General features: G+C 39.8%; 3 protein-coding genes across 8 annotated transcripts; 2 read left to right on the forward strand and 1 right to left on the reverse strand.

Moving 5' to 3' along the window:
• The first annotated feature begins 2116 nt into the window (after positions 1 to 2116).
• LOC148861278 (uncharacterized) lies at positions 2117 to 16303 on the forward strand. Its single transcript, XM_088941790.1, has 9 exons — positions 2117 to 3111; positions 3821 to 4029; positions 4233 to 4359; positions 4658 to 4702; positions 4805 to 4930; positions 5060 to 5161; positions 5248 to 5465; positions 6929 to 8771; positions 15267 to 16303. Exons 1-9 carry the CDS (start codon positions 2512 to 2514, stop codon positions 15894 to 15896), a joined length of 3900 nt encoding a protein of 1299 aa, XP_088797916.1. The 5' UTR covers positions 2117 to 2511; the 3' UTR covers positions 15897 to 16303.
• A 12771-nt stretch (positions 16304 to 29074) lies between these two features.
• LOC148861279 (uncharacterized) lies at positions 29075 to 30303 on the reverse strand. Its single transcript, XM_088941616.1, has 3 exons — positions 30064 to 30303; positions 29918 to 29962; positions 29075 to 29803 (listed from the first exon to the last, which is right to left on the reverse strand). Exons 1-3 carry the CDS (start codon positions 30154 to 30156, stop codon positions 29363 to 29365), a joined length of 579 nt encoding a protein of 192 aa, XP_088797742.1. The 5' UTR covers positions 30157 to 30303; the 3' UTR covers positions 29075 to 29362.
• A 5792-nt stretch (positions 30304 to 36095) lies between these two features.
• On the forward strand, positions 36096 to 51767 carry LOC148861280 (peptidyl-prolyl cis-trans isomerase CYP21-4-like). 6 transcript variants are annotated; one of them, XM_088986020.1, is made up of 8 exons: positions 36096 to 36365; positions 37662 to 37847; positions 37989 to 38028; positions 38229 to 38279; positions 48978 to 49063; positions 49901 to 50029; positions 50126 to 50276; positions 51249 to 51767. In XM_088986020.1, the coding sequence occupies exons 2-8, from the start codon at positions 37699 to 37701 to the stop codon at positions 51333 to 51335; spliced, it is 693 nt and encodes a 230-aa protein (XP_088842146.1). In that variant the 5' UTR covers positions 36096 to 36365; positions 37662 to 37698; the 3' UTR covers positions 51336 to 51767. The 6 variants fall into 6 exon arrangements, with proteins under 6 accessions (XP_088842146.1, XP_088842149.1, XP_088842148.1 ...); XM_088986023.1 differs by having other exon boundaries at positions 36355 to 36469; XM_088986022.1 differs by lacking the exon at positions 36096 to 36365 and adding an exon at positions 36386 to 36526.
• The last annotated feature ends 2503 nt before the right edge of the window (positions 51768 to 54270 follow it).

The following is a 54270-nucleotide window of genomic DNA, read 5'->3' on the forward strand; positions in this document are numbered from 1 at the left end:
GGAATTATGTTACAACAATGCTTCAAATTGAAGGGTAGTTTTTAAAGAAAGGAATATTGCATGGAGATGTTGAACACTTGAGCTCACATTGACTTTGATAGTATTTTTTTTATGGAATATAAATTAGATTGTTATGCTCTTATATTTCTTGAGACTTTTACTAAACGTGTTTATTTCTCAATTAGTTCTGTGTGGATTAATTTTTTCAGGGTATTGCCCCTATATCAACACCGTGGAAGTTGGAATTTTCTTTAAAATGTTGTATTTGTAAGTTTAATTAATTTTTTCATATTATATACCGTTAGATGTGGGTTGCATCCAAAATCCACCATTTGGATCTCAAAATCAGCCATTACATACAAGCATGGATAAATTGGACCATTGAATCAACTTAATGGCTCATAAATATCAAGTAAAAGTGTCACATTGAATCACCAATATGGTTGTTTCTTGAAACCAAGGCTCAGAATATTGATACGGCTGATACGCTACAATTATATCGAGGCTCATTTCTCCTTTTTTTTGTTTTTTTTAATATGGTTCATAGGGGTTAGTTTAAAGCCCATCTACCCCCTAAACCATGGTCTGACCCGAAACACCTACTGTAGGGGCATATCAAAAAGCCCCTGATATGATATGTATTGGCCAATTCGGCTCGATACATATCGAAACTTTGAACCATGCTTGAAGCGTGCCACCAAACATCCAAGTATGAGGAAACATTTTATTTTTGCTGAATTGTAAAGTAACTTTATGGGCTATTTCTTGAGATGCCCAAAAAAGGTCAAACCTAACAAATGAACAAAAAAATGTTTAAAGTAAGTGTGTTTCAGATAAACGCCATACTATAACGACATGAAGAATTTGGCAATTATCTTAAACTTAAGAGGGTATTTTTTAGGAAAAACTCCAAATTAGTGCCCTATACTTTGGGCTTAGTGTCACTTTGGTCATTGAACTTTAAAAATTTTCAATCCAATACACAAACTTTCAAAATACGTCAATTTAGTACCTACCGTTATCCATTCGTCAATTATGTGTATCGCGTGATGACATGTGTGACTTAAAATTTTTGAAAATGTCAGAATAGCCCTTCAAACAATGTTCATCATCTTCTTTCTTGGGAATTAAGATTGGACCAAAGCATTAGTGAACAACTTCAAGCCAATGAACTCTCGTTCTTCCTAGAGCTAGAGTTGATGTTAGTGTTTCTGTTGCCTAGTTTGGACTTGCTGGTAACTGGAGTGTAAGACTCCGACAGGAAAGTCCAACTGATATGAGTAGATGTTGCTCTTGGTGCGGCCAGGAACTGAAGCGTCAGGTTGGTACTTTGTGGTTCCAACGGGCTCGCTCGTTCATAAGAAAATTGGTGTAGGAGTCATCTACAAACTTGGAGAGCCATTCCAGCTCTGCTATGTTGTCGTTCTGTATGGAAAAATAATGATAATAATAAACAAATTATTACAAAAAAATATAAATTAGCAAGAATGAAGAAATAACAAAAATAGTGAGTAGAAGAATTTTGTAGAGGAAGCATTATATAGGCACATACAAGGATGCGTAGGTCATTAAGGAAAATGGTGGAGAGGTGAGGGGTGGTTCCCAAGGCTACTTTGTAAAGGAGGGAGGTGGAAGAGGTCAAAGTCAAAGAAAAGATATGGAAGAAATCAGGGTGGGGAGACTGTACTGTACATGTCAAAGTCAAAGGAAGGATTCTTAAGCCTCCCCCTCCTTACTTGGGTGATATCAAAAAGGCAGGAGATGTAGTATGAGGGTGATGTGGCTTGTGGCCTAAATTATGGTGGAATGAATTCTTTTGGTATAGTGAAGCTAACGATAAATCTTGCTTCTTTCTTTGACATTTAAATGATATTTTCAATTTAAGTATTAATTTCCTTTCATCTAATCAATTTTTGAGTATTTAGATGGTTGATAAAAAAATTAAATAACATTCACAAAATATTTATATCTTTTTATATATTCTTTAATAATTAATTAATCTTAAATATTAAATTAATACATTTTGAAAATTAGGATACTGAATCATCTGGGAACCAAAAGGCCTACCAATTTAAAAGTTTTCTATTTTTAAGTTATTAAAAAATGGGGATAGTTTAATTATTTTAGGCGAAGAAACTTTGACCTCGTGACGGAAGCGGTGCTAATAGTACCAAGTGATATGCAGGGAAAGTATTTTTCTTTTTTTTTGGCTCTCCCCTCTGTGCGAAGTGGAGCAGCCAGACAGAAATATTCAAATAAAAGAGAAGGAAACAATGAATTGGGTAGTCCTTTAGGGTTAGGGTTTAAGCCTTTATCTGGGGTGTGGTTCAGCCAAAGCCACACTCGGGAACACCCTAAAACCCCAAATGTTATTTTCTTGACTTCTTCCTTTCGGTTCAATCCCTATCCAGGTATGAGGCTTGAGTTCTGTTCGAGATGGATTAGGGTTTCTGATGCGATTTTGTTAGTATAAGCAATCTAAACCCCAAACTTATTTTGGGGTTGTTGAAGATGGGGGAGATGGACGATGATTTTGGCGACCTCTACGCGGATGTAGAGGTTCAAGTAAGTGCTGCCATGAAAACAAACTCTAATTTTAACCACTTGTACATAGAAAAGGAAAGTGAGGACGACGGTGATGGTGTTAGAGAGGGTCATACCTTTGATTCGAGTTCGAAGAAAGTCGATTCCGTCAGGGAGGAGTTGGTTCTCCACAGCGACAACACTGATGCAAAACAGGAGAATGGAAATCACAGTGCTAAAATTTTAAACACCTCATTTCTGGAAGCCAATGGCGGAAAGGAGTTTACTCTCGACAATGGAAGTGATAGCGAGGATGATTTGCATATAGTTTTAAATGAGGAGGACTGCCGCACGTATCCAACTATTAGGAGTGTAAATATGGGGAACCGAAGAATGGCGGAGGCTAGTGACGACGAGGATGATGATCTGGTGATTGTTACGGAGGCAGACCGCTCAAGTAAGGACCGGAAGTGGGTTGATCAGGTGCAACTGTCAACCGATGGAGTGGAGCAGGTGCCCTCCTCTTCTGGTGCTGAAAGAGTCAATGCGATGAAGGGTGGCTATCTTTCGCAGTATTCTCAATACAAGGTACTTCATTGTTCTCCTTCATTCATTCTTTGAATGATGAAGATGTTGATGCCATAGTACATGTTGTAAATTGGTTGCATTAAAACGTATGGAAAAGGTTTAATTTACGGTCAATGAATGCAACCTTGCTAAAAATATTTGAAACTACCCAGGAAGTTGGTATCTTCACAGTTAACATGGATGCACTGTTCATGAATATAAAGGCAACATTTGAATTGTTCATTTCCCCTTCATCTTCTTTATTCCTTGGGTAGCTATTTCTCCATGAAGAAATTCAGTTGCACTTCCGGTCATGGGCCTATCAACTTAAACTGATTTACCTGCAATCCTGATACATGGTTATTTCAATTTCTGTTCCTGGTATGCAAATGAAATCCAACATAATGTAATTACTAATTACTTTTCTAAAATCTTATGTAGAAGTTTGATTCCTCTATATCTTTTTCATATTCAATCTGGTTGAATATTTGCTAACTCCAATCATTAATCTTGCAGGCTGGATTTCATCCTGTTAATGTGAACAAAAAATATTGTAGTTCTTATTATTACATTTTTCTCATTTCACTGTCATTATGCATATATAATATTTGTTTCTGTTACTGGAATGTATTTCCTCCCATCTTTTATATTTAAAATAATTTCTTGGTTGTAAATGTTATTTGTAATTTTCATTAATTGAGTGGTTATTAATTAAGATGCTGTTATTCAGTATGTAAGATCTCATGTAGCAGCGCCATTGAATTCAAAAGCTAGTGGTTATGGGGGAACGGTTTCCTCGTCTTCTCCATTGTTGTCTAGAGGTGACTTAGATGCAAGTAATCAGCATATGGGTTCTGGCTCAGGCCCAATCACTTCATGTATTACAGCTGTTCCATCAGTAACTTCAAGAGGACGTGATTTCTCTCTACCCTGGTATAGGTAAGTTATGCCTCTATCTCTTTCTAAGTTCATGAATTTCATATTACTCTTACAGTTGCTATCATTTACAGTTTATTGGCAGGACAGTTTATATGTTTAACTTCATTCTTTGTTTTCTATTCTAACATTATTTCAATTCCTATTTAAATTGTTACTGTGTTTCAATGATCTTAATGTCCAAATCATAATCAATGTTTTCTCAGGACAATATTAGATGTAAACATTGAAATGTTCGAAAGGAAACCCTGGAGGCAGCCTGGAGTAGATATAACAGATTTCTTTAACTTTGGCCTGGATGAGGAAAATTGGAAAGATTATTGCAATCGCCTGGTACTTGATGTTGCCATTCTTTTATGTTGTCAAATCAGATTATTTTAGACTTCAGATTTTATCTAGTATGGAGACGTGGTGCATATGCTAGCAGATACGAATCCAACATTATAATGGTCTCATTATTGGAAATTTATGCTCCAAACCAACTTAAATTATATCTAGATTCTGGCCCTTTTTCTTTTGTATCTTCATGTGCTCTTATGCCCTAGTGTTGGAATACTGGCTTGAAATAACTTTGATTTTCTTTTAATTTAATCTAATGGAAGATATAAAACTTGTGTTGATTTTTTATCAGGAACAATTCCGTCAGAAAGCTACCATTCTGACTAGGCCTAATCGGGTAGGATATTCACATACTGATGGAGATATTTTGACATTAGCTATCTGTATATCATTCTATAATGTTTACAATTTCTAAAAACTTTCTAATTTATTTTGATAGTTGCATCAAGACGAGACTGAGAATCGTCCAGAAGCTGTGGCTGGGGAAAGCTCTCAAATTTTAGATGGTGAAGGGATTTCTTTGCCATTGAAGAATACCGGTGGGGCAGTGAGACTGTTGGAAATGGTATGGACCATGATGAATATCAATTTTCCTTTGCTCTATCTATTTCATTATCTGTTTAATCCAAAGCCTTTTGGAGGAACTGAATCTTTGTTGTTTCCCCATTTTGACACTTTTGCATTTATCATTCAGCCAAAGGGCAGAGCAATTCAGGTTGAAGGTGGAATTGGTGAACGCCGACCTTCCATTGATGTAAGGCGCCCAAGAAATCGTGATTCTGATGTTGTGATAGAGGTAAGATGACACTTTGAAATTTCCACCTATCTTCCAGTTCAATTGTCATTCCTTTTTTTGTTCCTTATGCATATAGTTTGGATCAGATTGCTGTGCAGGATTCCTTGGAGGATTCCTTTGGATCAGACAAGGAAAAACCAGGAAATATTGATAATTCTGTCCCAGAGTTATCGGATAATGTGGATTCTGGTAGGGATAATAGCAGATACATTGAAGATGAACAGTTTGTAGAATCTGTGGATGGAGATAGTGGAAGGTTTAATGCACGTTCTGCAAAACATACTGGACAGTGCTCTCTGACAAGGTACAAGTCACATTAGACATTCTTGTCATTATTTTTTATTAGTCCAAGTTCACATTCTTCAGATGATGCACAAGAATTCTTTTTTCTTCATATATCATTCCATTATCAGCACTATGCTCTCTGCTTGCATGATTGCCCCTTAGTTAATAGGGGAACTCTCAGTGCTTTAAAAGTTAGAGGCACAACAAATGCAAGGGCTTGAAAATTCCAGAGGTGCAAGGCACAAGGTGATACCTGTTCCCGAATGAAGCTAGGCATAACTTATTTGGTTTTCACTCTCTCTTGGTTGCAACACTTTAGGTTGCTAGGGCTTCACACTTCAGGTCAATGTTTTGAAAATCGTAATCATATCGTAAATTGTAGAGAAAGTTGAATCAAATCGAATCGTGAATCGTATCATAAATTATAAGATTTTTTCTATTTTTTATAAACTTGTCAAAAAATTAAATATAGATATATTAAAAGGTTAAATATATATAGGAAAGTGATTGTCCCTTATTTTTGATCTTTATATACCATATATGTACCTAAAATAATAGAATTTACCTCTTATACAATAGAAGCCTGAGATGATATAATCAAGTTTGACTTGAAAGTAAACAAATCCACATATAATGGCTCTTTAACCTACATATGATGCAAAATAAATTCAATTTCTAGTCTTAAATAACATAAAGAAATAATTTTCTAGTAAGGGCTTTAAAAAAATCTCCATTGACAAAACTAGATATAAACAAAAACATAACAAAGTAGAGAACTAATTCTTAATTGATTTATTTGAATAGTAGTGAATCGTAGAAAGTGTAAGATTTGTGAATCAAATCACTCAAACAAAAATTGTAAGATTTTTGTAGAAAAGGATTCGGACATAAGATTCGAATCAAAACCCTTGGGATTCATGATTCAAATCGTGAATTGTATCCTAAATCGTAAGATTTTGACAACATTGTTCAGGCATGTTTTTGTTTGTGTTTCTTTTAGAAGTTAATGCACCATTAAAATGTACAGGGCTAGATTTTAATATTTCAATGTTTAGATCATTACCTATAGGGAAAAATGCTTAACCCTAGACAACAAGAGATTTGAGATTTGTTATAGACTTGGTTTTAAATGTTATCTAGTTTTTGTAGCCTGGACATAATAAACAGCAGATGTTCCTTCATCTTAAACATTCCATTTTCAAGTTGGACAGGGCTTGAATTTCATTGGAAGCCGTCTTGTTGTTCAAATATTCTTCTACATGTAGTGTGCTAGTTGTTCACATGAGGCATTGTTTGTTTTATCAAATTCCAAAATGTAATGTAATCATGAGATTTTTTTTTTAGTTTCTTTTTATCATATCCTCCAGGTAGTAATATATGCTTAATGCATCTAAGAAAATGACTACATAAATTTTGGTTTCTGGGGATTTTTACCAAACTGCTGACAAGATGCATATATTTTTTTTGTGATATGAATATTAGGTGTTCTCAACCAAAAGCCGCATCTACTGCATTATTTCTGGATCCTGATTGTCAAGGAACTGAACATATTCATGATGTAGATAAGAAAGCAAAAGAACATATATCTGAGGAAACTGAATCTGTGGGAACAGTTATACACAGTAAGGAAGGGGTTGACAAGAGTCCTTCCAAAGCAGAACCTTGTATATTGGAACCAGAATCATTCCTTGGTGAACAAGATCAGCCTGGTTTAAGTCCATCCCATCTTGATAGTCATTCTGAATCATCTAAGACAGCTCTTGGTATGGACTTGAATGAAATTAAGAAGTCCAAAGGAGGGAAATCATCACTTGCCAAGTTACGGAGATCAGTGAAATCTGACTATGATCGCACTAAAGATTTGGAAAGTAATAGCAGCAAAACAGAATCTGGCGATTGGAAATATTCCTCCAGAAGCCAAAGCCCCATTGAAGATGAGCAAACATTGTGTAGTAGAATGAGACTTCGCAGTGTGGCTGAACTGAAGATTCACCCAGATCATGAGGTGGCTCCTTTAATTGATAGGGAGGACCAATACAGTAGGGATTGTGTAAAAGTAAGACATCGAGAAAGGAAGGACTGGGTGTGTTATAATGGCTCTTATTATGAAAACTCTTCATACTATAGAGAAACTGGAACAGAAAATGCTTATCATCATGGAAGGTTAGCAGAAAAGCAGGGAAGACATGACTATACTGAAGTTTACCATAGGAAAGGTCATCAACATTTCAGAGATGAAATGGATCCATATTTCAGAAGGCACTGGTATGAAAAGGAGCATTTTGTTGAGCGATTTACTGCTGAATACAGAAAAATAAAGCAAAAAGAGCGGTATTTTCAAGAAAGAGAATACACTGATGAGGAGATAAATTCTCTTCCTTATAACGAATGTGCCTGGTCCCCTGGAGGACATTCTTCCTTTTACAAAAACAAAGAAAGGCACACTTTGCGACTAAGGAAGGGAGATGATGAATGGCAACTTAGAAAGAGGGTTGAAGATGACAAGCTAATGCATGAAGATAGATATAAAGAGGAAATAATTCATGAAAAATATGGAAGATATGCATCATATGATGGCAGAAGAGAAGCATTTGAAGAACTGCATGAAAGCCATATTCCATATGGTGGAAGAGGAATTAAAATTTCTAGAAGTGAGAGATATATTGATAGTCCCTGCTCTGATATGGATGATTCATTGAGGTATGCAAGACATGATGATGAATACTGGAGATGTCCTGATCATCACTCTTTGTCTTCTCATGGTCACAGGCAATCTCCTACTCTTAACGGTAGAGGATGGCGTGGCACAGACTCACCTAGGGATGATGTTTACCATTCAAAGAACTCAGATGAAAGATGTGATGGTCATTGGAGGAATATGCACTCTGAAAAGCATTGGTTTAATTCTATATGTAAAGATAATTCTGATGCCAATTATGTAGCTGATTATACTAATGACGAGACTTGTAATGAGAGAAGAAGAAGAATTAATGGGCAATTTAAAGCATTACATTGGGATGAGGATGAACCAAGTTATAGGCACCGAGGTCAGGATAATATATATGTGGAGGAGATGTCATTGTATTATGAAAAGAATTCAAGGCATGAACCTGTTCGTGTTAGACATGAACCTACTCATCATGAAATGATTATTGATGATTACCATTTAGAGCAGGTTCGAGCGAAAATGACAAGAGAAGATAGAAATTGTGGACTTAATAACGGATTTAGTTGCAGTTTTGATACTCATAGAGGTAAGCGTGGTCAGGCAGTCCTGAGATGCAGGGATTCGGTTGACTTGCATGTGATTGGTTGGGAAGGAAAGGTAAATTTGGGGAAACCATGGCTAACACCTTGTATCGCTATAATTGTATATTTGAGTGCCGCTTTTAACATGTTGAGCGGGCCATTGTTGTTTTCCTTGAAGCTATACCTATGCATGTCTTCAATTAAGTTCTTCATTTCTGTTAGGTTCTTTTTTGTTATTTCATGTACTCTGCTTTATCAAGCTCTTTCCATTACTACCATGCCTCAAGTGTTTCAGTGTCAGAAATGGTCATGCAAGCTATGGAAATCTCAGGTTAAAAACCTGAAGCATGTAGAGAAGATAAATGAAGTTTGGAGATCAATGAAATTTCTTCTAGCTTTTACCTTTCTGGAATTTATTACTTTTTTTTCCTGGATTTTAACAGCGAGATTAAATTGACCTTATGAGGTGCTGCATTCACTTTGGTCTATTTTTTGTTGGGTTTGGCATATGTTCTTTCTCTTGTCACCTTTGTTGATTTTATAAAATAGTTATGTGTTTTTTCTTTGATAGTTCTTTTAGTAAAAAATGCTTTATATTACATTGTATACTTGTAATTGTATCTGAATGGATAAAATACACAATCGTCTTTGGAATTACCGTAGGTTGTAGACATTCTATTGTGCCAGAGTAGTAGCACATTCTTTTTATCTACTGATGATGTTAAAACTGTCTCCTTTACCTTTACTATTCCTTGTATTATATTTTGGCCATTCATTAAAAGCCACTCTTTTTCCATGGCATGCCTGTAAATATGCCCCCATATCTAAAAGCTCTTTTATTTTACTGGGAGGACAGGTATTGGTGGAACCATGCCAGATATCTCCTGTCTGTTTACAAAAAAGATTATCAAATACAAAAAAATGAATTAAAACTTCTTCCTTTAAAAGATTTATGAATAGGCAGATAGGAATGCAGCTTTCTCACTTATCTTTTGTACCACTGAATCTACCGTACTGCACTTGTTTTGGAAGGCCCTAACATTCCTCTCTTGCCATAATACCCAAAACACAGCTGTTGGTACTATGCTCATGCAATCCTTCCTCTTGCTTTGGCCTTCCAACCTCCAGCCCTTTTCTGCATATGAGGTAATGAAGGCTAAAGCTTAAAACTGACATGCAAGTGGAGTTGTTGGAAACTATGAGGTTTCTAGAAGTTGGGCATTTAAGCTAGTCTTTTTCTGGAAGGCTAAAACTGCATTGTTCTCTTCTAAGCATTATGTTTTTTATTCTTTTCCTGCATGTATTCTATCGACCACTGAATTTCCACTTATAACAGCCCTTTAAATATTATCCTGGTGTTTTCCTCCAGGTACCATTAGTGAAAACTATCCTTTAAGCTTCTGGCAGATGTCTATATGCCAAACTTGTGTTTTAGTGTGTTTATTAAGTTTGAATATTTTGTTCTTTATTTTATCTGGCAATAATTAAGGTGGTTTTTCTGTTTGTTATTTGAACCCTCCTAAAAGTAAAGACTGTTAAAGGTCAAATACCTCTTCAACTGTCTTCTTGGCTGTTACACTATTCGTTTTTGTATGTGGATAGTTTGTCATATTTACCACCACCATGACTGTTTGTTCTGGAGTTGAAATGTTAGGATATTTTGCATTTGGTCAACTAACTCAGTTTTATTCAAGTGAAATGATGAGCATGATCTAGCATGACGTTGGATGGCATTCTGACAGCAAACAATTAAGTACAATAATGTTCCTTTTTTCTAATATTTTGAAGGGGAATATGGAAATAATTGTTTAAATAAACTCCATGGTGAGTGACTTCCATGTTAGTAATATTGTATTTATTGGGTGGGCCCAAGTTATTACTCATTAGTGCCCTTGGTTATACTCATAGCACATATAAAGTAAAAAGAAAGTGAACTATGGGGCTAGGGCCAGCTGAAGTCTACAAGGGGTTCATACATGGTGCTATATGTATTTTTATACAGATCTTTTTCAGAATTATTAATGTTTTGATTTGTTACAGAATAAAGTTACTTTAGTGTCCTTGAATGTTGGTCTAATAGATATTTAATCGTACTCTAGGAACTTGGATCAGGTTGCCTGGAAACTGTAGATATCTATAGATTTTCAATGCAGTGGGAACCTTTTCCTCAGCGTGATGATGTAATCTTTGAAGGCACCATTCGTGGTTAGGACATTGTTCACTGCTTCAATATGTTAATAATTATTCATTGTTTCCAATTCACATTACTGTTACATGGACTCCTTTGAATGCACAAAGCATCCATATCTGAGTCAAACACATTAGCTTTTGATTCTATGAATTGTTCTGTAGCAATTCTAGGTTTCTTTTTTTGCCCTTTCTCCCTCTTAGTTTTTTTGGCATTAATTAACTTAACATTCAGAAGCTACATGTTTTATCTCAGTAGCAATCATGGCATTTTACATTTATATATCTCAAGCAGCCCTTGTTTTCCTTGCTTTCTTTTGGTGTATAGTTCCTTGAATTCTTATAAGCAAATATATGCTAGTTTCTCTTATCATTGCATGTAGTAATTGCCTGATACCATTAATTTTGTTGTATTTGAAGTTTTAATAATTGAGAAGCGATCACTGTACGCCACGGGTGCATTTCTTGTTGATGTTTATCAACCATAACTCTCTAAAAATAGTGCAATAAGATTTTATACCACTATAACCATATATGCCTACTCTAGTACCAAAACTGCACTTTGTAAGTCCGGAGTGTTCCATGATATGAATGCAGAACTTAGCAATGCAGAGTCCGTTGTAGAGATTGTATTACAAGTAAATTTGTTTATCAAAAAAATTGTGATACAAGGAAATTTGTAATAACTATCACATTCTGTATAGAGTAAATTTAGATGCTCTCAAGCCTATATAGAACCACAAGCTGGATAATGAGACCTCATTTTGCTATGTTACAACGTTAATGTCTAGTTGGTCTAATTTGCAGTCTTTGTAATTTTCTTCACAAACTTATGCTATTCTATGCCTGTGCTGGTGGTTGGATGACTATTCCTTAAAAGCTCCAATGGATGAGCAAGATTTTTTCTTGATGGAATACATGCAACTTTCAGATTGCCATCATATATGAAATTGGAACACATTTTGTAGTGCTGATATACAGAATCCTAATATCTGGTTGATGAGTTATGGTGATTCATTCTAGTAAGGTTATGGGACACAAGCAAATGACATTTCTTCTGAACCTGGTATTTCTTTTAGATATCCGTGAGTTATACCAGTTTGAGATGAAATCATGTTTAAAATTATATTTCTAAATTGTTGTTTTATGCATGGCATTGGTTGTGGTTGTGCAAGCAACCATCAATTGGGTTGTGTTGTGGAAGAAAAATCCTGGATGAGTTACTTTCAGAAATGATGAGTCACAACCTATTTGAAATGTTCATAGTCCACTCATAACCTTTGAAAGTCATGGGTATGGTGAAATGTTCATAGTTCATCGATGAGTATCAGTGCACCCAGATACACATGGATACACTGATACAAATTAGTTTTGAAACTTAGGGATGATCCTTGGCATCTCAGTGCTTGTAAAATCACAAGGTAAAAAAAAAGTGTATCAGTGATATTGATACAAACCAATACCCAACTTTGGGTATTGGATGTATTGATATTTTGATCCTTGCTTAGGGATGAATCACATGACAGAGAGTGGTATGTTGTAACCTGTGGTGACATGTTTATGAATATGATGAAACATGTTATTTTCAATCCAGCTAACATTGTCATACTTCTCCCATAAATGTAGATGTTGGTGCATGTCTATGAAAAGAAAAAAAATAAACCACCTGTTTCTTACAAGGACTGCATATGTTTATGTTCAAACATTGTCTTTTTCACTATTATGTTTTGATGCAATCCTTAAGTGAGAGGCAGTATTGAACTTGTGAGTGTTTTAATAGATATTCATTAGTATTGTTATTGTTGGTGGTGGTGCACCTGATGCCTATGTTTTCTAGAAGGCATGCTTATTTGTGCAACCAAGGCAAGAAGGCATGTGGCTTTTTTGAACATAAGTAATGCAACTCTCAAAAGGTGCATGGTTAGCTGAGGTGCAAGATGACCTAGGTGTATGCTTTTATATGTTCGCTTTTGTAATTTTGTTTTGGTATACTCTTATATATTTCTAACCCTTGCTGACAAAAAAAAGTTTCTAACCCTTGTAATGGTCTATTAACTTCCAATAACTTATTAGCTTTTAAAAGAAACAATAACAAAGACATTTTGAATATTTGAACTTAGGGGTGCAATTTGGGTTGGCCCGAGTTAACATTTTACACTGTCCACTCAAATTTTGACAAAAGTCCAACCTGAGCCCAACCAAGTTGCACCCCCTACTTAAATCCTACATTTTGCAAGTAGGATCTTAGATGACTAAAGTTATATTAAAGCAGCAGCAAAGGTCAGACTGATCTCTGATCCATATCCAAAAATTAATTGCAACCACAGTCACAAATTTTATGTACTGCCTCTGTAAAGGCTCCCACTGAAATGAGGGCTTTCCCTCCTATTTTCTTTTGTTTGTACAAATGTACAATCCACATGTGTAATAGGTATGTATAGTTTTCTTCTATTGTTCGTTCTTTACTAAAACAGGGGCGCATTGTAATGAGGGTTTTGCCAGTTTCCCCTCTTTTATTTATTTCTTCTTTCCTGCCTAATAGGGTCCAACCTGTTCCTCTTTGAATTACGTGTTTTGTGGTCATTATGAAACTTTAAACTTTTATTTTGACCTTCTTTAGACATTCATGGATTTATATGTCATGCTTTAAAAATAAATGAATTATCATTTATCGTATTATGCCATTATGGAGGTTTTATGTGCTTTTTATTCGATATGGAATCTAAAATTGCATATTTATATGCCAACTTTTCTATATTATTTATTTTTAGAAACTTGTGCCTCTGTATGAAAAGAATATATACAAAATCTTTCACTGTCCTATATCTTCAACATACACAAAATCCTTACCTCTGATGATGAGATGTAGTCAATGTATCCACTTGAAGAAAAAAACACTTCTTAGTGAAGACCCGTGCATGTATCTATCTTTGAATAGTAATTAATTAATTCATGTGTATGTTAGGAAAATAAACCAAGTCATACAATTTTCACTGAAGCAGCAAAAATAGCAGTTTTTTTCTATTCATTATAGCAGAGACCTCATTTTATGCATGTGACTGCATAAAACTGAAATTCATTAATAAGTTGTGAAGTGCAATTATAAAAACATAAAAAAGTAATAAGAGATTCAAATGATTTTATATATTGATGGTCAGATCTGGTGACTTCTGTTATTTAAGTTAAGCTAAAAGAATGATTGCCAGTTGCTGCCAAATTTAAATATTGTTCCAACTATTTGGTATAAATGGCTATGAAAGGAAAACAAGAAAACTTGGAGAGAGAATTTGGGGGATAGGATGGGCAATGAGTTTTACAATTAGGTGAGGGATAAGAATAGGAAGAGAGGGTGGAATTTTCTTTAAGGGAAGGTTCTGGAATTTAAGTGAACCATTAGGAAGTGAAATGTGAAGATAAAATTACATCCTGGTTTGGTGTCTTATGCATGAGGGGATCCCACACAATTCATTGTCAGATTGCACCTAAGTGAACAATTAGCAAAGTTTTTTTTTTTTTTTTTTTTTTTTTTTTTTTTTTTGTGGTTAGTTAGCAAAGGTTGACTGTAGGTTAACTATGGCACATTTGTTATATTTCTAAAATTGCATATTAGTTTGCTTGAAAGCATTATTTTTCCTGGAATCGTTCATCGGAAAAAAAATCATCTCTTGATATATCAATAACTTTTTGTTTTCATGGTCAAGCATGTCTTGTTAATTATTTTATTTGTTTGAGAACTGAGGGCAACATGTTGGGTGTTATCTCTAGATGTGGCATATCGTGATCACATTTGAGAGATGATCACCTTATTGTGTTCTCTTTTTTCTTTTTTACCTCAGGAACCTGAGTATGGTCTTGTACTTCTAGATTATATTGAGATGCTAATGGAGTTTGATTGACTTGTATCTAGGGTAGGGTGTGCCTCAGCTCATTCTGCTTTGGGGAATCCTTTGTCTGCATCATAGATTTACTTTTAGATTCATAGATGTTATGATGAATTACAGTCGTGCTCAAAACACTTGCAGAACACATTTTTTGTTACTCATTGGTGGTAACAGTTTAATTGGTGCCTGGTGGCCATTAATGGCCCATCTATTCCAAAGTCGGGGGCAGACAGACAGCCAAGTTTCCATTATATTTTGCAATTTATTCTCGGGATTTAATTATGCATATCTTTTTAAAACTAAGTTTGTATTCCTGTGGTAATTTGATTTGACTTTGCAATCCTCAGCCGCTAATGTGCTTGTTTGGCATCTTTATATCCTAACTGATTATTTATTTCTTACAATATTATTTTTCTGTCATCTAAGGTCAATATCCAATTTTTATTAGCTATGTATAATTCCAGATATCTGATAGTTCTTTGTGCCCACCCAACTCTCTGCAGTCCTCTGTTAGACATTCCAAAGCTGGGGATGCAAGACACAAGATTGGGCATGATAACAGGGATCAAATGGTTGGTAAAGGGCATATGGTCTTCAGGAATTCCAGTGAACCAGACATGGTGAAGACAATTCCAACATACAACTCTCGAGTTGAAATTGGAAATCTCCATGGCATCAGCTCCAAGATTGAAAGATTGGGTCCATGTGATTCGAAACTCTCCAGGGATTATAATAGTGGGAATTGGCTTGATGATCCACTTGTGCTGGATCATGATGATTTGAGCCTTGAGGAGGGCCAAGTAGTAGTAGAACCCGTGAAGAAGGTGGAACACATGGAAAGAAAGAAATTTTCCAATAATGCAACACAAAAAGGTGATACGAAGGAATGTAGATCATATACCACTGATGCTGCAAATGAGAATAAGTCTGTTGGGGGTTATGATAACCATCGGATTCTGGAGACTATAGCAAAGATGGAAAGGCGAAGGGAGCGTTTCAAGGAGGCTATTCCATTGAATAAAGAGGTGGCCCAGGTGGGCAAGAACCCCAAGCCTGAACCTGATCCTGTGGTCGAAACTACTGAAGTTAAGCAGCCGAGGCCAGCCCGAAAGAGACGATGGTGTGGAAGTTAGGTGTCCAATAAATTTACAACAAATCAGGTTTCCTTAGAGGAAGATACACATGGGGGGAACATATATCCTGTACCAGGCTACCGTCAGATTGTCCAAAAGGGAACTCGAAATTGAAGTAAAACTGATCGGTTGGAACATTTCTCAAGAAGTTGAGGGCATACCATTTTTGATTTAAAGATTTTATTAAATTTGATGTATAAATAAATCTGGTGGGCGGAGAGCCTGGGCTAAAAATTACAGTCTTGAGGCTGTTAATGCCCTAATTGGGGTCTAAGGGACCTGTGTTGGAAAAAGCTCCTGATTGTATTCAGATGGCCATTTTTTTTCCAATGAATTTTTGTCATACACATTTATTAAGCATTGCTTTACTGGTCTTTAAAGGATAAATGATAGAATCATTCAAACAACTGCTACTTGAACTGCATGGCATTTTCAAATGCGTCTTTTTGATTGAAATTGTTAAATAGAGGATCTTGATCCTTTGCAAGACTGCGAAGTATATATATTTTAGCTGTTGAGGACTTACAGCTTTTAATGAACGGGAAAGAAACTCGTGGCTTCTGAGTTGTCGGTGCAGCCTTTGTTATTCTGTCTTTCGGAAGATGAATGACTAGGGGGAAGAGGTGAAGCTTGCTAATGGCGGGTCAAGATGGTGGTCTCTGAGAGCTTGCGGAGGGCTTATGTAGAGTCTGGATCTGGTAGTAACACTGGGCATATTCAGTGAGAACTTGCTAAATATTCTGTCACCTGTCGCTCCATATTGACTCTGGTTCTTGTAAGGCTCCCTTTGGTTCGTGGAACTAGGGGTTTGGAACCGGACCGGACCATTCTGATTCCAATTTCCAACCGTTTGGTTGGATGGATTTGGAGTCGAAATTTCATTCTCGTTCTTAGTAGAGCGTGGAATGGTCATTCTTTCCCCATCCTTGGGAATGGGAAAATTTTCGATTTTTTATTTGATTTAAGCTTAGTTTGGAAGGAGTATAAAAACAAATATGTATTTGTATTCCTTCCAAACTAAGAAAAAGACCGTACAGCTAAAGTGATCGTCTTTATTGGATAGATGTCGGTATCTTTTCTTTTATATATGTCACATTTTAAAGTTTTGGTCCCCAAAACTTTAAAATGTGACAATTTATCGTTAACTAGCCCTTAAGTGACATTTGAAAAAGACACAAATATCCTTCGAGTGTCATCTAATTTTTTTTATCACCCATCCAAATATTGACAAAAAATTAACAGTCTCAAATCCTTAACTCTTCTATTTAAGAAAATTGGGATCACGAATGCCACTTAATGGCTGATAAAGAAAAAATGCAAGGACTTGGGATTTTTAATTTTTTGTCAACGTTTAGATGGTTGATAAAGAAAATTAAATAACACTTGAAGAGCATTTGTGTCTTTTTCAAATGCCACTTAATGGCTGGTTAACAACTAGTTAATGACAGATACTGAATTGTCACGTTTTAAAAGTTTGGATACTGAATTGTTGCATTTTAATGTTTGGGGGGACCAAAGCGACACTAAGCCCAAAGTATAGGATACTAATTGAGAATTTTCCCTATGAAAAATATGTCCTAAATTTGAAGGCCTGAAACTGTCAAATAGGATTCTCTTTGCTTGACAAATGTTGCTTTGGTTTGGTTTTTGATTAATGAAAAGATGAGATTAAAGAGTTTGTTGCCCCGTAGGATGGAAAATATGGAGTGATGTATTTAGAATTTTATGTTATAAATAAAAGTAAAATTCCATATGTTGTATGGAGCAAGAGTATTGTTTGATTAAACAATAATATGCTCATAGATAATATAAAAAACAGAATGAATAAGATTAGAAATGAAGTTTGTTAGACCTGGCAATTGGGTTGGATAGGTCGGGTTTGGGTTGGGTTAAGGTACTTCGGATTGATTTCGGGTCGGGTTGTCAAATGCTAGACCCTAACCTTAAATGTTCGGGTTAGGGTTGACCCATGGGTCAATTCAGGTCATCCCAAAATATAATTGAAATTAAAAAAATAAAGAAAAATTATATGAAGAATTCCAAAATTAAAAACATTAATCTTAAAATTTTAAATATAAAATAAAAAACTTGAACATTTAACAATTTAAACAGTAAACAACAAAAAGTAAAGACTAAATAGAAAAAATTAAAAAGTAAAAACTTCTAACAATGCATAAATAATTTCAATTAGACTTGACAATCGGGTCAATGGATTGACCGATGACCCAACTCAACCCAAATCAGTTTGTTTTGGGTCAGGTCAGGTCAGATGGAACTTACGGCTTGGGTCAACTTTTTGCCAGTCTGGAGTCTTTGATAATATGATAGAAAGTAGACTAAAACGTGTTTGATTATGTGCATGGAAGATATTAATACCCATAAGGCTTCTTTCATTTTTTCAGATGGGACTCTTACCCAATCCGATCTGTTTACAGCCCTGTTTGGGTTTCTTGCTTTATTATAGAACGTATGATTAATGGAGGAAATAGGAAAATATAAATACGAATCGAATGATTCTAGTTCCAAATTTGATAATTGATGGAGCGCGATCCGGCCGGTCTTAGCTGTTCGCTGTCTTGCTTTCGAACGAGGTAGTAGGGATCCTGAAACGGGAGAAATGGGAAAGCTCCGGGGGGAACCCGGTGTAGAGGCTCCGAAGCTCAAGTTAGAATCTTTCAAAAGCAAGGTAATATCAGATAGCGCAAAGTTTTTGCATACCTCCGTTGTCGGGGGGGCAGGGGGCTCTTATAGTCGCTTCGCGTACTCGTCCCGAGGCCCTTGTTAGATCGGGTATGATTACTCTTACGCTTGTCAACTCGGCTGTCGTCCCTTCTGCTGAGACAGAACCGTCACTACCTAACCGTCTAACTGGAGAAGGCGGCGTCAGTGGCGGTGGCAGGTGGCCGTTTAGAGTGCGGCTGCCAAAACGTCAGATCCCAAGTCAGTCAGGCGTGGAGCCCTCGGGCACGGAATTCCCTGGTGCCAGGCATGGTACGACTTGTTTGGCTTTGGTGCCTAGAAGATGCGAAGTGCTGAGCAAGGCGGTCTTGAGCTCGGAGGTATCCCGAACTGCAACAAGGTGGGTCAGTTCGGCGAAGTGTGTCCCGAGTTGTTACAAGGTGGCAGTTCGGCGAAGTCTACCCCGAGCTATTACAAGGTGGCAGTTCGGCGAAGTCTATCCCGAGCTGCTACAAGGCGGTTTAGTTCGGCGAAGTCTACCCCGAGCTGTTACAAGGTAGTTAGGCGAAGTCTATCCCGAGCTGTTACAAGGCGGTTTAGTCGGCGAAGTCTACCCCAGGCTGTTACAAGGTGGTTTAGTTCGACGAAGTGTGCCCTTGTTCCCGCTTAGGCTTGACCCCTTTTGTCGAGCTGTCGTTTCTGCCACGTGTCTCATAATAAAGAGGTCGGGCCAAATTTTCCTTCATCAATTGCCCCCCACTCCTTGCGTCGAGGGCCTTGCCATGGTATGGGGAGTTTTCAAGAGGTGGTTGTAGATTTGTCCCGTCCTTCAAACCTTCACTGTATGAGACGCTTTTGCTAGGGTTTTCGGTTTTCGAGAAGGCTGGAAACGTGCCTTACTCAAGAACGCTGGTGGTTGTGACCGTGCGTTTTAAATTTCAAACCAACTCGCGCCGCTGGGACGTGACAGCGGGTCATTTCAAAAAAGGCACGCCACTGCTGTACGTACGCCGTCGACTGTCAGGGAGACGTGCGGCGCGTCAGATTCGAAAAGACGCGTGTCGAAGCGACGTCGATTTCAAAAAGACGTGCTGACGTATTGCTTTTTTCAGAAAGACGTGCACCAATCACGTCTCGACTTTAAGGGTTGCAAGATTGGCAAGAACGTGGGCCGTTGGATCGTCTTCAGTCTACACGGTCGATTCTTGGTTACTGTAGCTATAAATAGTGGGGGACCCCGGTTGGTTTGTCACTTCTGCGGTTGTCTATCGAGTTCGCGTCCAACCTTCCAACTCGCATCCAAGTCTCTTCCAGCTCGCGTCAAGGCTGGTTATACAGTCTTTACGGTTCTTTAGCTTGTTCTTCAAACTTTCTGGTGAGTACTTTCTTGAATCTATCTTTTCCCCAATGTCTAGCTTTGATAGCTCAGACGATTCTTCGAGTAGGGCCGACGTAGGTTCCACCAACCGAGCCGTGTCTCCAGACTGCCTCAGTGACCCCGAGGTGGAGCTTGAAGACTATGAACTAGTGGGTCGAGTTGCTTCGGGCAGTTTGGCGTCTACCTCCCGCCGAGGTCGGATGCTAGACAGGTTTGGTCCTTCGACCACGACGCTTGAGGGGCTTCAATCCATACTTCTGTCCTACAATCTTCCTGGGGGGTACACATATTTCATTCCTTCGGGTAGCTTTCCTTGGGAACACAGTCCCGACGAGATCGTGATTTTTCGAGAGCAACTCGCCGCAGGGTTGCGACTTCCTTTCCATCCCCTCCTCGTCGAAGTCATAAACCACTTCGGTGTCACCATTGGCCAGCTTCATCCGAACTCTATTCGGAACCTGGTGGGGACGATATCCCTTTTTTGCGAGCAGAATTTCCCCTTGGACTTAGAGATATTCTCCTCTATCTTGATGCTCAAGAGACAGGCGGGTCCTCTTCCTGGGGGGAGACGGGCGTATTACCTTACTCCTCGCCAGGGTTTTAAGCTTCTGCACGATCTCCCTAACAAGGTCCCGGAGTGGAAGCGGGACTACTTCGGCGTGTGAAGTGCACAAGGATGGCCCTTTCAGACCGGGTGGGGTGAGGCCGCTCCCGACTCGGGCGTAACTCTTGATAAAGAGACGACGAAGGGTCTCCGGCAGTGGGCACAGCAAGGCTTAAAGTGCCACCACTACTTAACGGAGGCTAAGCTTTTTGCAGCCGGCCTGAGTTTGGGTAGGTTTCTGGCTATGCGGTTTCTTTCTTGTTCTGTTCCTTCATTTTTTCTGATGTCGAACTCGTTCTGCAGGTGTGATGGACGCGGAGAGAACTCGCGGCGGGCGTTTGTTCCAAGGTATGAAGAGGAGGAAGCGGGTCGCCAAGCGAACTCGTAACGAGCTGCCCCTGGATGAGGAGCCCTAAGCCCCAGACCATACGACAGAGGATCTGCCCGGGGAGCCCGAAGTGACTCCACCGGTGCATGAGACTGCCGGGGCGCCTTTTGCTGAAACCACTCATACGGGCGCTCCTGCGTACTCAAGTGCTCCTCACTCCGGGTCTGCTCATACGCGGGCTGGGCCCTCAGGCTCGGGAGCTCAAGGGGAATTTAGGAGCGTGTTGATGCCGAACTACGCTCTTCAAAAGAGTAGGGATGCTACTTTCCCTGAGGAGGTCGCGGCGTGGACTCATCTTCCCTTGAATCAGGTCGCTTGCCGCGCCGTAACACATGCCATGGTGGTAAGTGATTTCGTCTTCCCCCTTTTTTTTTTTTTATTCTGTTGCTTCTGCTGTTATTCGCTCACTTGTTTCTTTTGGTAGGTGAATTCTTCAATTCATGCCTTGGCTGCCCAAGTGGAGAGGAGCTCGCGACAGGCGCGAGCTGCTGAGGCTGCTGCTCATGCTACTGAAGAAGCCTTCCGTGCTGCAGAGGCAAATACCCGGGCTGCTGAGGCGGCTGCTTATGCTGTTGAAAAGGCTGCTCGCGTCGTGATGGCCAGACAGGCGAGGTCTCAGCGTGACGCCGAGGCCATGGGGGTAGTTGTCAAGCACATGGCGGACTTGAAGTTGGATTTGCAGCATCAAGTCGAGTATCTTCAGGAGGACATTAGGGAGAGAACACAGATTTTCTCCCAAGGCATTGAAGACGCCAAAAAGAAGGCAGTTGAAGACTACATTGCCTCCCCGCGTTTTGACGATCTGATGGTGGATTCTTACAGGAGGGGGTTCAAGTTGAGCCGGTGGATGATCCGAAATACATACCCCGACCTCGATGTAAGTGCCATAACCACTTCGCGCATAACTCAGGAGATGGCCAATGCTGCCGATGGCGAGCCGGACTCTGAAGGAGAGGCAGGGCCTTCAGGTGTTGTTAAAGTGCCTTCCGATGGCGAAGAAGTGGCTCCAGGCATGTAATTTTTTTTTTTTTGCCAATGTACTGTTTCTTGCAATGGAGTGTCTTTTTCCCTTGCTCATCTTTCCCCGAGCTGTTTCTTTGCCGGGTTTTTAGATTTCCGCGGTCTTTTATGCCGCAAACTGATTTTTTGCCGAGCTGATAACGTGCTGAAGTTCCCCAGCTTGCCTTATGGCACGACCTGATTTTGTCCACTTCGCTAGGTGGTTTATAGGTAGTATCGCCTCAAGTTCACGATGTTCCACGTTCGGGGCACTCGTTTGCCTTCCAAGGTTTCGAGTTCATATGCGCCCCTGAGCGCTGTTTTTACTTTATAGGGACCTTCCCAATTAGGTCCAAGCTTGCCGACGCCGGGTTCAGGCACCATAATTTTCCAGAGGACCAGGTCGCCGACTCGGAAGCTTCGTCGCTTTACTCTGCTATTGTAGTAGCGAGCTACCTGCTGCTGGTATGCCGCTGTTCGGATGTGCGCGAGGTCCCTTACCTCGTCCAGTAGGTCGAGGTTGGTGCGTAACTCGTCTCCGTTCGTCCGATCGTCGTATGTTTCTAATCGCAACGTTGGTATTTCGATTTCCACCGGGATCACCACTTTAGTGCCGTAGGTGAGGTTGAAGGGGGTTTCTCCCGTGGCTGCTTTTTCGGTCGTTCGGTGAGCCCATAAGACACTTGGTAGCTCTTTGGCCCACAATCCCTTAGCTCGATCCAGACGTGCTTTCAGTCCGCGCAGGATGGCCCTGTTCATTACTTCCATCTGACCGTTTGCCTGTGGGTGCGCGACTGACGTGAAATTTTGCCGAATCCCCATGTCCTGGCACCACTCTTGGAACTTGATCTCCTCGAAATATTTGCCGTTGTCGGAAATTAGAACCCGAGGTAATCCGAACCGACATACTATGTTCTTCCAAAAGAAGTTCTGTATGTTTCGGGCCGTAACAGTTGCTAGAGGTTCGGCTTCTATCCACTTCGTAAAATAATCTACCCCAACAACTAAAAATTTTCTCCCGCCTGTTGCTGGTGGGAATGGCCCAAGGAGGTCGATGCCCCATTGTGCAAAGGGCCACGGGCTGGCGAGGTATTTGAGGTCGGAGGCAGGTTGATGGTGGATGTTAGCGTGCTTCTGACACTTGTCGCATTTTCTGACGAGCTCGACAGCTTCTGTCTTCATCGTTGGCCAGTAGTATCCTTGTCGAAGTGCCTTTTGGGCGAGTGCTCTACCCCCCAAGTGTCCGCCGCACAGGCCTTCATGAGTGTCGCGGAGTACAAACTCAGCTTCGGTAGGTCGCAGGCACCGCAAATAGGGGAGCGTGTACGACCGTCGGTATAACCGTTCGTCTATTATGACATATTTGGCCGCCTGGCGCTGCACCCTTTTGGCGGCATTGCGTTCTACAGGGAGGGTTTCGTCTATCAGGAAGCTCGCGAGTGGATCGATCCAGCTGGGCTCTGCTTCTAAGATGGGAGCGACCTCCTCTGTCCCCCCGAGAATACTAGGCCGAGGTAAGTCCTCTATGTACACAGTTCTCATGTTATTGTGACTCGTGCTGGCTAACCGGGACAGGGCGTCGGCCTTAGTGTTTTCGGACCTCGGGATTTGCCTGATGATGTGTGACCGGAAGTTGAGCAGGGTTTCTTTTACTTTGGCCAAATATGCGATCATGGAGAGATCGCGTGCTTCGTACTCGCCGGTAACTTGGTTTACCACGAGCTGAGAATCGCTGCAGATGACAAAGTGTTTTGCCTTTAACTTTCGCGCTAGGTCCAGTCCGGCGATTAGCGCTTCGTACTCTGCCTCGTTGTTGGATGCCGCGAACTCAAAGCGTAGCACGTACTCTACTTTTGTGCCGCTCGGGCCGCATAAGACTATTCCAGCTCCGCTGCCCTACCGGTTCGAGGAACCATCCACGTGAAGGATCCAGGGCTCCTCATCCCAATTCGCTCTTCGCCTGACCAGGAGAGATGCCACACTGGCTGCTACTTCACGGGGTTCAAACTCTACGGGTTCGCCGCAAATGGGGACCTCGGGCTCGACCTGTGGGGCTTCGTGGCTGAAAGTGCACTCGGTGATAAAATCTGCCAAAGCTTGGGCCTTGATAGCGGTTCTCGGTTTGTACTGGAGATCGTACTCGCTGAGTTCGATGGCCCATTTCGTCAGTCAACCGGAGACTTCGGGTTTGAGTAAAACTTGTCTGAGAGGTTTGTCAGTTAGGACGATGACTGAATGAGCCTGGAAGTACGGGCGGAGTTTCCGAGCTGCTATTACTAGGGCATATGCTAGTTTTTCTATCTCCGGGTACCTTGCCTCTGCTCCTTGCAAAATTTTACTAACATAATATATGGGTCTTTGGACCCGGTCTGTTTCCTTTATTAGTACCGAACTGACCGCCTCGTCGCTCGCCGAGAGGTACAGTTGTAAGACCTCGCCCACCTCGGGCCGGGCTAAGGTTGGTATACTAGCGAGGTAACCTTTTAGTTCGTCGAATGCGAACTGGCAGTCCTGGGTCCATTCGAACCCTTTGCCTTTGACTGCCTTGAAGAAGGGTAGGCAGCGGTCTGCTGACTTAGATAAGAAGCGGCTTAGAGCGGCTATGCGGCCGTTCAGCCTCTGGACCTCTTTTACTTTCCGAGGTGGTTTCATATCTAGAATGGCTTTTATTTTGTCTGGGTTGGCCTCAATACCGCACCGATTGACAATGTAGCCTAGGAACTTGCCCGAGGTGACGCCGAAGACACACTTGTTGGGATTTAACTTCATGCTAAAGCGTCGCAGGATTTTGAAAACAGAATCTAAGTCTTGTATTAACTCTTGTGAAAACTGAGTTTTGACGACCATGTCGTCTACATAGCACTCTATCTTCGTACCAATCAGGGGCCGAAATAGCTTATTTACAAGTCTTTAGAAAGTTGCCCCGACGTTTTTTAGTCCGAAGGGCATGACTTTGTAGCAATACAGGCCGAACTCGGTAATGAAGCTGGTTTTTTCCTCGTCGGATGGGTCCATCCTAACTTGGTTGTAGCCCGAGTAGGTGTCCAGGAAGCTTAGCAACTCGTTTCCCGAGGTCGCGTCCACTAGGCGGTCAATTATGGGGAGGGGGAAGCAGTCTTTTGGGAAAGCTCGGTTCAGGTCGGTATAGTCGACGCACATGCGCCACTTGCCGCTTGCCTTTTTTACCAACACCGGGTTGGCCACCCAACTCGGGTAGTGGACTTCCCTTATGAAGTTTGCTGCGAGGAGCTTCTCAACCTCCTCGTCGATCGCTCTCCAACGTTCTGGGGCTAAGTTGCGTTTCTTCTGTCTAACGGGTCTGACTACAGGGTCAGTATTAAGCTTGTGAGTTATCAGTCCGGGGCTAATGCCGGGCATGTTGGCCGCGGACCAGGCAAAAATATCTAAATTTTGGAGTAGAAAACTTACCAGTTCGGCTTGTAGGGGATCTTCGATGGAAACTCCGATGCTTAGTGTGCGAGCTGGGTCCGTAGCTGAAGCCTGGATTGCAACTGTTTCTTCCGTGGGCGAAGCTCGCTCCTCACCTTGCTCCGCCGGCCGCTCCAGTTCGAGGTCGTCGGCCACCTTGGTTTTTCCCTTTAGGGCGGCAACGTAGCACTTGCGAGACTCGAGCTGGTCGCCCCGCGCTACCCCTATACTGAAGTCCGTAGGGAACTTCATGGCCAAATAGTAGGTGGAGACCGCCGCCCGTAGGACATGCGTGATCGGCCGCCCTATTATGGCATTGTATGGGGAAGGGGTCGCGACTACCAGGAAATCATGGTTGAGTCTGACCGCACAAGGCCATGTGCCGACTTCCACAGGGACAATTATTTTCCCGAGAGGCCTAACTTCCTCTCCGCTGAAACCTACCAGGGGAAGCCCGCTCCTCTTTAACTGTAGCTGGTCAAATGCCGATTTGAAGAGGATGTCCGCTGAGCTGCCCGAATCTACGAGCACACGCCTGACCTCGAAATCGCTAATCCTTAGCTTAATGACAAGCGTGTCATCATGGGGGTAGTGGACTCCTCGCGCGTCGTCTTCCGTGAAAAAGATTGGCTCTTCGGTCTTTGGCCTCTTTGGGGGGTTCCTTTCTTCGAGGGCCACTTCGCGAACTGAAGTCCGGGCTGCTGTCGAGGTACACCCCGCTACTACGGATCCTCCCACTATTACATGGATGGTTCCCCGAACTGGCCTCTCTTCCGGAGGCTGCTTCTGCAACGGTTCGGCAGGTTTGTTGCTAGACTCGGGTGCATCATTTTCTTGCTCCCCTTGCCGACCTGCTTTACTGTTCGGTGCTATGACCATGGTCTCTATGGAAACTACAATACAAATTCTTGTTTCTATCGTTCGGATTTCCCTTCAGGCGAGGCGGCCACTTAACATATGGAGCGTCTTTGATCGTCATTAAGATCTCTGTCCGCCTTGTGTTCAACGGCGTGTAGTCTGTCCGAACTGCTAAGGGGGCCCGGAAGGACTGGTTCGGCTTCGGCTCCCGGATCGGGTTTTTTCTACTCACCGGGTTGGGGAGCTCGCCTTCTCTCTTCCTTTTCTCGTTCCCGCCTTCGGTTCGTTGGTTGATCTCTTCCTCAGTCCTCATGAACTTATCCGCGAGTTTGAGGAATTCGGCCACGGTCGCGGGCTGGTTGGCCACCATGTGCCATTTGAACTCTTTGTGCGTCACCTCCCTTTTGGCCGCTGCGAGCTGCACTGCGGGGTCCAACCGTGGTATTTGCAAGCATGCCTCGTTGAACCGCTTGATGTAGCCCCGAATAGACTCTCCTTCTCTTTGGACCACTCCGAAGATGCTTTCCTCTGTTCTGGGGCACCGTCGGCTGGTGATGAAGTGTGTGGTGAAGACTTGCATGAACTGGGCCCAACACTTTATCGACCCGGTGGCCAGGTTCCTGTACCAAGTGCGGGCTACCCCCTGAGGGTGGTGGTAAAGGCCACGCACATGCACGATTCACTAGCCCTGGCAAGGTGCATTTGCGACTGAAAGGCATCGACGTGGTCGTTGGGGTCGAAGGACCCGTCGTACTTGTCCAGAGGTGGGAGTTTGAAGTCTCTGGGTAAGGGGATCGCCAGGAGTTCCGATGCGAGGGGGGAAGGAACGGAGAGAGCCGGGGTAGCCCCTACCTCGTCCGATCTCGTGGCTTTGCCTCTGACTTCCGACAAGGCGCAGGTGGCGGTCTGGTGGCTTCGCCGTCACCTTCGCCGTTGAGCGGGCCTTGTGCTGGCGCTGCTGGCCTCCGTGTTACCGACCTCGATGGGCCCGGAGTGCTTGTAGTCTGCCGCCAGGGCGCTGAATCGATTTTCGGTGAGCGGGAGCTCGGGCTTGGAGCGCCAGGGTGCCGACCTCGCGGGCGAGGTTCCCGACCCACCCGCGGGTTGCGAGGCGGGGATGACATTTCTCTCTCTTTGGCCTGGGGACGAGGCCTGGCTGTTGGGGTGGTTTTGGGGCCAGGAGGCCTTCGCCTGGCGGGGGCGCCCATCCTGCGGGGAGGCCTTGACCGGCCTCGGAGCGGGGTGGCGAGGTGGAAGTAGTGGTTGGTTCAGTGGCAGTTGGGGGAACTGCTGTTGGTAGTGATACTGGGAGATGTTGTGCAGCACTTGGTGCTGGTGAAGCTGGTGTTGCTGGAACTGTTGCATTTGGGCTTGCATTGCCCACATGCACTGCACCAGGTCCTCCAACCGGTCTTGGCTAGTTGCCAGGGGGACGGCAGTTGGTTCAGTGAAAGTTGTCTCAATGGGGAGATGAAAGGGGACGTTTGTGGTAGGAGGGTTTACGGGCGCCACTGCTTGTGGCGTGTTCAGGATGGGGATCCCATCCGCCGAAAGGGGGATGGTGAACTATCCAACGCACACTACAGGGACCTGAAGTTGCTCCCCGGTGGCGTTTGTCTCCGTGCCGCGTCCGGTGTTGCTGGAGGAGGCCATGAGTGTTGGGATTTTTTAAGAAGAAAGGGGGTATCGAAGTTTGGAGGGAGGCTTTTTGAAGCGTTTTCCCACAGACGGCGCCAATTGATGGAGCGCGATCCGGCCGGTCTTAGCTGTCCGCTGTCTTGCTTTCGAACGAGGTAGTAGGGATCCTGAAACGAGAGAAATGGGAAAGCTCCGGGGGGAACCCGGTGTAGAGGCTCCGAAGCTCAAGTTAGAATATTTCAAAAGCAAGGTAATACCAGATAGCGCAAAGTTTTTGCATACCTCCGTTGTCGGGGGGGCAGGGGGCTCTTATAGTCGCTTCGCGTACTCGTCCCGAGGCCCTTGTCAGATCGGGTATGATTACTCTTACGCTTGTCAACTCGGCTGTCGTCCCTTCTACTGAGACAGAACCGTCACTGCCTAACCGTCTAACTGGAGAAGGCGGCGTCAGTGGCGGTGGCAGGTGGCCGTTTAGAGTGCGGCTGCCAAAACGTTAGATCCCAAGTTAGTCAGGCGTGGCGCCCTCGGGCACGGAATTCCCTGGTGACAGGCATGGTACGACTTGTTTGGCTTTGGTGCCTAGAAGATGCGAAGTGCTGAGCGAGGCAGTCTTGAGCTCGGAGGTATCCCGAACTGCAACAAGGTGGGTCAGTTCGGCGAAGTGTGTCCCGAGGTGTTACAAGGTGGCAGTTCGGCGAAGTCTACCCCGAGCTGTTACAAGGTGGCAGTTCAGCGAAGTCTATCCCGAGCTGCTACAAGGCGGTTTAGTTCAGCGAAGTCTACCCCGAGCTGTTACAAGTTGGCAGTTCGGCGAAGTCTACCCCGAGCTGTTACAAGGTAGTTAGGCGAAGTCTATCCCGAGCTATTACAAGGCGGTTTAGTTCGGCGAAGTCTACCCCGGGCTATTACAAGGTGGTTTAGTTCGGCGAAGTGTGCCCTTGTTCCCGCTTAGGCTTGACCCCTTTTGCCGAGCTGTCGTTTCTACCACGTGTCTCATAATAAAGAGGTCGGGCCAAATTTTCCTTCATCAATAATGTTAATATTTTGTGTTTAATGGAAATTTGGAAGGGGTTTGAATATTATTGATAAATTAAACAAAAAAACGAAAAGCGATCAAAATTTTACCTATTATTAATAAAATGAACAAAAAACGATAAATTACGGATTTATATTTTATATGTTGTAACACCAAATCCAAAATTGATCTGTGAAAGAACTAATAAATCTTTTTCCATTTTCATTCGTGGCCATGGATGGCATCTGGGTCCAACATGCAGAATTACCTCTGCATCTTCATTTCCAAAATAAACAAAAAGAACCCACCAATTTACTGTCAGTTGTGTATATATATATTACTATGGAGATGAAAGCGAAACCCTGCCCTCTAGACCCAAACAAGACTACGGAAACAGAAATCAAAAACTCTGAAGATCGATGTTCCAAATCCCCTGTTCATGCTTTTTAATGCTTTCCCCCACTTTTCCTAGCACAAACTAATCGACATTCGACAGCCAGGATGGATGCAGAGAGGAGTAAGGAGCAGCAGCAATGTTGCTAGTACCTGATTCCGGTGGATCTTTTCTGCTCCTCTTCGACGTCGGCTTCTCAACATCGATGACTACGGAAGCCATTGCCCTTTTCGTGGGTTGCCGCCAGATGAGATTGTGTGAGGCTGCATCCTCGCCGTTTGGCCACTGATAATAGCCGCCGTCCTCCTGGTGGAGGTGGTGGTGGTGGTGCTGCTGCTGCTGCTGTTCTGTCAAAATTTTCACGGTTTCTATTGACTGAACGGGGCACTCCTGCCACTCGAGGTCCTTCAGGTCTTCATTCAATTGCTCCGGCGTCAGAGAAGCAAACGACGATATGCTTCCATACAACGTTGACCGTAACGGAACCAGCAGATCGATTGTGCTCAATGCGTCCATTAGATCCCTCTGCGAGATTCAGATTTTCAAACGAGGGTATGAAAGAAAAGATGACAGAGCCCAATAGAAACCCAAGAAAGAAAGACTGGAATAAACCGAACAATTTGACGTTCTGATTCTTACCTTGGGACGCCTGTGTAGCTTGTTGAATCCATGCATATGGATAATCTGGCAAGAAAAGCAACATCAACTAGGAGGAGGAATTAGTAACTCAAGACAATAGAAGAAATACCATTAAACAATCTGAATCCAATCCGTCTATAACAGACCTGGTTAAGTAGTTTGATGGTGAGATCGTGGTGATGAGGGTTCTCAAGGAAACTCTCATAGTCCTCAAGGTTAATCGATCGCTTCTCTTTCATTCTCTCCTACACCTTCTTCTCTAACCCACCACGAAAGTACTTAAAGACAGACACACACAGACAGTATTCAAAAGCTCTGTGCAGTCAGGGTCCTAATTTATATATCCATGGCTGTAAGCTGTTGCTTGGGAAGAAAGACAGAGGAGGTGTTGCATGCTGAAGCAGCAAGGGAAAAAGGCTGATCACTAGCGCATTTTGATCAAACGGCCGTGATGCCGCTCCGGTTGTATGGTATGCTGTAGGCACCGTACATGATCACGATCCGTTCTTTTTTCTTTTGTTCGACAAAGATTATAGCTACTTTTGGCGAACCTTATAAAGAAAAAGCTCCTTTCTATAATTTCTTTGGAGAACAACAACAACAACAGTATTCTTGAATCTTGATAAAATGCTCCCAGCCAATACAAAAAAAAAAAAAAAAAAATTGACGATATATAACAATTAATTAATTAATGTCTCAAGCATCTATCAGAATTCAAAAAGAAAACCGAATGTGTGAAGCATCTTAAAAAAATTAAAAACCAAGAGCAGGAGGTTGATCGATCCCAAGAAACTCCGTTAACTCATCATTCCACTCCCACGATTAATCTCCGCCATCTTCTTCCGCTCTACCACCGGCGCACAAACAAGCCTTGACGTCGTCTTTTATCACATCCGTGACAGTCTGATGAGTGACGCCACCGCCATCAAGATGCGGTGGTAGATGCTTGAAATTGTCGTGCGATGCCTCGATTTTCTGGATACTGTGCTCATCATCGTTGCCGTAACCGACAGAAGAAGAAGAAGAAGTAGAAGCGATATCTGCACCAACAGCCTTGAGAGAAAGTTCCTCTGCTCGCTTCAGAACATTCTTTCTTGAGTTTCTTCAGAAAATCGTCGCAGTGTTCAAGATCAATAGAGAGTCCCACCAATATCGCAGAGTACTCTCTCCTCCCCTAGTGGCAGTATCGTTCTCAAAACGAGTTCTGCACCTAAGATTCAAAACATCATTAGTTTCAGCACATAATACATAAGTTTAAATACCTTATAAGCATTAGTGGTATTTTAGTAATTGCAATGTATGGTAGGAGGGTTGTACGTACCCTACCCGTATATGGTTTGTAAAATCCCCAAAACAATTTCAAATCAGCCCTCCACAACATCCCACATAATACATAAGTTTAAATACCTTATAAGCATTATGGGTATTTTAGTAATTGCAATGTATCATAGAAGGGTTGTACGTATCCTACCGTGTATGGTTTGTAAAATCCCAAAAACGAGTTCAAATCAGCTCTCCACAACATTCCACAGAATACATAAGTTTAAATACTTTATAAGCATTAGGGGTATTTTAGCAATTGCAATGTATCCGTAGGAGGGTTGTACGTACTCTACCCGTGTATGGTTTGTAAAATCCCAAAATCGAGTTCAAATCAGCCCTCCACAACATCCCAAAGATGATGTCATCATCGGAAAATATTCCCAATACAGGACGGGAATGAGAAATGGGATTTGCAGTCCCCCTCCTAGGGGTGGACTGAATGGTAAACACCCCAAAGAAACCATTATAATCAAGGAGGGTAGGGGGTTGATACCAATCGGGTAGGGTAGGAATTGCCGTCCGTAGTAAAAACTTGACAAAGGATACACCGAATAGTAAAGGATGGGAGTTCTTGCTTGGTGTGTATGGAGACTAATGAAATGATTGAACATGTTTTTATTGATTCCTTGAATGCGAGTACAGGTGTAAATGGAACAAATGTGAATCAAAACAGACAATATCCAAGTTCAAATCCGATTAGAAATTTTGATATTCAAATTAGATGCAATATCTAATAGATATTGAAAACCAGTCTTCAAATTTGAATTCAATTAAATATTCGAATATTTGATTTGATTGAAAATTTGACCAATTAATTATTTTAGGTAATTAGTAAATATATAAACAAATATTTTATTTATATAAATATATTATTTATATATATTATATAAAATAGTTAAATATTTTATATATTATATATGAATTAAATAGTTGGTCGAATTTGGATATTTATTGAATTTGAATTCAATTCAATTACTTAAATGGTATGAATAGAATATACAAATTCAACTGATTACAATATTTGAATTATTTGATTTAATTATGTCGGGTCTCGAATTTAATTATGATTTTGGAATGGTCTTTTATTTCAAAAAAATACTCAGAAAAATGTCTAGCATCACCCTTTTATAAATAAAACCTTCCCTCTATATTATTTTATTTTGAAATTAAAACAAAAACTAATATAGAAAATAAATAAGCAAAATCAAATTAAAAATAAAAGAAAGGGTGAATTACATGGACCTCCGTACTATGGGGGTCAATGATAGATACCCCCTAAACTTTAATTTGCAACAAAGACCCCCCTAAACTTTGGTCGTTAGACAAAGACCCCCTCCGTTAGCATTCCATTAGCTGACTTTTAAGAAGATTCTCATTTGACTGTTTAAAATTTTTAAATGTCCAAACTACCCTTTAATTTATAAAGGACAAATTTCTTAAAGTACCCTTTAAATGGTATGAAGATTGCACTTCGTACATAAGTATAAATTTGTTGACGGTTCTTTACCACAACTGCCATTGTCTTTGCCGGAAGAGGAGATCTAGAGTAAATGTAACTCCATGGTCGCCTCTTGGATTCTCAATTCATTGACAAAAGAGATCTATCACAATGTCACCTTCATTGAATTTGTGGTAGAAATATGGCATGAACTTGAAGAATGATTTGGTCAAGGTGATGTCCCACGTATCTATCAACTTGAATAGGATTTTGCCTTACCTTGACAAGAAGATCTCTTTATTGCTACCTATTTTACTCATATGAAAATCCTATGGGATGAGCTTGACACTCTCACGGATCTACTTGAATGTACCTACAATGCGATGAAATTCTTCCTTGTTGATCGAGAACGGAGAAAGATCCATCAATTTCTCATGGGACTCCGAGATCCTTTCAACATGATCCATTCACAGATTCTTGCATCTGATCCTATGCCACCACTAAATTGACTCTATGCTTCAGCTTGGACACCAAACAAATATTCACTTCTTGGGACGTGTCATTTTATGAAACCAAGTTCCTATTTACCACTGTATCAACCACCAATTCCACTGAAAATGCCATTCCATTGGCCCAACCAGATGATGGGTGTGATCTTGTTTCATGCAACAATGGGCCTCTCAATGAGTTTCATGTCATAATAGTTGTACTTCTAATGACAATTATAATCATGCAGCTACAAGCCTCATAATCAGTCATGTTGCAAATAGTGGACCCAACCTTGAACCACCAAGTGAGCCTAACTCTATTCATGATGCTTCACACCAATCTGAAACTATTATTTCATGTCCCACTCATTCTTGCCACCTTCCATCTCACCTACATGGTTTTGTATGTGATCTTCCCACCTCCTTCACAAACCACCATGCTTTACTTGCTACCACTCCTCACCATCCCCTTGAGCCTATAACTTACTCTCAAGCTGCCCAATCTCCCCATTGGAAAACTACCATGGTTGATGAACTTGTAGCTCTAGATCATAACAATACATGGACACTCACGGATCTTCCCCTTGGAAAAAGGGCTATAGGTTGCAAATGGGTCTATAAGCTTAAGATAAAGGCTGATGACTCCATAGATCGATATAAGGCCTAACCTATAGCAAAGGGTTACAATCAAGTTGAAGGGCTAGATTATCATGACACTTTTTCTCCTGTCGCAAAGTTAATTACCATGCGTTGCCTACTTGCAATAGCCGCTATGAAACATTGGGAGTTACATCAACTAGATCTAAGAGGAAATTTGTTGTTGGCAATCATTCTGTTTTCTGAATGAGAAAAGTTATTCGGGATTTCTCCTATGAGATTGTTAAACGAGAGGTCAAGCATGACATTCCCCAGGATTTCTCCTATGAGATTGTTAAACAAGAGGTCAAGTGTGACATTCTGAGACTGGGTTCTTTGTCACAAATTAAAATTCAGGGGTATCTGGCTATAGTACAGGGGTTCGTGTAATTTACCCTAAAACAAAATAACTGTCCTAACAACAAAAAAATAAAATTGACAATAATAGAATATATATTATATCTTAAATTATCCCTATTGTTTTTGACAATTGACTAGCTCTACCCCTATTATTAATGTCCGTTAATGTTCCGTCAAAATCCGTATGCACATAATACCATATGATGTATAAATATTTTTAAAATCCAATATTACCCTCCATCCCTCTTTTTTTCACTTCCCCTATTCCTTTTCTTCAACCTTCTCTTCTTTGACAACAACACCACTGGTAGAAACAACAACAACAACACCACTACTCAAAGGAACCAAGGCAAGATTTTTCCTAGTAGAGGTGATGCATAGAAGGATAAAGCCAAAGAATCCAATTCCTGCCCCATATTCAAAAGAAAATCCACTTGAGGGTTTAAAGGAGACAAGAGATGTATTTGTCTCTATAATCAAATTTGCAAGATGGGTTGGGTTGAGAATCTATGGGTAATATTCAAAGCCTGAAACTAAAAGCCCTCTTAATGGAGTGATTGTTGATCGAAGGAACACAAGTTCTAGACTTCCAAATGAGCATAACCTGTGGGAAAAGATTATCATTTTCCTATGCGCAGCAATTAGATGAATTTTGGGGCAGGATGGAATGAATTCAACCCCCCATGAGGCATTGCATGCCGCCGTTGTTCCAATCACAGAAGTTGTAATCAAGAAAAGCAAGGAAAAACTAAAGAACTCAACCCCCTATATCCAGCTATGGTGAAACTATGAATTGTTCAGATCTGCGTGTTTTGGTTGCGATTGTGAATTTCAATCTCAAGGTCTTTGAGTCAAGAAGGAAAAGGAGAAATCTTGGTTCTGGAACAAAAATGAGAATCTTGGCACAAGTACATGGGCTTCAAAAAGTTTAGAATCAACGTTAAAGAGGACTGTAGCTATGTGGTTTAGAATCTAATTGAGTTTGGTCTCCGGGTGTGTTGGTGTGCAAGCTATTCAGCTGGTCTTGCTGTGTATTGGGTAATTGAGTTTTACCAAGCTGCTCATCTAATTCTCTTTAATCTTTGTTTCACTTCTACTCCTATATTCTTATTATTTTTTCACTGCAAAATAGAGAAGTTTTTTTTTTTTTTTCACCAACCATCACCAATGACTGCTAACAACATTTTTCCTCTTAGATCCAACCATGGGATCATGTCATTAATCTCATCTCTCGGTCAATAGCTTTTAACAACCAAAAATGCCATGTAAAGAACAAAGATATAAGTTACTTGATGGATGTAGCAATGGTGGTTGCAGACAATGGATATAGCAACGGTGGTGGCAATGAAAATTTTTCATCAATTGAGTTTTATTTTGAAAATTTTAGAAATAGTAGAAGACATATTCAATATTTTATTTTTTCTATTATAATTTAATGATGGCAATAATTGTTAAAAATAATAGGGATACTTTAAGACAATACTGAAACAGTAATGGTATACGGCCCGTTTGGTGCATCTTTCCACACGGTCTTTTGGTTATTTACAAGTTGAACAAACCAAATTTCGGCCTATTTCTATTTGGCGACGGAAGATCTAGTTGCCAAAATACGGAACACTAAAAAGACATGAAAAGCCTATTTTGAATTGATTTTGGGAAGCTTCCACATCTTTCATGTTTTATTATCCCATGAAAATACATGAACAGATGCATGAAAAGACATGTACCTGTCAAACATCTTTCGGGTTATTCAAATCTTCATGCAAAAACTCAATACCAAAAGATCATAAAAAAAATGCGCCATACGAGGCCATTGATAAATTTCGTTTAAGAAATTTACCCTTTCTTTAATTCTCTATCGTCTTAATGATACCGGCCTCTGTAATTTCAGACTTTTCAGTTATATCTTTAAATCAATCTCTTGCAACATTGCGGGATGTATATTTTGTAATGGTCTAGGCCAGCAACTTCACACTTGCATGGTTGCATATAAAGCTACAACCCGAATTCGCCTACCCGATTTGAATTACTGAATCGTGATAGTAACAGTCCACGTGAAGATAATCGAGGGGAGGGGAGATGAGAGAAGAAAAGCAGTCAAGAAGAAATCAAGAAATTGGTTCCGCACCTCACCTAATCTCTCATTTATCCAAAAGTCTCAAACCCCCACAGCTTTCTCTTTCTTCCGACTTGTATTTTCCAGGTACAGTCTGCTAACATGGTAGAATAGTTTAGAATCTATCATTAAAAGATAAAATTTGGAAGAATTTAATTACCATCAAAAAGTACAGTCGCTAACGTTTCCAGGTTCGCTCTTTTTATTTGAAATTTTAATTTCCAAGCGCGTCATTCTGGTTTTCTCAGGTTTGCTTGTCCTCTCTCCCTTTCTTTTTTTATTTAATTTTTTCATTCTACTTGATATGGGCTTTCGTTTTTGGATCTGAATTCGGAGTTTTCAATGTCCTTCTAAGTTTCAATTTGCGTAAAAGATCTATCTCTGTCTTGTCTCTCTGTCGTGTTGACTTTGGAACCGTAAATTTCAACTGCCCGCCTTCCAAGTTTTGTTTTGGTTTTCTGCGAATTATTATGTCTCTACGTTCTTCTAAGGATTTAAAGGGCGGATTCTAAACTATTAACTCTGGATCTGCCTTTAACTGTTCGAGTTTTGGTCCAATCTTTCTTTCTGATTATCATCATAATAAGATTTAGGTATGAGTTCGGTTTTGCACATGGGTTCCTTTTGGACTTTTCGGAGTTCGGTTTAGGAATACTTTGGTTTCTGAGGGAGATTTTATTGATAAAGATAAAGGATCCAGATTTTATTTTTGAAAGCTTTGAATGAAGCAATAGTAATTTTTTGGTGAAGTAAGAAGCCTTTTATGCTTCCTTTTTTCCTTCTTTCAACATTTTGTGACACTTGTAGGTATCTTGTTTTTACTGGGTTTCTGATGGAATGTTTCAAGGGATAGCCATAAAAGCTTATTATTCATTTCTTCTTCCAGTCAAGTTCTGTTCTTTCCATTGAATGATATAAACCTGTATGTATGGTTTTAGATCTTATATCATTCATTTCCGTTTTTATACTGATAACCATTTCTTTAAAAATGTATTTTCTTTGGTATCTTCACTAGTGTCAGTCTGTTTATTCACCATTCAGCAGGTTCTTTTCAAGGATTCCCACTACCTTTTTTGTTTCTCATTTTGTTTGCAAGCAAGGTGATTCTTATTTCGAAGAGAAAGAACCTAGGTTTCTTTACCATCATTCACTCTTTATATCACAATCTCTTTTTGGGTTCCTTATAATTTTTTCAAGTTGTTGGTCTATGCTTTTTATGGCCATGTCTGGATATTTTACTGACTTAAAAGTTGGCAAACTTTGACTAGAATGAAAATGATGTACTATATTCATCCTCTTTTGGATTGTTAGTTAAAACTTCTTGCTTTATTTGGCGTGAGTGCTGAGTATAATTCCTAAATCAGGTTTTGTTCACATATACAGGGATTTTGTGGAAGTTTGTAGTTGAAGGTTACAGCTGATGGCAAGGATCAAACCTCAAGCGCTGCTGCTCCAAAGCAAAAAGAAGGGTCCAACTCGAATAAGTCTGAGTACAATTGTCACTTGCAACTTAATTGTTGTTTTGATTGTTTTGTGCTTAGTTGCTACATATCGACATTGGTCTCAAAGGTTGGTGTTGTTGATTTTCTGCTTTTCAACTCTCACCATCTTCCAGTTAATATTATGATCCTTGTGGATGGAATTTAAAATGGAAATACTTAATTACTGTTAGTGTTACGTTCTCTAACTAAGTTCTTCACCACTTTGTAGGTCAAGAAACCAACTAGATAATGGCTTGCCAAATCTTGTGGTATATTCACTTTTTTTTTTTTTTAAATCATGTTCCTGTTTTTATTTCCTTCAACATTTTGGTATCTTCTTGATGTGTTATTTTTGCTGTGCCTTCTAATGATCAGATTGATTCCCTTCTTTGTTGCCTGTTTTTGAGTTATTACAATGTTTTTTCTTTAAGTAGCTCTTTTTTATTTGTTATATATTTTTATGCCACAGGATGTTGATACAGTTGGAGATCCAAAGAAATTTGATCTTCCTAGTTTTGCTGTAAGTTTCTTCTCATAAAAATAATGAGTTTCCACCTTGGTGTGGTGAAGTATATATTATACAACTGGATATGACAATCATTTTGTTTGTTGCTTAACTGTTCTTATTCATATTTGAATGAGAAAAATTTTGTGCTCATTTAATTAGCTAGAATAGTGATTAAATCAAGTTAAGTACCTCCCCTAAGTCAATCAATAGTTATGTTTTTTTACATAAAGTTTATATCCATGGATGTAAAAATACAAAAATAAACTACATTATTTTAGAAAGTAAACCATCCTGCAACTGCAGATTTTATATTTTCAACACAGCTACAAAACCTGACTATTCACACCGGGACAAGCATTTATACTAATAGTCTAATACATGTATAATATTTTTCTTTTTTCTGGATGGTAACTATCAAATTTCCTTTAAAAAAGAGAAATAAGCTACTATATTGAGAAGTGTAGGATAAAACCAAAACAAAAAGTAACCACTTTATCCAGCGTTGCAAGGCCTAGGTGCATAGGTGAGGTGCATGCATACATTATGCATCTTGCCTGAACCTAGCCAAAGCCCCTTTTAAAAGGTGCATTCTTGGTGCACCCCATGCCTCAGCCCAGGTGCACACCCTTTTTAATATGCCCTTTTTTATTTTTTTTTTGTAGATTTTTATGTATTTTACACCCTTATAATGGTTTGCCAACTTCTAAATTATTACCTTTTCTTGTTGTTTGTACACTACTAATGGACTTCAAATATTTGAAGCTTTAATTCATGCATATAGGATCTCAACTAGCAAAATTCCCATTAAAGAAGCTACGACAATTACAACTAGTAGCTGATCCCTGACTCTAAAATACAATGAATGGCAACTAGAATCACAAAACATCTCTATATATAAAGGCCAAAAATTGAGCTTGGTAGCGCTGCCCTGAACCGTTGAATGGACTTCTTTGGGCTTGCCTCAGACTCAGAGGGCTGATCTTCTAGGGTTAGGAATGGAATCTTTTGGTAAGGTGTTGAAAGTTTCATTCATAACCAATAAAGATAAATGGCTGTAGGAGGAGAGGTTTCCTCAATAGCCTAGTACAACTAAGATGTATTTCAAGATTCCTTTGAGGCCATTACACAGAAAAGTTATTATCCCAAAGAATTCTTCCCCAAGATTGCTGAAGGTCATTGAACTGCAAACCCCTGAACAAAGCATCGATAGATACCCATTCGAGCAGAGCTCTTTTTATCTTGGCACACCACTTCTCAATGAGGGGAATGATATTTGAAAGTTCTGCCATTTCTCTCCCTGCAAATACATCAACAGATGACTAGAGTAGTCATATTCCAAAGTACATTACCCCTCTTGCTGAAAGCTTGGGACCTCCAAGAAGAAACTGAGGACCAAATATCAGAAGGCATGGCCCAACACACTCCAAACAGCTGCAAGGCATGAGACCAAATAGAATAGGAGAAGCTGCAGGCTACTAGTAAATGCTGTATGCTTTCCTTGACTTGTCCATATAGGCAGCAGTAGTTGATAATAAACATTCCTTTTCTTCTCAGCACGTCTATAGTTGGTATTTTACCCTTGATAGCAGCTCAGAGAAAGAATTATCACCTTTGAGGGAACCTTCTACTTCCAGATAAACACCCAAGAGGGCTTTTCCATCTCTTCACAAGATTTTGAAACATTGATCTAACTGTGAAAACTACTGATTTTTCCTTTGGCCACCAGAAACAATCTTCTAGTGCTGGCGAGGTTTTACCTGTTCCAGAATCTGCATCATAGCTAGTAGGATGTCCAAGTCCCAATCATTGACATTTCTTCTCAATCTGGGTCGCCATGCAATCTGATTTGCATTCTCCTCATAACAATTGCAGATATGGGCATCTTTATCTTGTGCCAGAGCAATGGGGAAAGCACAGCTGAGTGAACCATTTCCTCACCACCAATCTTTTCAGAAGAGAATGCTCTCACCCTGTTCCTAGGGTAACATACTTGAAAAAAATATCCCCGTTAATCCTGATTTCCTTCCACAAACCAGTGCCATAGGTTTCATTAATAGGGCCTGATTCCAACCCCAGGTCAGCCTCCCCATACTTCCGTTTTATTACTTTCCTCCAAAGTTCATTCTTCTTAGTACCAAACCACTACAACCACTTAGATAGGAGAGCAGTATTAATATGTTTAGTGGTCAAATACCAACTCCTCCTAGACGTTTGGGCTCACATACCTCTGCCCAAGCCACTAGATGCATCTTCTTCTCTTCCTCTTTACCGTTCCATAGGAAGTCTCTTCTCAGTTTCTCAATGGTATTCAAAACTGAGGCTGGGGCTCTAAACAGGGACATAAAGTAGGTAGGAATGTTTGACACAACACTCAGTATTTAAGTAATTTTACTTCCCCTGGATAGGATAATTCTTTTTCCAGCTGGCTAATTTACCTATTCATATAATATTAATATTAAATTAATAATATCATATTAATATTTTATAATTAATATCTTAGTATTTTATTATTAATTTATGAATACTTTATTAATATATTATTATTTTACTAATCTTTATTGCTAGTTTATTAATAATTTATTATCTTATCATATATTATTATTATTTTCTTATTTTAATATTACTTATGACTTAATTATTAATATATAATTATTATTTTATTACCTTATTAATATCTTATTACTATTTATTATTATTATTATTTATTAAAGTATCTTATTATTACTTTAATAATATTTCACTATTTTACTAATACTTTATTAATCTTAGTGTCTGGGTTTTTTTTGTTAGAAGTTCTTACTTTTTGAGGAACTCTAGAATGGGAATCCCATTCCACCAAGAATGGGAACTGGAATCCTCTTTCCAACCAAACAAACAGCTGGAATTGGAAAGGGCTTTTCTGATTCCGATTCTAAGCACCTATTACAGGGAACCAAACAGACCCAAAATCCCTCTAAGAGACGGCTCTATCAATCGGTCTACTTAAAGCATCTGCAACAATGATAAACAGGAAGGAGAATATAGGATCACCTTGACAAATACCCCTCTTCACTGCAAAACAGGAAGGGGGATATAGGATCACCTCTTTGCCTGCCATTAATCAAAACTGAAACTTTAGATGCAGCAGGAAAGCAATTCATTCACTTTCTCCATTTCATTCTGAAACCCATTCTTTTGAGGAGGTAGTCAACAAAGCCCAACTGCACATGATCATATGCCTTTTCCATATCTAATTTGCAAATTACTCCCAGATCTTCTTCTTTGAGCCTTGAGTCTCACCACTAAGGATCAATCTAAAATCTATCTGTCATCAATAAATGCACCTTGAGATGGGAGATAATTGGACCCAACAAACTCCTCAACCTATTAGCCAAAACTTTTCAGACAGTATCTAGATGCTACCAATTAGGCTGATAGGTCTATAGTCCTCTATATCTGATGCATCTCGCTTCTTTGGAATCAAAGAAATGAAAGTAGATTTTGTAGCATCTGCAATCTGCCAATTCAGCACTGACATAGAATCTGCAAAACAGCCAATAAATCTTGCTTAATAAAATGCCAGCACTTCTTATAGAAAGTGATAGGGAAACTGTCTGGTCCAGGGGCCTTATCGCCCACTAAATCATTTATGGCTTGCGAGATCTCATTCTCCTCAAAAGGGCTTTTCCAAGATATAACTTTCCTGAACTGAGATTTGAGAGAAATTGGGGCAATCTAGCTGTGGTCTGTCCACCTCCTTTGCTAAGAAAAAAAAATCTTTGTAGAATTTTAGTATAAGCTCTGCTACTTCTTTATCTCCTTCAAAGTGTGAGCCAGCCATACCAATCCAATTTATCATGTTACTTCAAAGTGTGATCCAGCCTAGCTTCCTGCTTGCACTGATCTTTAATCTTCTGCTTTTAAACTTTTAACTTGGACTAGAAAACAAAACATGGAGTACCTTCAACCACAACTTCAGCTTCATTCCGCCACTCTTCCAATTTTTCCATAGACCTGGAAGTTAAAATAAAATAAGCTCTAACCAAAATGGTCAGTCCTTCCTTTGGGTGTTGCCAATCTTCAGAATGATGGATCTATGATCTGAAGTTGGCCCAGGGAAGGCCTCCTAGCTGATTTCACCAAACTTATCTCCCCATCTGTTGTCAATGAGAAACTGATCTAACTTTGACATCATAGGTTTAGACCTTAAATTGCTCCATGTGAACTTTGCACCTTGAAGAGGTAGGTCCATTAGATTCCATCTGTTAACAAATTCCAAAACACCTCAATCTCTCTAGTTAACCTTGGATTCCCCTTCTTTTCATAGTAGAAACAGATGATGTTAAAAGTCTCCTGCTAAGCACCAGAATCCCCATCTAGTTGCCGCCAAGTCCAATTCATTCAAAAAGGCTTCTTTGAGACCCGAGAAGGTTGGTCCATACACTGCTGATAGAACCCATGTCTCATTGTCTATATTATTCTGAAATAGTGCTAAGACTGTAAACTTGCTGACCCAATGATCCAGCCTCCTAAACATTTCTCCATCCCAAGCCATTAGGATTCCCCAGAAGCACCTATTGAAGGGAGTAATAGACACTTTTTTTTTTTGAAAAGTAAGTAAGAAAATTCCATTAAAATAAAAAGAGAATACAGAAGGTAGGTGATAAGAAATCACCCAAGAGAAGAACAGACTAACTTAGACACTTACACTAACAACAGCCTGCAAAAGAAAAGAAAGAAAAGAAAAACTCTGAGAAAAAGAAAATTAACTCCTCTGGAACAGATCCTCGATGAAACCAATAAAGAAAGGTCAGCTGCACCGCGTGCAAGATGAGTTTAACAGAGGAAAGACCTAATCTTCCCCTATAGAAACCTCCTCTTGGTTATCACCATCTTCATCCCATTTCCCTCCAATTCTCCTTTCTCGACTTTCTTCCTTCTTCTTTCTCTCAAACTCTTCAAACGCTTTCTTGGCAAATTCCTCACCTCCCCAGAAGGACAACCCCAAGACTTTACCAATTTCTACATCCTTTTAGCTGCTGCCTCAATAGAAATACTTCCAGATTTCTCCACCTTTCTTTCGAGACTTTTATCAAGGTTTTCCACAATAGAAATGGAATCCTTCTTGCAGCTTCATGTTGTTGGCCAGTCTCCAGCTGCTTACTCGGGTTAGGGGCGCACTGAGAATTCTTTTTGTCAAAACTTTATTTGTTGGTTTAATAGTCGTACTGCTCTTCCTCTTATACACTTTTTAAAAGTTCTTTGTAGGCCCAGTCCCGACCAATCCAAGCTTCAGGCGAGAAGACTTTGGTTACATGAATAGTATGAGCATATCTTACTTTAGAGGCTCTTCGAAGTTTTTTGGCTGTCACAGGCTCAACCACCTTTAAAACTTTCTTTGCTTCCCCATCCTACCAATTTCCTCGCTCTGATTTTTTCTTCCTCAACCTCTAAATAAAATGGTTCCTTCTAAGACGGCATCAGCAGTCCCTCTCAAGACCAATGTTTTAAAATGCGGAGGCATGACACGAGGAATTCCACTACCTAGAGGCGTGAGGCGTAGTTCAGAACGCAAGAGGCGTAAGCCTCCCGAACACAAGGAGGCATAAGCCTACGCCTCCTTAAGAAGAGGGGGTTAGGAGGAGGATGAATTCGAAGGGGGGATCTCATTTTTTCTTTATTTTTAATAAAAATCTTTTATATTAAGAAGAATAAAGATGCATGACATTAGTTGAAATCCCTTCCTTTTCTTTTCTTTTCTTTCCTTTTCTCTTTTTTTCTTCTCTTTCTTTTTCTTTCCCTTCCCTTTCTTTTCTTTTCCTTTCCTTTCCTTTCCTTTCCCTTTTTTCTTTTTTCTTTTTCTTTTTTCTGTCTTTTTATATAAGATTTGCATGAGGCGTACGCCTCTAGCACGCCTCATGAAAAAGGAGCATGAGGCGTATGCCTCTAGCACGCTTCATGAAAAAAGAGCATGAGGCATAATGCCTCTTGCACCTGAGGCACATGCCTCAGAGGTGTCAGCGCCTCTAGCATATGCCTCAGGGCGTTTTGGGAGTGCCTCGCATGGAGGCACGCTTCCAGGCGTATGCCTCCCACACCTTTTAAAACATTGCTCGAGACATACCCCTTCTCTGTTAGGCCAGTCTCCATCACTTCGTTCCCTAACATCATTAGTCGTGAGTTCCTTCTCAGTAGGAGAAGAGCCCTTGGATGTTGAAACAGAGATCTCCTTTGAAGTTGTGTTTTCGCATCTCCCCACCCTAATTTGATCGCAACAGCCAGGACCATCCTCCCTGCTGAGTTTTAAATCACTTCAACAGAGCTCTCCTTTATAGTTGCACCTTTGAAGTCCTCTACCGATTCTCCCCTACTTTGAGTCCAACAGCTTGGACCATCCACACTTTTTTCCAAGACTTTGGGTTGCGCCAAAAGTAGTCCTCTTCTTTGCATGCCTCTCAAAGATCTGCTTCTTCCCTTCAACATCTTTAATCTCTTTCTTGTTCAAACCGGATCTGCTAGGTTGTCTTTTACAAGGAGTTATGCCTTTTCTGTTAACCCTTAAACTGGATGGGACGATAGACTTTCTTGTAAGATTTTGAAAAGACATTCATAAAAAAAAAGGATTTTGAAAAGACTTTGGAGAGTGGGCCCTGGTAGCATCTCCTTTCCCTTCGTTGAACATCCCTTGTAAACGTGGTGTTGGTGCCTTTCCACTCCCCCTACAAACCCTAGATCCTTTTTCTCTTGATTCATTGATTTATTCACACCCTCTATCTTTCCCATAATAACAGTGTCCACTAAATCTAACGGGCCTACCCCAGCCTTCTTTTGAGCTGACACCGAGTGGGCCCCAAGCCCCTCTCCCTTTTTTCGAACTCTTCCACAAGTCATCCCTCTTTCCTTTCCCAAAGTCTCGGAAATCCAACAGATCCAACATGTCAACCCCACTAAAATTGAAAACTTTTTTTGTTCCAAAACTAGCATCATCTTCTTCCTCTACTCCTACCTCTGTTAAGCGCCTGTTCGATTTCCACCCAACCAAACCAGTTGAAAGCTGAAACTCACTTCCCTTTTCCTACAATTTTCAATCAAAATTTTCACCCCTGTTCTATTCCTCAGGTCCCCCAAGCCCCAAGCATTCCAAGAAATAATTGAAAATTTCATGATTGAGACTAAGAAATTGCCTTACCTCCACACAAACTCCTCTTGCCCTTATTACCACCTTGCCCTTTGGTACTCCACATAGGTGCATGACTTACTTGCTGAGGGTGCCCCTTCATTCATGGTCCAGTTAAGCCTCTTCTTTTCTCTCTGCATATGTGACCCCTTGATCAAATCATTCAAGGCTTCTTCCCCTTGCTTGGAATTTCTCTTCTCTATTGCTTTGAATAGAGCTAGCTAGTACTTCTTCCACGTGGCCACCGAAGGATACTCCCAAGAATTTTCTTATGTGTAATATTCGATCTCACCAATATGAGATACCACAACCTTTCTCTGATTTATTTTATTTTCCTACTCGACTTCATCTGCCCAGGACAATTGGAGAGGTTCTTGATTTGTAGCTCTTGAATCGTCGAGCTTCATAATCAGCCTTGCCCCATTTTCATTATCATCTCCTGCCACCATTGTTAGGGGTGAAACTGATATCACTTATTTGTCCACCTTCTTTGACTCCAACAACACCAGCGTTTTGCCATCTTGTTGGTTTCTCTTTTGGAGGCACTACCACTCCTTGTTTCGGATGATGCAATTGCAACCTCACAATTATTGCACGAGGGTTTTCGAGGCCTTCCTCTTGGATCAATGTCACTTCCTCTAGTCACCATAAGATGGAGCTGTGGAAAACTGAAAACCACCTTCATTGGCTCCTTTCCACTTTTGAATCTTCATTTCTTCTTTCGCTTAGTTTATAGAGTCCTCAATGGGCAGGGGTTATTGTGGTTGGTTTGAGATTCCATTTTGCTTAGGTTGAGCCTAGTCCGGTTGGGGCTGAGTCGGTGTAGACTGTTTACCTGTTTGTGGACCTAGATTGTTTCCATCAGGAATCATTGGGCTTGGGCCTTGAGTGTCAACCATAACCAGCCCACATTGGATGCTCTAGAGGCAATTCAGCTAGCACTTCTCTTATTGAAACCTTGAGGAGGTCCCATGGGACATTTTGAATCATTGGGCTTGGGCCTTGAGTGTCAACCATAACCAGCCCACATTGGATGCTCTAGAGGCAATTCAGCTAGCACTTCTCTTATTGAAACCTTGAGGAGGTCCCATGGGACATTTTGAATTTCAAAAATTTTCTCCTTTGATCCCATATCTCTAGCCATCCTATTCCCAACACATGGATGGTTGAGATCTCCCTAACAGCTCTTTGAATTTCGAGGTGAGATATAACGACCTAGATCTGGGCCAGGTTTTGGCTTTGAGTTCGAGGAAGACCAGATTTAATGCACAGTCCCCTCCTTTGATCTACTTCTATGTAAAGAACTTGCCTAGGAGTCTTGCAATTCTGTTTTCTAGTGGGCCTTAAATCTTCTATCCAGTCGGTTGTGTCCCCTATCATCTTAACTCCTACCCCTGTTTGGGCTCCTAGTTTGCCTTGCACATCCAAAGGATTCCTGGGAGTTGATTGTAGCCACACTCCATCCCCTCCTGGCTCCTCCATCATTTCTTCCTGAGGAGTCTTGCACCTTCTTGAACATAAATAACCTTTTTCTTGCCCAAGTTTTTCTAGGATTGTCATGATGCTTGGGAGGAAAATTGGCTAGATAGCAACAACATACATGACCCCTTCAAACACCACATTGACTGAAGTTGTGGAATGGAACCCTTGCCAACTCACCTTCATGCAAACCTTTTTACAACTATCTTTGGCCATATAGGAGTTTTCTTGGTTGTCTGGTAACAGGCTGGTTAGGGGTATAGGTTTTGAGTCCTTTTTTGTACAGGATAATCTTCTTGTAAAGCAGGGTGGGGTTTAAGTTTAGAGGGATCAGTTTTTCTGGTTCCTTTAATACTTTATCTTGCTGTATATTTTGTTCATATTTAATACAATGATACTTTACTTTCTTTCTCTCTCAAAAAAAAAAAAAAAAAGAAGCCTCCAAAAGGTTCACCCACATTTTCATTAAGTATGCCGTTCCACAAGTGCATCGACAAGCCAAAAGCTCTTATCCAACAAGAGGAAGCATCCCATTCATCCTTCGTAACATCCCCACTCTTGGATACTAGTTGCCGAACCAAAATCTAAAGGCGTCAATGACCAGTCCTTGGGGATAGTCCTGTATTACTCTTTTGTCCTCCCTCTTTGACGGTAGTAGGATCAAGAACATACCTTGAGGTAATTGACGAACTTCTGGGCACAGCAATAAATCCTATTTTCTCTTCAGAATAGGACTCAAGGATGATGCTGGTAAAGGTGGGTTGCTTTCAAAATTTCCAACCACACATCTTCTTAGGTACTCCTTGCTCTCCCTGTTGTCCTGGTTGCTGGCTATCAACTCTCATACAACTTCACAATCACCTCCCTATGGTCAAGATTGCAACCTTGCTACCCCTCTTTAACTGCGATTCAACCCTTTTATCTCATCAACCACTCAATCCCCTCTTTAGAAGTCATTACATCTTGGTTTTCCCCTCCTCCATGGTGGTTGAGGAGCTCCCCTACTGCTTTTTTCTCAGAACATTGATTAAACAACTTGCAACCACCAACTGGGTACTGCTGTCATTCACTCACTCCAACCGCCCATGCCATTCACCATTGCTGTTCACTCACTCCCCAATTAGCTGATTCTCAGGGCATAAAAAAAAAGCATTGTTTTTCCTTGCTTGAAAACTGGTTGCTTAGACCCTTTGCATATTGAGGACTTCAATATTGAGATTTGATCTAGTAGGTTTTTAAAAATATTTCATTCCTTCAAATTTTCAGATTTGAATTTTTAATTATTACTGTTTTTTAATTCCTTTTAAAAAATAATGCTCTTTAGTCTTTACTATCAACATTAATTTTCTTTTCAAAACATAGAAAAATTATTATATCTAATTTTCTTTTCAAAACATAGAAAATTATTATATCTAGAATTCATTAGCATTTTGAGTAAATTTTAAGATTATTTAATACTTTATTAGAGCCATCATATGTCAAAAAAAATTATTAGCAACTAAAGAAGGTTATAATTTAATACCAATAATTTTTTTAAGAGAGTGACAAGAAAGGAAAAATAATTAGGGACAGACCTGAAAGAAAAAAGAAAACTTTTTATTCTCTACTTCTTTCTTTCTTTTTTGTCTTCCTAAAATATTTGGATATATATAACATATAATAAGATGTTTTGACATGCATAATAATAATAATATTCTTGTAAGGCATGTGCCTTGTGATTTTTGTCACCTAGGTGGATGCCTTGTTGCCTAGGCGACACCTTGTCTACTATAGATGGTGCTCCTGAAGCCAAACAGAAGAGCCAACATTTCAGCTTTTATTAAATCCACCTCTTATTTTTCTTATTCTCTAGATGATGAAAAAATGGGTGTTAGTAACTAATAAAAATGATTGGTTTTGGTTATGCAAAATTTGTTTATTCTTTCTTTTTTTGGTTCATACCAGATAGCTGGGACCAACATTCGGTAATGTCCCTTTTTTTATTTGTTTATAACCATTTAAGCTACATTCCTTCTTTTTTTTCCATTTATATTTGATCTCCTATTTATGTTTATTTACGTTGTTCTTTGTATTAGATCCTAAATACCTCAAAAGGTTTGATTACAGTGGAACTGTACAAGGAAGGTTATCCTGAGATCGTGGATAAATTTCTTGACTCATGGTGAGTATTTGAATTTGTCACTATATACTTCCACATCCATAGCTTGAATTGTCTTGAATTGCCTTTATTTCCCAAAGATAAATGGTCTTTCTATTTTTACCATGAGAGCATTTATAATTCTTATTTGGTACTTGGTAGTTAATGCAAAAGAGTTTTTTCCCCCTTTCCCTCTTTTCATAAGCATCAGAAATTAGAATTTTATTTAATACCAAAAAGAAACTAGAATTTTATTAATAGAATGAATAACATAGTAGAGAAACAGGAAAGATAGGAAACTGGAGGAGGCATTAATGTTCAGCTGAGACCTGGTTACAGTTGATTATCTGTTGCACAAACAACCAAGAAAATGTTACAGAATTCCCGAGTCAGGATATTCCAAACTAAGATATCTTTGCTGACCCCTTGGCCCTTTCCTAGCTAAAGCATCAGCCATATTGTTTGCAGCTCTTAGAATCCACCTGAACAAGCTGTTCATGTGAGTCGCAAAAGATTTTGCTTCTCTAATCTGAAACCTAGAAGGTAAAGATGTCTTCCCCTCAACAATATCCAGTGGATAACCACTTGACAGTTCCCTTTCACTATTAAATCTCACTCCTAAAAGCATGGTAGGTTAAAGAATGGTTTACAGTAGGAATAATTGAGTATTGCTTACTTGAAATTAGTGGATTAGTTTGGGCCTGGGGGATATTTATCTGATATGGAAACCTAGTGTTTGCATTGCCAATTTTCTATCTTGAATCTCTGGTAACCATATAACATCCATCTATTCCTTGTCCTACATGTGTCCATTTCATTCCATATTCTTTGTAGAATTTGATATAGTATCTGGTTTTGCAGTCAAAGGGAGCACTTCAAGGGGATGCTTTTTCATCGTGTGATAAAAAACTATGTGATCCAGGCTGGAGACTTCCAAAGACTGGGAGCTGCAGAAGATTGGACAATGAAAGGAAAACCTGATAGTATAAGGTCTTCTAGCATATACACCACTTTCCTTTATTGCTTTAAGGTTACTTTTATTGTTCAGAGTTCTAACAATTGTGCTTTATATGCGCAAACATCCAGTCCAAAGCATGAAGCATTTATGCTTGGAACTTCGAAAACTAAACACGATGACAAAGGATTTGAACTTTTTATCACAACTGCACCTATCCCGGATTTAAGTGATAAGCTTATTGTATTTGGACGGGTCATCAAGGGAGAAGATGTTGTCCAGGTACTCTCTCTCCCTTGCTCACTTGCAAACCCATTTTTTTTTCTTGCAGATGGGGATTATTTTGGTAATAGATCAGCTTCCAATTTATTTACTGATAAGTAGAAACTAAACCTGGCATTTTCTGTACTTTTTCTATGCTACCTGGATACAGTATCGGATGCAGGATATACACTAAAAATTCAAGTATTCAACATGATACATAACCCATTTACAAGTATCCAGCTATCATAGGTTTCTGATCAAGTAAAATCTTTATACAAGTTTCCCACTGGACACATTTATTCCTGCTCTTTTAGCTTGTATACCTTGGAATCAACATGATTTTTACTTTGGCTAGTATCAAGAAGTTACTAGCTTTAGCTAACATTTCTTTCTTTCTTTCCTTTTTTTTTTTTTTGTTTTGGTAAAAGCTTTTACCTAACATTTCAAAACTAGTAACATTGCTGACAAGCTGCAGTTGGACTGAGTAATGACCTTTATTTGCTAGGAACTAGCAATGCTTCGCCCACCCCAAATCACTTGTAATGTATCTGGGGCCCCAGTTGTTGAATTCCAACCAGTAATGAATTTTATATTAGACTTGAGAAATGCTATACAAATTTCTTTTCTTATGTTAGGTACAAGTACATTATACTTCACGTGTCTCGAACGTTATGTAGGAGACTCACCTGGACAGTCAGATAGGGGCCTGTGCACAGTGACAAATGTGCAGTGTATAATGTACTTGTATCTGAAGCAAAGGGGGAAATTATGCATACAAACCTCTAGCACACCTTACTAGATTTTTCCACGCTAGACATCAACATTATCCTATTCATAATAGCCAAGTTGGATCTTGTTCGGGTATACTGGTAGACCTGAAGCAGCTGTGATTCATGTTCCTGTTAACTTCATGTTCTCTTATATTTGCTGGATCCTTTTTATTATTTATTTTTTCTCACTGGAATTTCTCGTCTATGATGTATCGTTCAGGAAATTGAAGAGGTGGATACAGATGCACACTATCGACCTAAGTCACCCATAGGGATCATTAATGTGACTCTGAAACGGGAAGTCTGAAGTGTATTCTCTTCCTTCATAAAAACATTACAGCACTCCGATGTACCTGCCTGAGAAGCTACATTCTGGAACTTTTTTTTTTCCAGAAGTCTTGTCATGGTGCCTCTGGTTTTTTTCCCATTTCAGGAGTTTGGAGGGTTGTTTAACAGGTCTGAGGATCTTGTGCTTGTTTTGAACAAAGTTATTAGTATGGGTCTTTCTGCATATAATCATCCATTGAGGTAAAATAGCATTTAAGTCTTTTTTGCAACTCTTTTCTTTCTCCAGAATCTTTGGGACTACTTGGGGAAATATCCGATGGGTGAGGATAGGATTCCTTCATTCCTTGTAAAGGTGTTTATGATTCTGCAGGAGTTGCTTGTAAGGTGTTTATGATACTCAAGAAAACCATCTAAAATTAGAAAATCACGTTTGTTAGAAGCGGTTGGATCAGCTTTTGCTTTGAATCATACAGTGACCATTTTTTTCTTTGCTCTTTTGAATAGACCACTATTTTGATGAACTTGCGTCTCATTAGGTGGTGTTTGGTAACATTCCTAGAATTTCTGTTGATACTATTCCTAGAAACGTTAACGTTTCGAACGGAATGCTAGCATGCTGCCAAATGTCTAGTATTTATAAAGCCCATACTTGCCTTGGTTTTGATGTAGTTCATAAAAGTTAAATTCGATATGTAATATCAACTTATATCTTTGTTATTTACTGAGATCAGCTTTCGTCAGGGAAAGTCCGTGCCCTGACCTAAGCCAAACTCCCATTTACACTTCTGTCCTTTCACATGCTGTTTCTAAGGGGGTGTATTTTTTTAGATTTTGAGAGGGGGAAGTTGGTCAATGGACCAAGAATCTCATATTCTTTTTTCAGATTTATGTAGGGACCAGTGAAAGTTTATTTTCCCGAGTAAGTGATACCCATCTCCTAGGTGAGTAAATAACTTTTCCATCAAGGGGAAAGTTGTCAACACTTGAATGGGACAAAAATATCCCTTTTAATAATAGATTTTTATGACTAAAATGGTCATTGCCTTATTTACATGAGAAATAAAAGAACATGGATAAATGCCCTTACCCGAATAAGTGTTTTCCAGGAAAAACTTACCCAGGGCCTAAAATAAAAGAGGAGTGAGTTGCATGTTTTTGCTTTTATGGGCTAAAAACTAAAGGTCTTAAATGAAAAAATGCCTAATTTAGAGGAAGGGAAAGAAAGGGAAAAGGTAGGGAAAGGTAAGGAAACCTATACAACCTAGGTTTCCCTACCTTTCCCTACCTTTTTCTTCAAACCAAACACAGCATAAACGAACCAGAAAAAAAAAAAAAAATGCTCCCTCTAAACTTGATCCCCACCCGGATTTATACAACATTGTGCAGGTGGTAAAAGGTCTTCTTAACCAAATATCGTGGACCCCTATCAACCTTCCAATTTGGTGAAGTGGTATTGGGTTAATACCAAATAAGAGATAGAGAATGTTTCAAGTCTCTGTTACTTCGTGTACAAAAAGTGGATATTTACTTTTCAGATCTATATATATAATTTATATTTTTTATTCTACATTATTTTGCATCTGACGAATCAAATTCCTATATTTTCATCCATCCTTGGCCATATCAGATGGCTTTCCAAGAACCCTATTATCTCCCGTTCCCTCTCCCGATTATTAGGTTTAAAGTGGATTTAGAATCACTCACGATTCTAAGTTATGATGCAATAGTGAAAATTACTAACAAATAGGACTTGCTTTTTTTTTCTAATTTTTTTATTCTAAGATTTTTTTCATCCATCCTTGGCCGCATCGGATGGCTTTACAAGAGCCGTGTTTTAATCAATCGTGTATCTCCCATTTCCACTCCCAATTATTAGGTTTAAACTATTAGTTATTCATAGTTTAATAAATAACAATAATCATTAATTAAAATAACAAAATCCACTTAGGCTAATATCAGTACTAAGAACTCCTTTGGGGAAGAAGGCTCTTGCATTGGTTTATTAAGTTGCATTGACTGAGTTACTTTGGACAAATTCCCTAAGAAAATTTTAATTTGTAAAAGAATTCATAGTTTTATAATTAATACGGGCAAATCTGTTTGACTTTAAGTTTAGACAAATATTATTGTGCTTAGGGTATGGGTTGAGTTGGGCCACACAACCTTAAAAACTGTTAATACATTATCAAAATTTTGCTCAAGACATTTTACTTTTAACCGGGGGGGTAGCCCATCCCCAATAGCTGCTTTGGCAATAATATTAATAATTTTTATCTAAAAATAGTTAAAACCAAAAAGTAATGCATGCATGGGTTGTACTCAGTTTGGTTCAGTCCAATTACAAATGTCACATTGCTCTTGGGGTGCAACTCTGGAAAATTGGGTCAGGTTGAGGGTCAACCCAAGCCCAACCTCAAGTCTTAATCCTGGATATCGAGCTTAGATTAATTTAATTATGACTACAACCTGATTTTACATATTTACTAATATATAAGTATTTTAAATGCTTAAGTAATATGTATAAGAAATTATAACATTTAACCATTAATAAAATAGAACACTAACAAATAATATGAAAAATAATTATTTTATTAAATAAATAGTAGTATTATTAAAATAATTAATATAATTCATCTAAATTACTAAAATTTTAAATTATTTTATAATAAATTAGTAAATTAAAGATTAATTATTTTAAATAACATTGCATTTTTATAATAGTTATCAGTTTATGTTATTTTATTTTCCCTCGACAAATCCCGTGCATCTCACAGGTCCCTGCTAGTTATATTATAGTACTTTTCCCCCTCAAAGCAATTATATTGACTACAACCAGTCAACCAATGTTCTAAAAATGACCCAGAATTGGAACAGTTCTGAGCACTGATTTTCGGGTCGATGGTTCAACCATCCGGTTTGAATGAATGGCCTGTTCCAACGAAAAATTAAAATTA

The sequence above is a fragment of the Nelumbo lutea genome, chromosome 4, assembly GCF_056320005.1.
Source record: "Nelumbo lutea isolate HS-2025 chromosome 4, American lotus-T2T, whole genome shotgun sequence".
In the NCBI taxonomy this organism is placed as follows: domain Eukaryota; kingdom Viridiplantae; phylum Streptophyta; class Magnoliopsida; order Proteales; family Nelumbonaceae; genus Nelumbo; species Nelumbo lutea.

Coding starts and splice junctions, on each gene's coding strand:
- LOC148861278 (XM_088941790.1), top strand. CDS start 2,512: ATGGGGGAGATGGACGATGATTTTGGCGACCTCTACGCGGATGTAGAG. Junction 5,162..5,247: donor ATTCTGATGTTGTGATAGAG/GTAAGATGACAC, acceptor AGTTTGGATCAG/ATTGCTGTGCAGGATTCCTT. Junction 8,772..15,266: donor TGATTGGTTGGGAAGGAAAG/GTAAATTTGGGG, acceptor AACTCTCTGCAG/TCCTCTGTTAGACATTCCAA.
- LOC148861279 (XM_088941616.1), bottom strand. CDS start 30,156: ATGAAAGAGAAGCGATCGATTAACCTTGAGGACTATGAGAGTTTCCTT. Junction 29,963..30,063: donor CCATCAAACTACTTAACCAG/GTCTGTTATAGA, acceptor TTTTCTTGCCAG/ATTATCCATATGCATGGATT. Junction 29,804..29,917: donor AGCTACACAGGCGTCCCAAG/GTAAGAATCAGA, acceptor TGAATCTCGCAG/AGGGATCTAATGGACGCATT.
- LOC148861280 (XM_088986020.1), top strand. CDS start 37,699: ATGGCAAGGATCAAACCTCAAGCGCTGCTGCTCCAAAGCAAAAAGAAG. Junction 38,029..38,228: donor ATGGCTTGCCAAATCTTGTG/GTATATTCACTT, acceptor TTTATGCCACAG/GATGTTGATACAGTTGGAGA. Junction 49,064..49,900: donor GATAAATTTCTTGACTCATG/GTGAGTATTTGA, acceptor CTGGTTTTGCAG/TCAAAGGGAGCACTTCAAGG.